Source organism: Zosterops lateralis, assembly GCF_965231275.1.
Source record: "Zosterops lateralis genome assembly, chromosome: 2".
NCBI classification, from domain to species: domain Eukaryota; kingdom Metazoa; phylum Chordata; class Aves; order Passeriformes; family Zosteropidae; genus Zosterops; species Zosterops lateralis.
Genome location: NC_139763.1, coordinates 77,113,103 through 77,185,191, shown reverse-complemented (window position 1 = coordinate 77,185,191; position 72,089 = coordinate 77,113,103). Strand labels below are relative to the sequence as shown.

At 37.4% G+C, this 72,089-nt stretch overlaps 1 protein-coding gene across 1 annotated transcript; it reads right to left on the bottom strand.

The window, feature by feature from the left end:
• Positions 1–29,208: 29,208 nt before the first annotated feature.
• On the bottom strand, positions 29,209–58,160 carry TRPC6 (transient receptor potential cation channel subfamily C member 6; the record flags this gene model as incomplete). The annotated part of the gene is made up of 11 exons (XM_083855246.1): positions 29,209–32,022; positions 32,804–32,879; positions 35,139–35,222; positions 41,239–41,442; positions 42,767–42,962; positions 43,787–44,051; positions 45,813–46,040; positions 47,814–48,027; positions 49,899–50,063; positions 51,936–52,121; positions 57,333–58,160. The coding sequence occupies 11 exons, from the start codon at positions 58,158–58,160 to the stop codon at positions 31,871–31,873; spliced, it is 2,598 nt and encodes an 865-aa protein (XP_083711372.1). The 3' UTR covers positions 29,209–31,870.
• Between the last annotated feature and the right edge of the window lie 13,929 nt (positions 58,161–72,089).

Below are 72,089 nucleotides of genomic sequence, written 5' to 3'. Positions count from 1 at the left end.
ATGATTTGCAGCCTTGCTAAGTTGTAACCCAGAAGAGCATTAGCTCTCAAGCCACTGAGACTCCTGAATCTGGTGCTGATGGCTGGACCCATTACCAAAAGGACAATGTGTAGGCAATAGTAAAAAAAATACCCAGAATAAGATGTGTACATGGCTTCAAAATCTGCTCATTATTTTAGATGCAAAGATAAAGAAAATCTACATGGTATCTAAGAAGTTTTCAAACAGGAGGGAATAAATGAGTGAATTATAAAGAAGAGTTCATTAAACTATGTTAAAGTTACCTCACTCTGTTCACTCACATTGTTGCAGTTCTGCAAAAAGCCCCATTGTTCTGGCCAGGATAAATGTAAGTTTGTAAGGCTGATTAATTATAGCCTTGATAAAATTAAAATTTTTGATTGCATCATTTATATTCAATCTTATTAGTATTATTAATTCATTAGACCAGTTGGACAAGTTATTGTTCCAATTCTTCCTAAAATCAATAGTTATAAAAATGGCAAGGCAGGCAGATTAGGATCAATGTTAACTTAGTACAAGTGAACTAAGATTGCAGTTTAATTGCAACCGTGTGAAACCAACATTACACAACAGAGGATTTGATTGTTTCAGCTTGACATAAAGTCATTACTTGTTGGATTTTCAGCACAAAAGCATCCTGTGAAGTGTTTTTGACAGAAGTCCTCCAAAAACTTGAAAAATATTTTCATTAAATTGAAGAAGAAAACCAGGAAAACCTTTTGCCATGTTTCAGCTCCAAGTGGATGAACCACCTTATAAAAAGCCACATTGCTTTGTATTAGTGAGAGAACACCTGCACTTGTAGGGAGCAGTTGGTGAAAGAAAGGTGAGGAGCACTCAGGTGCTCAGCAGGGTGCAGAAGCCATGCCTTTCATGTAGGACAGGCAGGACAGGTCCTTCTTGAGCATCCACCTTCAGGGATTGAGAGCTACTGCACAGACAGAAGTGGTATAGACAGCTCAGCTTGCCCACAGGTGGGATATTGGTGTTGCTGGAGAAGCAGCCAGGCAGCTGCTCCAGCTGCCTGCAATCTCTGCCCAGTGAGGTTCACCACATCAGCTGGAGAGATGCTGCCTGGAGTGTAGGGACACCCTTTCTGCAGCTCACAAGCCAAAGCTGTCCTGCTGATCCCATATTCAGGCCATTAATTCTGTGTCTTTCTAGCTGCTTTGTCTGAGGAGCAGGACAGAGATCCCTCAGTGGACTGTGGCTCAGCTGCAAAATATTTTAAATGCCGGGCGAAGTGCCATGTGTTTGTAGTTAGCATTGAACAATCACCAGGAAAACATATCCTGAATTATCACTAACAGCTTTTCTCAGTGTGGGAGCTGAACAGAAGAGGGGAGGATTGGCGAGCGATTGAACATGTGAGCAAAGCTGGTCATTTATCATTCTGTATCAAGAGTCAAACACAGGGTGGAACCAATGGTCAAAAGACAAATTCCTATAAACACAGAGCCATGTTGTCCAGCTAAGCTGTACTGGAGACTGTACTGAATTATCTGGGCTAGTGCAGCTGAGGGAGAAAAACTAAAGGGAACAGTTGTTGTCCCTGTGCTAATGAGATTTCTAAATTACTGCGATGAGGATAACCCAAATGATGGTGTAATCCTCACCCTGGTGTCAAGGTGGTGAAAGAAAACAGAAATTATGGAGTTGTGGAAGGCTGAGACTGTGGAAAGCTAAGTGGTTTCTTAATTAAAATGTCCCTACATTGTTATTACTACAGTATTAAAATCAGCAGGAGGTTTATTTGTCAGACTTTTTATTAGAGGAGCTGGGCAGCTCACAAACCACCCTGACACTGTCAGCTCTGCACAGGGCCCAGCTCAAACTGCTGGTACTGCTGAAGGTAAAATTTTGTTTCTCTTCCTCCAGATGAATAGTCTACTCCCAGTTCAATCAATTCCAAACAGCTGCTGAATAGTGGTAACTGCTTATTTTTCCTTTGAATTATTGGAGCCTGACAGTTTAATACATTCACCAGCTTGTTAATTCTTCCTTGTTCTTGCCTGAGTCACATCCTGTGCATCCTCTTTTACCCTTCAGAAACCTAGTGGCTTTAGACAACTTCTATACTGTCTATTTATCCAATAAATATCCTATTTATTTGGTGTCTTTTCATGTTATAAGAAATTCTGGTTCTGTTATAACTGGACTGCTTGGCTGGGATTCATTCCACCCTCAAAATACCACAGTGTTGGTGTATGCTGGTAGGTGGCTGCAGATGAATTAGATGGCTAAGCTCCCCCGAAAGGTGGAGATAGAGTCAAACAGTCGGTGTAACATGGACAAAAATCAATTTGCCAAAAAAACTTGCCCATTGGGTGTTGCTACAGTAGACACATTCTGTCTGGGTAGATAACCTGTTCTCCGAGGAGAAAAAATGAGTAAAAAAGTGAATCCATTAGTTAGGTATCATTCCTAGGTGTTGCTGAGTCTGAATAGGATCATTGCAGTCTTAAACTTTCTGGTTTTTTCAATAGAGATTATGTCAAACATATGATCACTCTGAGGGGGTTCTGTCCACCTCATTTTGGACAGCAGTTTCAGCTCCATCTCCAGTTCCTGTTGGTGCTACGTTGCTTCTCAGATCTTCAGTGTTTGCTACATAATGTGGTATTTCTGCCAGAAGATTCAATGCTTAGATGAATCTAGACAAGGAATTTTTTCCTGTATTAATATGAATCTCTACAAGTGAAATGCTTGAATGCTTTTTTCAGCCATACACGAAGGCTTTGCCTGTTTTAAACGTAAGTGCTTTAAACAAATCTCATCCTTTAGAATAAAAAAAAAAAAAAAAAAAAAAAAAAAAAAAAAAAAAAAAAGATTTAAAAAACCTTCTCCTCTGCCCTATTATTTCTTGTTCATTCCTTCCTACTGAGAGCAAGGACTCTCGACTTTTAAATAGATAGGATAACATAGCTGTTTGGGGAAATAATAATGTGTTAGGAGTAGATGATGCCTAAATGTGCTTTACTAGAGCTAGGGCACAATGACAAATACATTACTTTGAGGATAAATGGTGATTGATTATGTATACCTACTTATTTTGAGATGTATCTTATGTATGGGTATTGCCAGTTTCATAAATCATCCTGTTCTTTTTCAAGGTAGCCCATTCAATGAAAATAGCAACATGGTGAAGTTGTACTTGTACAGTACACCCTCAATACACCCTCAGATATTTTTGTATTTTCTCTTAATATACATGAAATTAAATTTTTTTCTGGCTTTTATTAACTACAAATGTCATGCTGGCCCTTAAAAACATGCCAAAAGCCATTTCTTAACATTTTTACTCAAATCTGCATGCTACTTGTTCAGTACTACACACAGAGATGTTTCACTACACACAATTTAAATCCAGGAGGGAGTACTGCCTCTTCTTCTCCAACCTGTAGAATTGTAGGTCATTATGTTTTGTACAAATCTTCTTTTGCAAAGGCTTCCACATGGTAAAATTGCAGTCACTAGGATGAGGAACTGTGTGCTACTGGCACAGGGTGATCTAGGGACCCCAGATAAACTCTGCCTTGCTCATGACAGATGAAGAACAGAGGAAAACCAAAAGTATCTCAATATCTCAGGTCTGAGGAAGGAATTTTCCCAACCCCCAAACCTAAGAACAAATTTAAGTGTCATACTGGTGACCAAATCTTAAAAACATGTTTTTAACAGAGTTTAATAGACATCATGACAACTCAGGTAGCCTGTGCACACACTTGTGTGGCTACATATTAGACACAGAATGAAGAGTCTTCTTAGGAAAATCTAATCTTATTTCAAAGGTTAAGTGGTGGTTAATTCATTCTGTATTTCTAGACTAAATTTTCTATCGTTGACATCTAAAACCAGCTCTTCATTATGCTCTATTAATTATGTTGAAAAATTCTATATAAACCATGGGAAAATATTAATAGACCACGATCCAAAACTATTACTCAATCTTCTTTTCAAGAAGTCAAATAGTATTACACTCTTCAGTCCCTACCCTGGTTTTATGGCCTTCCTCTAAAGTCCCTGGAGCACGTGAACATTCTTTATATGGTCTTCCTCAGTTTGAAAAGCTTTCCTGTACCTACTGGAAAGTAAAAAAAACCACAAATTTATTTTCAAACCTGATTTAGTGAAAATAAATCATGGGTTACAGATAATCTATACATCTTATCTGTACAACTAGAGAATGGAATTTCCTAGTCCTCAGTTTGGTCTGACACTTTAAGGTACATTTTCAAACTCCTGTTATCATTTGTTATTTCTGGCATTCACAGTAAAGTAATACTGAAAAAATACAGTTTAAACTTGGTTTACTCTTTGAGTTTCTTAAGTAATTAGCTGTAAATGAGGTTTTTTTCTAGTGTGTAGTGTGTATTGCTTCGACTGGGGAGATAGAACAAGGTGGCTTACCTTATTTCTCTCGCTATTTAACCAAGTTTGAAAAATAAAAAGTGTACTTTAGAAACATTCCTCCTTTTCCAGACTACTGACTAAATTAGAAAATTATAGCAAGACATACATACAGTACATTATATGTGGCAGCTATCAGCTGTGTTTTGAGAAGAGTCAGACTTTAACATGAAGCCCTGCTGTGGGACCTTCTTATCTGACTACAACATCATCTAGTCATGGTTTCACTAACACTACATACAGCTTTCCCCCAAAATTTCTGCCTTCCAAACCCAATTATTTTAAAGCTTGAAGATTAATGTGGTCTTTTTCCAGACATTTTTTCTGACCTCTCACACTGAAATGCAAGTTTTTTGCATTATAATTGTTTAAACAGTGGCGTAATAGCATTATCAGCTCTCTTGTCCAGTCATCCCCAGGCCATCAACCATTCTGACAGCTGCTAAGCAGGTATCTAGTACAATAATATGATTATTTCCTGTGTAGTTTATCCTTTTAACATTTGGATGTATCAATATGTGTTGCTGTTGTTGTGTATGCCTTGGTACATATGTACAATGAATTTTTGGGGTGGTAAATCTTATCCTTTTTCATACAAAGAACTCCTTCATGAATTTCTAAAGCTGATCTCTCTTGGGATGTGCCCAATGTCCTGGATTCTAATGAGTTCAGAAGCCAGCAAGTGCTGAGGATGAGGAAAGAGAATAGCCTAAGTGGTTATAAAATACAAAAAAAAGCCTGGATTTTAAGAGCACTGGAAGACAAGAAAAACGTTTATTCACTTCTTAGGTACAATAGTCTACAAATCTAAATTAATCTAAATTACATTAAACCACTGTCATCCTAAGTGTAGCTGTGATATCCTTCCTTAACTTCCCAATTTCCCCAGGCAAAGATAAGAGACCTGTATTGTCTCAGGTTATGGTGGTGTAAATGAAGTTGCTTTATTTGTGGAGAAATGACTCACTGATTTTCCAGTTGCTGAGACATCAAAATAAATACAAGCAGCAACTATGGACAAAGTGATTTCAGAGATCTTCATTGTGTAGAGTGAACACAAACAGGATGTTTGTGCTTGAACTCAGTGCTGGGTGATCTCAAAGATTTTTCAAGCATCTGCAAGAAACAATGAAAAGTATTAAAAAGGTAAATGGTTAATGAATATTTTGTCCTTTGTTGGTGGTTGGTTTATTTTTAATTCAAATGAAATTATGTTATTTATCTATTCTAAAACTAATTTAGAAATAGAAAAAAATATATAAAGAATCAGAAAACTTTCTCCTTCCAAATATTTATAAATTTGATTTTAACATTTTTTAAAAGTTTTTAAATGCTCAAAAGTGTTAAAAACTTAATATAAAATTATAGGTTAGGTATTCCTCCCAGAAGAGAAGTCCCCATGAATCCTGTGTTGCTGATACAGTTAACTACACTTGCAGTAGCATCTAATGAGCAGTCATTTAGAAATTAGATTTAGATCCCCTAAAGGTCATTAGCCTAGCAAATCTGATAGCTACATGAAAGGTAGTGAAGACACTAGTACATGTCAGTAGCCAGGAGCTGATGAGTCAAAGCTGACATTAAGGTTTTACTGAAAAAAAAAAAAAAAAAAAAAAAAAAAAAAAAAAAAAAAAAGCTGTAATAGCAGTATGTAAAAGTATATCAGGACTCAGGTGAAAAGATAGTTTTCAAAATTATGTGCTTTTCATAGATCATGTGGTTGGAAAGGCAATAGGAAAGGAGACCAGGAATGGATCTTAGGTCTCTGTGCAAACTGACAGACTTCTGTCAAAATGCAGGCGTTGCACTCTGCTTGTAATATGTCAAGGTACTTGACTCCTTGGGTGCCCTGACTTTGCATTTAGAACCACCTCTACTTTCCTAGTATAGGTGTTAATAGCTATATAATTAAAAATAACACATTAAACCAATGAATTACAGTGGCAGCTCTGTTTTCAGAGACCATATAAATTAATTACTTTCTCATCCTTCTCTGACCTTGCTTTGGTAAGTAGGTAAGATAAATTCATTTGACATTTGCTCTTTGCCAACTTTACTTCCTGAACATCCCCTGCAAAGCAGGAGATTAATCCTTCAGGATTAAAGCATGATGTGCATAACACAGCTGTACCAGAAACCAAGAGGATGAGAAAACTCTCACCACATGCTCTACCAAAAAATTAGCAACCATATCCAGATTACTGACTGTATTCTTCCTGCTGCACCTGATCATAAGGGAAAGGGGGTGGCAGCTGATTTCCATTTGGTCCCTGAAGTATCATGGTTTAACCAGTGGGTACACTGAACAACATTGCTGCTTTCCTCCCCAGGGCACAATTGAGGATGAGAATGGAGTGGCAAGGGAAAGCAGTGCCCTGGAAGGATTGCTCAGTTATGCACAGACAGTTGGCCAGTGCTTGCCCCAATCCCAGAACAAACACATGCATGTGACTTGAACACAACTTCTAACGAGAAAAAAAAAGATTAATAAAAACTGTTGTAACAGAAATAAATGGGACCCACTTTAAAAATTGCTGAGACTTGTCATTTTTGTCTCTCTGTTATTGCTTGGGAAAGGATCTGCAAGAGGTAATAAAATACTGTCAGTACAGAGATAAAAAACAACACCCACTCTGTCTAATGTTTTGACATGAGGATCTACTGGCTACCAACACAAAGCTTTACAGGTCACTGTGTTCCATATTTTCCTTGTGAAATGTACTGCACTTCAGTCAGTTGGGATTATGGCAAATTACCTTGATGTACAATTTAAAACTTCAAATAGATCGTTGGCTTTAAGGAATAGCTACATCATGTGCCAGAAAATATAGATGAACAAATGGCAAGTTTCATGGTTTATTCAATTGAAGGGGTTACATTTTTGCAGGGTCCCTCACATTTGACTCCCCACATTGATGTCACACGCCTCACTAGGCAGAGACAATAATGAAGCCTTGCTGGAAAATCAGTCATGTAAGCAACACCAGATTATTTGTTTTTCTGAGGGCAAGTAATTTTACAGCACCTGGACACAGAATCTTGTTCTGCTTGATTCCTTAAACAGGAATTCTTACGACCTTTTCTATTCCATATGCACCATTTCAAGTCTCCTGGGTCTAAAGTATAATTTCGTAAGTTGACTCTAAACTCTAATGATGTCAGGCTGAACAGTTTGAGTCTTTTTAAAGTGATAACCCCCAGGAGATGTTGGAGCTGAAACTTTATGTATGAGACTGAGCAAGTTTGTTTTTCAAAGGCTCCTACAGGCATGAAGCATGGCACAGTTGAGTGAGAAGGCACAAGTGAATCCAGCACTGGTGACATCTTGCATTATTTGCTATTCTTCTGGTTCTTCAAAAAAAGGCATTTATCAGAACTTATCGTGAGGTTGTGGGTCTCACTTCTGCACCATGTTTGGACCCAAAACTGTTTTTGTAGCTTGGGTTTCTCTCATTTCAAGGGAGGAAGGTACACATTACTCTAAATGGCAAGGAATAATATCAGGGACCTTCTAAATACCATTAGAGCCTTGGCAGGTGGGGACAGATGGGACAACTGGCCAACTGTTTTAGCCAGTGATAATTTAAGTATTAATTCCTGTCTGGTTTTTTTTGCATAGTCACACAAAAGGGCATTTCTGCTCCTCTTAGCTGCCTCCCCATTCCTAAGGCTCCCATGGACAGTTTTAAGACAGACCAAGTTTGTAGAGGGAGGTAATACTTGTACTAAGCAATCCTCACAGTCAGTAAATACAGACAAGCAGTGGCTCAAGGACTCCATCTGGCCTGAAACAGAAAGGGTGACTTTGACACAGCACAGTTTGGAAAAAGTTATTCTGACTTGAGAGGAGTTATAGTAATTTCCTGAGTGCTCAGGCATCACAATTTGCTGTGAAGGGACAGGCAAAGGGGAGACAATTTATTGTCTTTATTCATCTCCATGGCCCAGAAGGAGAGGAAAATCACGATAAAAGCAACCAATATCCACACAGAGTTTTACAACACGCTACATGCAAAGTGATGTTAGTAACAGGAGCTCCAGTCTGTGGATGCTTGTTCCTCCTCCTAACCCCACTTTTGCAGTTTTGCTGGTCTATATTTTTAGGAAGTAAACTTATTGACGAAACAGGTTTGTGGATCCTTCTTTCAGCCAATTGCAAAGGAAAAGGAGAACCCAGTCCATAAAATATAATGAAACAATAAACCTGTCATGATTGTTCTAAACTAGAAATTATGAAGGGGAACAAGACATCAGGTAGAAAAATGTGCTGGTGGGGCTGAGGACAATTTAAGAGCATTTTTTAAATGTGTGAGATACAGAAGAAATGATAGAGCTAATGTTTGCCAGAAAAAGACAGTAATGAATAATGCCAAAACCCAAGAGGAAACACTCAGTAGTTAATCTTGCTGTGGTCCTGGGAAGAAGCAACTGTATGCCGTTCTAGATGAAAAGGTACTTTCACTTAGTGAAGGTGATAGCAGATATCTATTAAAAGTATCTAAAAGATATCTATTATAGTATCTATTAAAATAGCATTCGGATTATTAGGTGTGTATATTTTGTTGTATTCACTACTCCAAACTGCAAGTTATTCCACTGGTTGTATGATCAGAAACCTTTGTTTAATTTGAATTTTTTTAAATTTTTTTTGGGAAGTCATACTTATGCATTCTAGTGTCAATATTGCCGTTTAGCTTTGTTTGTTTCCAAATTATATTTGTAAAACACAATAATGTGTTCCCTCTGTCCTTATATAATTGTATTATTAAATTAATCCCTTCTAGTTTCTGATCTGTGAAAGACTTTCCTTTCTCTAAATCAGCTTCATGTTTCTTTCCAGTCAATAAAGATTCAATTTTCCTCAGCTATGACTTTTAGACTGGCACACGCAGTTTAACAGACATTAAAAATTTCAATTTTTCATATGTTCTAGAATACTCTGATTTCTAGGTCCTCAAAGTGCACTACTGATTCAGAAAAAGGAATATGTATATTATTCTAAATTCCCTTCTATATTACTCAACATATTTCCAATTTTCAGTAAATTTTTGTGTGCTTGACCTTTTCATGCCCAAGTTTGTATTTTTCTTCTGGTAAATTTTCTTACTCTTCTCAGAGTATTTCTTCCCGTCCTTCACATATTTTTCTTCCTTGTATATTAAAAAATAATTCAGTCTTTTGATTAAAAAAATCCTAAAATAACTCCTTCAAGTATTTAATCTTTAGCCCCTCATAATCTTGCAATCAAACTGTGATGCCCAGTCCATGAAATCTCCACTTCAGTTAGTTCTTGATCATTTTATAACCAGTGATCTGATCTATATCTTTTCCAGAGTAGTCTGTCTTTGTGGCATATTATCATCTTGATTTTGGATAAAATCAGCAGGCTAGACGATTTTGATGAAGAGGAGATTGCAACATTCTTATCCCTTCCATTATTTCCTTTTCACTGATGGCAGAAATAATAAAAACTCAAAGGGAGATCTAGTTACAAATTTCTTTTATGTAAGTCACTGTGAAACACTAACTTGTGCTCTTTTAGCCCATGAGGACAAATCAGTTAGGATCAGGAAATTCTGGAGAAATAAAAACTAACAAAGCATGATTTGATAAGAAATGTATTGCATATACATGATCATGGGCATAAATCTACCCTCTCCCTAATGAAAATGTGTCCATATTTGTTTAATTAAACATAGGATGACACAATGTAATGTTATTTTTTAAAAAATTAAAAATGAAACAATTTTTTGAAAGGGAAACAACCCTAACTCACCTCCTTAGAGTAGTCACAGACATGTGCAGTATACTTTAATTATATATTCAGTGATAGAAGATTACTTGAGGAATACTTTATCAATCAAATAAACTTCATAGACAACTAGCTTCAAATGGTTTGCAGAACTTTTAAATGTGAAAGCCCACAACTTAAGAGAACCTGGACAGGCTGACTTTGATGCATTTCTAAAAATGATATATCACATAGACTCTGCAGCCCACATACTTTCAGCTCATGATGGAATTTATCCTTTTTAACCATTTGTTTTGGTCAGGCCAAGGTCAGAACAAAGCCCCTGCCCACTCTTCTCTCTCCCCTGGAATCAGGGAGTGAAGGTGTACATGTGAAGGGTGGCAAAGGGCCCAGCTTTAAGCTACTGCTCAGCTCAGTTTGCCAGAGCTGAGGCTGAAAAGATCTATTTGGGGCCATTGTTGGTCTGTGAGGTGCCTGTGCTGCCCCAAAATAGCTGAGCTCAGGTTGCAGCACAGGGGTCAGAGAATCAGGGTAACCCTGGTGACTGGGGCTGGAGAGAAGGTGGCCTTACCCGGGGCAAAACTTAGAAAAGGATGCTTTCTCTTGCTTCTACTTCTTCAGCACTGATCCAGGGCTAACAGGGGTCTGTCTACAGCCATTCCTCTGTATCTGTTCCACATCTGCTGTGCAGAAATTATGATGTGGGTAGGCTCTGCTCTCATAACAAACAGCATGTCCCTTGTGCTCCTATAAAATTGTTCTCTCTTTAAGCCTAGAATCTTCAATTACAGATCCACATGGTCTTTAAATTCCCTTTTATTAGGCAATAAAATAAAAAATTTATTAGGATTATGCCACTGAGGTAGGATTCCCAGAAGACATGTTGTGAGAAACAGTTAATAAGCAAAGCAATTCCAGCAGTTTCTGGAGGCGAGCAGGCTATACTTTATCAAGCATTGCTCAAACTGATACTGGCCTCCACATACTTGCAGCTGTGCTCACAAGGATGGCTCTTAAAATTTCAGCAGGTAAGGACATAGCCAGCTGCATATAGGGACAAAGCCAGGATGCTGTGGTAACAAACTTTCCAGTGAATTTCAGTTTGTCAGAGACATTCTCTTTGTTTGTCATCCAGAGGTAGCATTACTTGAAGGTTAAGAAAAATGCTTGAAATGTTTATGAGACATAAGAATGAGAATGTGAAAATCATCAACATGTGCCTTTAAAATGCACATGTTCCTTTCATTCTGAATTTTCTGCCTGACTGCGCCTCTGTGCATCACTGTCAGCCAGAGAATGAGCTTTCCGAAGTATCCATTGGGCACTGTCTTTGATCACTTGGCAATAAGTTCAGACATGACTGCCCAGCAATCATTTATATTACTAAAATAAAGAAGCAATGAATTACTTTCTTACTAGCTAGATTTTCATTTTCCATTCATTTTCTGTGGTCAATTATGCATTTCGACAGCAAACATTTACCCTTAATTCTGTTTGTCTTTTTGAGCTACTGCAGGTTTATGAAATCCTAAAAATTCTGCAATGAAAGCTGTGAGGTAGCTAAATTATACTTATTTATACTCAACCTCATCTTTCTGCAGTGATGGAGGCAGATATTGTTCAATGAAAGCCAAGAAGACATAGTTTATCACAGATTATCACATTGAGGTATATGTAATTTACTCATCTGTGCTCTTTTTTGCTTCTTCCTTCTTGTTTTCTGCATGGAAATTATAAAACTACTTATGCTTTTTTTCCATTCCTAAACTTGATTTTTTCATCAGACTCCAGGTCTTTGAGTACTTTAACAATTAGGTTTAACCTCAGGTTTAGATGAAACTCTGTCTTAGGTAACTAAATGTAAGTTTTGTTCTTTGGCTTCTCAGTGATCAAGACACCCACTGGGACCCATGAGCCCCAGCTGCCACTTTGTATGGTTTTCCTGGGTAGTGAGGGGTAAATAAAAAACTCTCAGGTGGAAGAAGGGCCAGGTTAACCTGCTGGAGTCTTAACTCCCACTGTAGATTCAAGGCTTACAATTTGGACCCTTCACCAACATGCACGGAGATGTGAAAACAGGAGGCACCTATTCTGGTCAGCGAGTTTCCTGATCACTCTTGCCCGTGAGAAAATATTTGTGGTTGGGAGGGAATATAGTGTCATGCCTGGACCCAAACCAGTCTGGCTGTGGAGCAGATTACTTTTCTGCATTTCATCAAGACCCTGTACAGACATGAGGAAAGAAAACAGGGCAATTCCAATTTCCAGGGATTTTTTTAGAATGTTTTCAGTCTCAGCCTCTGATATCAAAACAAGTAATATAAAGTTGGTTAATTGTTGTTGCTTGGCTGTCTATTGCTCTAATGTCAAGAACAAAGTCACTCTCTTGGATCATTGTTTAGTAGATTCAGCTCTGTAAGGCACAAGTTATGTCACATTCACCTTTATCTAAAGATATTCATAGCCTGCAACCTAAATTTTTGAATCCTGTACCTCTATTCAGAGACTCAGAAAGAGTTATATTTTTTTTCTGAGACTGATCCATGCCAAAACCACGCTTTTGACAATTTTGTATTCATTAAAATCAGAAAAACCTCCAATTTTTCTTTTCTTAGCATTATTTTAAGTATTGCAAATTCCTAACTGAAGTTTGCGGTCATGGCAGGTGTGATGCCTCACAGTCCACTTCTGAGATTTCAAGCATCCTGTTTTTGTCAGTCTAACTTTCCTCTAAGAGCTTCTTAAGTAACTTCTATTGTAGCTGATCAGTATATATTTTTCTCTGGTTTCTGGAAGTCATGTCAAGCTAAACTGATCAGATATGAAACTGGATGCTCTGGAATGGTTAAGAAATATGTGCTAGAATTTTCAGTAGGTATGGTTTCAGCCTCTTTTGCCCTCAGATAAACTAAAGTGTTTTCTAACATGCCCACAGTGCCCTGTGCCATTGGAGTAAATGGTTATGCAATATCTGCTGGTCTGTGCCCTGCTGTCTCTGATAATACAATAGCTGAGCTCTTCACAAGCAAAGAAGACTCCATTGTTCCTCAGAACACCCTGGGGCTTTGAAATAGGAACTCTATCATGTCTGTGAGGAAAGAATGAAGACAAATAAGGTGTAAACCTTAAAAGTCCTTTAGGCTTGCAACACTGAGATGAACAACACTTAGAGGGAGGCTGAGCCTGGTCAGCCAGGTCAGTCAGCCCTGAGGAGAGTTAGGCACTTGTACAACTGAATCTGAAAAGCCTCTGAAGCTCTCAAAGAATTGATTTCAGATGAAGGAAGTACAATTTAAATGCTCCTGCAGGTTCCTGCTCTGGTGAGTACTGATGTTTGATGTGATGAATATAAGAGAAGTTATTGGACTGCATTTATCTTAAGTACCTGAAAAGTTACTTTGTACTTACAGGATAGGAGGGGGGAAACCTGATTTGAAAGCACTCAGTTAGAGAGAACAGGGATCAAAACCAGGTTTCCTACATATCACACACAGATCTACCCCAGCTACAAGAAGGCCCCTTTTCTCCCCAGTGATTGTGTAGTAGTTCTACTTTGTGGGATTTCTGGTTAAGTATTTCTGAAGTCCTATAGCAGCTCATGAGCTGTAGGATTGCATCACTGCTTCTAGCACAGTAGCCTTGTAGAATCTTAGATATGTGGGATGCTCATATACTTTGGGTGTTTGGGGGCTAAGCAGTCCTTCCTCAGATCATCTGTGGCTCCCAACTGGCCTGTGGCCTTTGTTGCATAAAAAGAGGTAACACGTCCCTTGTCTACAGGGGCAAGGTCTTCTTACTGTCACAGTATTCTTTAACATGACCTTATTCCTGAGCATTTAGCTCATTAACTGTGCCAGTAGAGACCATGGAAAGGAGAATACCATTTTGATTGGACTTGTGAATACCTTTCTCAGTATTTGTTGGTGTGAACTGGTGGAGCCACGGTCTCCAGATGGGTCTTTCTTCATTAAAACGTGTGACAGAAATCTAAGAATAGTATCAAGACCTCTGTAAAAGCCACATGTTTCTATGTGCTCCATAGCCTTAAGCAAAAACATTTTGTCCTAATCATGAAATAAGATGATTTTAGAGACCTAGTTTTAAAAAAATAAACATTAGTTTTGACCAATATCTTTAATACTGTGAATAATCTGCAAGTTATTCACAAGACTTTTGTGACACATTTACGGGTTTTCAGTATTTATACTATGCTATCCAAGTCAAATCATTTCATATCCACTCTGTGAAAGGATGGCTTCTAAAGTTGTCTTTGCCTTACTAAACACTTCTTAACATATCATCCTTACCATGTCACATAAGAAAATAGAACTTGAGAGAGACATTTTCCTTTCAGTATTCTCTTCCTGGTTAAAGTATCTCTAGAGACTGCTATACTGGAGAGAGTCTGTTGGTGCTAAGAAATCTGGAGTAGATTATCTGGAGTAGAACTGTGTACAATCTAGTATCCAGCTGGCCAAGAAGGAACAACAGCTGGAGGGATTGAAGCTGCAGGCAAAGAATGGATTCCTAATGTCTTGTTATCCTTCTGCCTTAGAAAAATCTATTGTGTACTGGGAGACACTGCTAAACCTGGGCTCAAGGACCTTAAGCAGATATAGCGATGGTAGGGCTTGGCTATATTTCTCCCTCAGATGGCCAGGCTGGTTCACTTCCACAGAATCATATAAATCATTTAGGTTGGAAAAAGCTTTTAAAATCATGATATCCAAACATTAATTAAGAACTGCCAAGTCCACTACTAAACCTTGTGCGTCAGCAACTCGACTATACATCTTTTAAAAACTTTCAGGGATGGTGACTCTGCCATTTCCAATGCTTCGCAAACTTTTCCACAATTTTTTTTGTAATACCTTATCTAAAGGTACTTCAGCACCACTTGGGGCCTTTTCTTCTTGTACTGTCACTTGTTACCTGGGAGAAGACACCAACTCCCACCTAGCTACACCCTCCTTTCAGGCAGTTGTAGAGAGAGTAAGGTCTCTCCTGAGCCTCCTTTTCTCCAGGCTAAACACCCCCAGCTCCCTCAGCTGCTCCTCACAGCACTTGTGCTCCAGACCCTTCCCCAGCTCCGCTGCCCTTCTCTGGACACGCTCCAGCCCCTCAATGTCTTTCCTGCAGGGAGGGGCCCAGAACTGAGCACAGGATTTGAGGTGTGGCCTCAGCAGTGCCCAGGACAGGGGGACGGTCACTGCCCTGGTCCTGCTGGCCACACCATGGCTGATCCAGGCCAGGATGCCACTGGCCTTCTTGGCCACCTGGGCACACCCTGGATCATGTTCAGCTGCTGTCAATCAGCAAACCCAGGTCCTTTTCCACCAGTCAATTTCGAGTTAGTAGGTACAGGATTTCTAGGAGGTACTTGATGCCACAACTAACATTCCTAGACTAGTATTATGTTTTCGTTCACTGCACATGTCCAATTAGCTTTTTTCTAGTTCCTTTGAAGTCAGAAAAGGTATAAAAGTGTAGAAACATAGACAGTTATGTCAGATTTCCTCTTCTGTAAATAACACAGCTCTTACATGAGAATGGACATTTACGCTGTGTTCATGACATTTCACTCGACAGCTGTCAGGTATGTGGCTGAAGAGAAAACCATGGCAGTGTCACCTCTCACACTTCAAGACAACTCAAAATTACACTTCTCTATAGATTTACCTGGCATCAGCCACAAACATTTTCACTCTCTGGTTTGTTTATAAGAAAATCAAATTAACCCTAGAACTGTAAAATCAATATCACAATTTGTTGGAGGAATCACTAATCAAGCCCCTTAAACAAATAATTTATTAACAGTTAGTACGTTATATCCTGTTAATAGTTAAGGAAAATTTATAAATAAGCTTACAACCTGAACATCTACCAAAGGCTTTGAAAACAGCAAGTCAGTTAGTTCTCATTCATAAACTTAAGTGAAGAAAACCTGTAGAATAGGCAGAGCTCACATCTAACTAGCAGACAACACCACACAAAACCCACGCAAAAACAACATAGTGTCAGAGTCCAGGGCATCCTTCTGGAAGAACCATTAAACCTGAGACATACAGATCTTGTGAGCCAGCCAAGTCAATCAAATAAAGCAGAAGCCATCCACACCAATAACATGGCCAGCTCCCAAAACAAAGAAGATGAAAATCCTAAAATATTTCTGAAACACTGCTCTATGTTTCACCTGGATAAATATAACTAATAAAACAGTATGAATCTATCACAGAACATCCATGCCACCATGTAAAGGAAACTGTGAGCTATGGAACTATTTTTGCTTCTTTTTTTTTTTTTTTCCAAAAAACATGAGGGATTATGAGAAAAACATTTCCCCAAGTCCTCAGAAGGATTATAAAAAATCACCAAGAAATCAGAGAATGATGCCCAGAGAAAGACAAAAAGACAATAGATCAGTCTGCTGCTAAATTAAGAATCTTCAGTTCTGGGTTGTAGAGGGAAAAGACCACCAGATTTGCTGCAATTTTATTTTTTTTTGTCAAGACTGTGCTATATTTAGCACTTCTTGAGGTTTCTCATGCCTTAAATTACATGTTATTTTCTGTGGTCCTACCTCTATAGTCTGTTCTGCCGGGAAATTATCTGGATTGGTAAAAAGCTAACTAGGCTAGAGCTGTAACAACTTCATAGGGCTACTGGCCTCAGTTCAGCTTGCACAGAAGGGAAAGCTATTGAGAAGCACTGGTAGAGACAAGGGTCTCATGGTGTCTCCTTTCAGGTCAAGCTGAATGGAAGGCACAGGGAAAAAGTGTAGAACACAATGGAATAATGGCTCTAAATATAGCTTCAAGGAGAGGCTAAGCCATACTGCAGGAGATTACAAAATGTATTTGCAGGAAATCATCTGTACCAGTACCTGCAGGAATATTGAGAAAGACAAGAAATGAAGTTAACTGGTGACATCAGTGCTAGGAAAATCTCCAGCAATCCTTCTCATGGTCACCAATACCGCCTGGAAGGAGGCTCAGTGGCAGCTGGTTTGGCTCCCACACTGTTTCTGCATCTTCACTTTCCTCATCACCCAAAGCAGAAGGCAAACACAGAAGACTGTCTGCACTGAACCACTAAAGCTGTGGAGTGGAGACAGTCTTTCTTCTCTTTACCTGGGCAAAAAATACTCCAGTCTAAACAGGAAACTCCATGAAATGCTTCACTGCTGTTACTGTCAAGTGTGAATTTCACAGGCATGCTCAGCTGCTGAGAGAAGAGCAAATAGTCCATCTGGTGACTTTAGGCACCAGGAGATCTCAGACATTAGCTGAGCGAGTTTGAGTTGTCTAAGGAAGGGACTTGTAGATCAGAAAATTCTTCCAGGAAGGGGATGGAGCTAGATCAGTTTAACAAATGAGAAAATATCACTTGGAGAGCTTTTGTGATATGATATTGTATGTACTGTGTATGTAATTTACATCCAAAAAATTGTATATAATCATAAATGTAAGTTTCTCAATTTCTCCATTTCATCTGTGCTGCTGGAAATGTAAATTCAAGCTGCTTTTTAAAGAGAAGCCTTGAAAGATTTCAAAATTCATGATGCATTCCTGTAACAATGCAGCTTAAAAAACCTGCACTTTGATTTTAATGTGAGGGAAGTTATTCTGTGCGTAGATAAATACACCTCAATGAGATAAGTGGTCCACAGTCCTGCTCAAGACATCACTTTGTCTCCCCAGGAGCTGTGGAGCATTTCCAACACAGAAACAAAGGCAGGAGTACAGAGAAGTTATGAGAGCCTCAAGCAGCAGGTGCCAGTGTTCACCACTGTGCAAAACCACTATGCAAACGTGCAAACAGCTGCCATCCCTTCAAATTTGCACAAAACTTTGGACATCTCAGATGCTGTAACAGGAGCATGGCCAGCAGCAGATCCTCCTTCAGGCAGCCAGAGCAGTGTTACCTTGTTGCAGCCTTGTAAGGAGTAGAGGAGTTCCTTGGACAAGCTGGGCAGCAGTGTCATCAGACCTCTCACAAATCTGATTTACGTGCAGCAAGCTCTGAGTCTGACAATGTGAGGAACAGCAGGCCCCAGCTGAAGTTAATGGTCTTATACCAGGGAATAGCTTTCCTTGGACTCAGGAAGGTCCTCAGGCATCAATTCTGAAAAAGAGCAGAGGATTCATTTCAGGATTGCCCTTTCCCAGATTTGGCAGAGACAGCAGAGCCCCTGGAAGGCAGGCTAAATACAGAATCATATGTACAAATTAGAGGAATTGTCTGGGGAAAACTCCAAAGGGAATGTAATTCAATGTGAACAGAAATCTACATTTGTCTGCAGAATCCTGCTGGAAGCAACTGAATAGATAGGAATAGATTCTGCCCAAAAAATTGTATCCAATGATTATGGTAGATCAGGAATGAAATGAATGTCACTTGTGACAAGCTCACAAGAAAAAGACTAGCACAATCTGAAGGTGAGCTTGTAAGACAAAGTCATATTACAGCTCTGTTTTCTGTTGGCAGGGTCTCAGCTGGACAGACACAACTACTATAAAAAAAAATCAGAAAAAATTCAGAAGAAATTATCTTAAATGAGAAGTGTCTAAAAGGCATAACTTTTGAGGAAAAGAATTGTGATTCAGCTTAGAAGAATAGACTGGAATGGCAGTTTTCCTCAAATGCATGGAGACTGGCAGAGAGGAAGAGAATAATATGCTCTGATCAATGCTAGGACAGTATGGCCTGACAATGTAGCAAGAAAATTTGAGATATACCTTTACAGACAGTAGAGCCCGTGTGTGGGTTATGGTTGTCATGGAGTCACCATCATCTGAGGTTTTAAAAGCAGACTGAGACAAGATATTTATAAACCTGATCCCATGTCAGGATAAGGGGTGGACTTCCAGGCTATGGGTTTTTAAAAGACCAGGCTTACTGCTTTTGTTGACACATCAATGCTGACAATATTTTAACATACTTTCAAGTTTTGTCTTTCAAAATATGCTGTTTTAAGGCAAAGCTGATAAGCAACACAGAACACAACAGATGTGTGGGAGCCTGACCCCACTGGGGAAGATTTTTAGTAGATCTCAAAGACTATTTCCAATCATGTTCCCACTGAATTCTTCAGAAACTTGTGATTGTCCTTACAGATTTCAGAGAAAAAGATAATCCACCCAGAGAGAAACAAGAACTGGTAAGGATTCTAGAGGAGGTCTGGAAATTGGAAGTCAGCATTTTATTTTAAATTCTTGCATTCATGTCTCCTCCAATAAAGCCCAAAGGAAATACATGAACAGAAAAAAAATTAGACAGAGGAAATAAACCTCTCTCTTTCTGGCTTGTGACTTCTCTGACCAGGTCTTGAGAGGGATTGCTGGTGTAGCTGCCAGCAATTCCCTCATTCTAGACCCAACAAATAATTTTTGAAATATTTTAGATATTTTAAGAAATTGCAGAATTTTAATTCCAGATGAGAGGAAACATGCTTCCACTTGAATTTTCAGTTGCAATATATGTAGAAGTTCTTTTAGAGTGAGCTCAAAGTGTAACCTATTCAGTAACCAAAATACAGAGTCCATGACTGTTTTTGAATAGTTAATGACAATTTTTCTGACCATATCAATCATTTTATGTTCTGTGGGTCCCAGTCAGTTTTAATAATGTCTCTAATCACGAAAAACCAAAACCAAAACCAACCAACCAACCAAACAAACAAAACCAACCAAAAAACCCTCAAAAAACCCAAAACCAAAACAACTCCACAAAAAACCCCAAACAAACAAACAAACCAAACAATCAAAAAAAATCCAAACAAACAAAAAAACCCAAAACAAAACAAAAGCAACCAAAAAACCTCAATCCCCCCCCCCACCCCACACACACATAAAAGAGAATTTATTTTAGCTGTAGATTTATTTTGCCCCTGGAATTTAGCCCTTTATTTCTGATTAATAGTGGGAAAAAAAGAAAGTTAGGATTCTGCTTCTGAGATTTAACCTATACTAAAAGCATTTCAGGTAGTAGGCAGCTATATTTTGCCAAACCCTTTCCTCACGGAAGACTAAATTCATAGTTCATTAAGTTCACACTATGGAGGAAAAATTACTCCTTTTCCTGGTCTGGATTAACCACAAAGTGAAAATTCTGCTATTTTAGCATTGAAAACAATAACGGTAAGCCCAGTGATTTTGAATCAGAGTATCATGCCCTAATATTCTGAGATCAGTAGACATTTTGAGATCAGTAGACATTTGATTTCAGCAAAGGGTATATTTGTACATGCATGTGTACAAATATGTACATTTATATAGAATTGTGTGTAAAAATGTCCTTATACAAATATAGATGCAGATACACATAGAGAAATTACATTGTACAGATATATACATACAGGGAATATATATGTAACATATTCACAATATTATTGTATATTTCTTGCAAATGCAAATTCCTAAATATACAAATTATGTAAGAAGATGAGGACGAGGTTAAAAAGGAGGTTTGGAAAAAAGTAAACTTTTCCCAATAAGGAATTTGATCTAATATAAAGTTTCTGACCCTTACTGTACAGAAGCAATAGGAAAAAGTGCTAGTCAAGAGGAGAAAGTTTATGTCAGTTTTCTACTGACATAAAGAGTGATAATAAACTTTCACTCTCCCATATCTGCCTATTCTATCCATTTTTGGGGAAAATCATGTTCAGTGCTTCTAGAGCACTGACAGGATGTCTCTCCAGCAGTCCTTTGCCATTTTGATGCTTTCTGAGGTCAGACCCCAGGATCTTTATGTAAAAGTGTAGTGAGTAATAATATGAATGAAAGCAATACTAATTTTTTTCATGAAAATACACTTTTTTTGGTCCTTATACCCAGTGAATAGAATATGGAAGAACATGGAGTTTGGTGTAGAACTTCAGACTGCTTGAGAGCAGCCCATAGAGGGGCAACTGGAGCTCTGGGCAATCCTGGGTGGATTACTGCAGGCAAAGACTGCCTTGGGGGGGGCTTGTTGGGCAGTAAGGACACACAGATCCCTTCCCAATGCACCCCCAATTCCATAGGGGCTCTTCAGGGTTAGAAATCCAACAGCCATGAAAGCAGTAATGGCAGTATATGATGGTGGCAGCACCATACCTTAGGCTATACTCCAAGTAAACAGAGCCTGTAAAAGTAGGAAGATACCTTTGTTCCTTCTAATGTCTTTTATTTTGCTTATCACAAAGCATTAGAACCAAAAGCACACAAGTCAGCTCTGTCGCTTGGAGAAGAGTCTTGCTGTTTATAGCTGTGGGGACTGATTTAGTGTTTCCTTACTGAGCACTGGTGTCATGCAGAAAATACGAGACATTCATGCTTTGGTTTCCCTGAAAGGATTTTTTTTACCCCCAAATTCCACCAGGCAAACTGATTTGGTCATTGTTTTCCAGTGGGAGGACAAGTCCTTTATCATATACTCGTTTCATACAACTCCCTTCACTTAGGACTCGGAAAGCAGCTGTGCCGACCTTATTGTCAATGTGTCCTCCCAAAAACCTCTGAAAAACAAGAACATTTCCCAACCATAAATAGTGAAATGCACTTACTCTGTTCTTCTGAGTCCTCCTTATATCCCATATAATTTCCCAAACCTTCTTATCTGCTGTTAGATACAAAACTCCTGGGGAGAGATAAGTCACAAAGTTTGCTTAAAGGTCACCTGCTTGCTTGTTGCCTTCTGAGCCACAGCATGAAGATTGCAGCACTGGCTTTAGTAAAAATTATTTATAAAACCAAAAGTGTTAAAACATTATACAGAAATAAATGGCTGTGTTTTTTCCAGGTAACTGTTCGTTTCAGCTCATCTTCTAGCAGGCATAGAAAACCTATGGTCAATTTACTCACATCACTCCTCTGCCAGCCAAGGCTTAAGAGCAAGGGAAGAAAATGAATAGACACAAGGCCATGTCATGTAAATCATCAATTTTCTGCAGAATAAAATCCAGACACTGGATTAATTCAACCCTCATGACCTTGCTAGGACTGGAGGTGTGCCAGTCCCAAGAGAAGAAACTAGATATAAGACAAATAAACATAAGTCACAAGGACAGTGATCATTAAAATGAGATTTCATGTGTATAAATGAGGTAACAGCCAGTCAGTTAGCAGATGTGGGATGGTGAGGATCAAAAATACAAAAACACAGCTTGACAGAACTGCAGTTTTCAGTGTCCACTACTGCATCATGACCCCAGGAAATACATGCAGTCCAAAACCATGCAACATGTGAAAGCTGTGCCGCCACTGTGGATTTCTGTGATGCCTCAAGATAGTGGGATGGGTGGCTGGAATGCTTTATTTTCTGTGAGTAAAATGAAGACAGTCTCTAGGCTATTCTGCAATGAGAGTCATCTGTGAGCCAGGAAACAAGTCTAGCAAAAACATGGAGCTGAGGATTATATTCTCACTGACTCCTCCGTAAAGCCAGAGCAGATGAGAACCGGGGTGAGGAGCACCAGCTGTGGGGCCCTTGCAGAGATGAAAGGTGCACTGGTCCCGGTCCTCATGCCTTCTCCTATTGGGCCAGCACAGATTTATTGCCTGCAGGGGTCAGAGACCAGGGCTCTGCCTAGTCCCTGAGCTGTGTTTGAACTCCAGGGCTGCTGGGTGAAATTCTCTATTCTATTTCTAAATATTATATATGTCCAAAGAGGCCATTTACTTGTGGACTTCTCTCAGAAACTTCTGGCTCCATCTTCAGTGAGAAAATACAGCAGAAGCCCTGTACAAAGCTACTGCAATGGCTGGTCATTGCATTTGGGAGATATTTGCATTAATGAAAAAAAAATTGAATGAAAACAGATATCATAGTAAGACATCTTATTTAAAAAAAAAAAAATAGTAAATCTAATACAAATCCAGGAACGAAGAAGGAATCAAAATATATTTCACATTTACCTATAACCTAATAAAGTTGATCCATGGCATTTAAGATACAAAAATCCAACTCATTTGACCTTCTGCTGTAAATCCAGAGCAGCTTCTCTGTTTCTCTCTCGGCTTTCCTGTGCCAAACCAGCTCTGTGAAACTCTCAGCTCCTGGCAGCTGTTACAAAATTAATATCCAGCATTGATGACCAGGGGTTTGTTGGGAAAAAATGGTGCAAGGTACGAAATGAGAGAAAATAATTTGGAGTTGTTTTTCAAGAAAGAGGATAATGTGAAAATAGGCTAAGTTGTTTTCGTGCTTGGAATCTTGGCCAGAGAAGTGACAGCAGATATATTTTAAGACTTAAAGTTCCTGTCTCCAGGGATTTAAAACATTCATAGTAAGTTCTGCATGAGGTGTGATTTTTACAGACCTTCATTTTGATAATATAATATCTTTCTAAAGAATTGTTAAGACAATTTTCAAGGCAGCTTTCTAACACTGCTGCATCAGGTTAGAATATTTTTCTTATACATACAAATTTTATATTCTGCAAGACTTTCTAAGTACAGATAAGCCCTGTTTGTTTGTCTGTATTGGTTTGTCTTTTTGAGGCTTTTGCTTGGCTGATTGTTACTCAGTTGTTTTCTCTGGCTGGGGAAATAAAATAAACAAATACTCTAAGTTTGCTGTGTTTAGATGAGAGGGAAGTGATTAATCATAGACATAGAAGACATGCATAAAAAATAATAAATTTCACAAATTCACCAAGGGACAAGTGAAATGGTGAAATCTTAGAAGATTTCTTGCATCCATTCTGGAACACAAGCCAGAAGCTTTGTAAACATGGTCAGCCCAGGATCCCAAATAATTGCTTTGGTTAAATGTAGGTAACACATTCAATTACTGAGGCTTGTAAATGTGTTTAAAGTTATCCATAATAATCAAAGACTTATAGAATTATGGAATATTTTTGTTTTGAAGGAAGTGCAATAGATCATCTGGACCAGCCTCCTGGTCAAAGTAGATCCAAACCCTGTTAAGGTGGCTCAAAACTTTGTCCACTCATTTTTTTTTAAATCTAAAAAGATTAACACTACACAGTTTCTGTGAGGAACCTCTGCCAGTATTTGAACATGTCCAGTGGGAAAATACTTTTCCTAATGTCTGGCCCAGCTTTATTCTCTTTCACCTTGTGTCAATGGCCTCTCATTCTCATCGTGTGATCAGGATGTGTAACTGTAACTCTGAAATGATTTCCAGAGCATTTGAGTATTTTTACTGCCATCATTGTTTCACTTGGCTGTCTGTTTTACAGGAAAGATTGTATGGGAATGCCCAGTGCACTGTAAAAATCAGATCATGTTGGTGTCTGTATGTCTAATAATATGTGCACCTGTGTTACACATGTATAACATTTGTGTAGGTATAATACAGACAGATGTGTGGTACATACAAACATACACATAAACAGGCATGTGAGGGGTGTACATTTACATGGACACACAAGTATAAGGGTAGAGCAGAGCCTGTGTTTGTGTCCATGTGAGCCTTTTGCCAGCACTGCTCAGTGAGATGAAAGTGCAGGACTGTGCACAGCCTGTTCATCTCCTGCTCTTTAAGTAAACCCAGGGCATTACTGCCCCAGCGTGGTGAATCATGCTCTTGCAAGTGCCTTGAAAATTGCAGATCTAGAATTCAATGATTTTTTTTCTCACTTTGATCCTGACATTGAAAAGGATGACTTGAAATATATTTATTTTAGTTAAAGTTGAAATCCTGCCTAAACCAACTATATAAACCAATAAGCCTAAAAATAAATGGATAACTTTAATAATTTGCTTTTCCAAAGAAGTGTTAGATGAAAGGAAGGGATAAGTAAGCATTAACAGTTTACTGGGATGTTGTATATGTCAATCTTGCAGTTCCTAAGACTGCTTCCAAATTTTTCAAGGTTTTGTTTTTTTTTTTCCAGAAGCACTGGAATTATTTGTACCAGAGCTACTGCAGTACACTGACTGCAGTTCTGCAGCGCGGGTACTCCTCTCTATAAAATCAACCAAACACATGCATTTGAAGTAATTTCAAGTAAGCCTGGCAACAGGAGAATCTTCATTCATTCAAAAGAATTTTCATTCTTTTAAACTGTGTGTAATTTCTTTGGCCTATCAAGCTCCTAAGACAACCCCTAAGGACCATGGCAAGCCACTATCCTACGAGATGACATTGGAGCAGGGAGGTGAGGATACCTCACTGGGATCTTCCACATGGATCCTGTCCCCAAAACAATCTCCTTCATATTAAATTTTGGCTGGTGATTAGAAGATTCACCTGCATTAAAAAAAAGTCTTGGTGTTTGTCTAATGCAACAATTGAATTTGAGGTTTAATGAATAATAATTCAGTTAAGCTGTTAAATCTACTGGAACTACTGGATTTTATAATCTAAAGACAAGTGTTATGGGGGTTAATTTGTAATATTCACAAATTATTTAAAATCTGAGTCTTACAAAAGTACTCTGTTGGAAGCTGTGAAAACATCTGCAGAGAAGGCCACTTGGTGTATTTTCATGTGCAATTGCCAGAAATTCTTTTTAGCTCAATACTCCATGGAGACCTCATTGCTGACCCAATAAGGGATTTACACTTTCTCAAGATATTGAACTACAATAGCTTGGGCCAAGGTTGTGCCTCCACTTAAAGCAAATTTGTACCTCTGAAACAACATTCAAGTATTCAGAGACTGGGAGGGGAGCCTAGATGGCTTACTGTAATGTCCACTGTGGATATTTAACAAGAAGAGACAAAATTTGCAGACACGTGGAACATTCATGAGTGAATCCAGGCTAACTTGCAACATTTGAAGAATGATAGGCACTTTAGGAGTGATTTTGTCTTTATTTCTTTCCAGACTGATACTGAGAAATATTTCTTGGTATAGCAAGGGCTATTTTTTAACACTCCTGATGGTACTAGGCCAGTGGCCTCCTGTAGGGTAAGAGAGAAGCCTCTGCTGAAGGATTGCAGCCACTGATATTGCTGTACCAGGCAGTTCAGCTTCCTCAAAGTGTGATGTCCAATTCAGAGGAAAGTAACTCATAGAATTCTACAATGATGCTGACAGATTCAAGCACGAGGTCATTTCTAGAATAAACATTTTCTTTTGAAAAACAGAATCACCATGTCAGGAGAGACCATATGTGCTCTAGCACAGCCACATAAAGTAGTCTTGAATCTTTTACTGACAACATGATTTGATAGCAACCTGATATTGTACCTTACACTCTGTTCACCAGAAAGACTTGCCCATGCTGCGCGTATTTAAAAAAATTCACTGTGTCACTGATATTTCTTCATTCAAAAGTGAGGATGCCGTGACCCAGCTGCAGAGCCTTGGTTTACCATTAGGAGATGGGAGGACTGAATAAATTGTGGTACAGACAGGATAGATTCAGTGACGGTATCAACTGGACCTTCTAGAACTGCAGTTCTAAAGAACCAACCCATAGCTGTACCTTTTGTGGTGAAGACATGAAGTCCCATGGGTTTTCTCTAGTGAAGTTGATTACATCATTGGAGTTCTGGTAAAGTTACACAAAATCTTCTTTGAAAACAAGAAAATACTCCCTTTGAGAAAGAATTAAAGTTTTCATTATTTCCTCAAACTACTTATTTGAGCATGTTGACATCAATTAGTATTATTTTCTCCTGGCATAAATGAAGAAGCTGAAGAAGAGAGGCTTGAGCTGGTTTAACAAGAGTCATAGGAAAATGCATTTATTTGTATTTGAGAGTGAGTATGTTTTGCCTAGAAACAAGAAGTTTTTGGACTGGTTGTCACTTTATTTATGCCCTTTGCCCTGTGCAAACCTTAAGGATACACTTAAATATCAAAATGGTATCAAAATGTTCATATATAAAAGAGCATAAAAATATTAAAATTGATTATTTATCTGCTGCTTTTTACTTTGCATACAATATGACTTGATCTCCTTCAATTACTTTGATTGGAGTTCCATTGATTAAAGGAGCAAATTTAAATGTCAAGGGGCTGAATCACAGAATATTCCAAAGCTTAAAACAAAACCAAATGCTACTAAAAGACAATTTCTTGGACACAGAAAGCACTGATAGTTTACATTTTTTAATCCCTAATGCACTGTCATATGGTTACAAGATGGTGACAAGAACAGAAAGAGGAACAGGAAACTTGGCTTTTTTGTAAAAATGAAAACAAGAGAACAAATGAAATATTCTGAGGTAATTCCTGGTAACTCATACACCAGGGAAGAACAGTGTATGGGATTCCCTGGCCTCCTAAGAGCATGGAGTTTAGGTATACACCTCAGCCTTGATTAACTTCTCTTTTGATATGAGCTTCTGAAGCACAAGTAGTTTTCCAAGCACAAACTTTGTGAATTCTATTTTCCACAAGCCAAATTAAAATTTAAGCAGGAACATAAATGCTTAGATAGATTATTCACACCCGGCAGTTTCTAACTAATTTTAAAAAGCGTTAAATATTTACATGAAAAATTAGCAATTTATACTAAAAGAACAATTTCTTCTGTTCTGCAAATGAGTACAGTTTCAGATTTTATGATCTGTAATGTATTAATTATAATCTTCAGATACAAATTTCAAGCCTGAGGGAAATCTCTAAGAAGCAAATGCAAGATTTTGTTGTACTAAACTGCATTTTGGGACACAGCAGTCATGAGAACATGTTCTTAGTAAATTACAGGATACAGCTGCTATAGCTGAAGTACTGCCAAGATCAAGCTATGTATTTTAAGCTTTGAAAACATATTATTGAAAATATATGCTCATCCCAATGTACTAAAACATGGGATATAAACTTCTCTTTATCATAAAGGTCCTGGCTTGTCAACAAGAATTTAGTTGCCCTGTTCTCTGTAAGTTTTTCTCATGTTTGTGATAGATTCAGTTAATGTGTGGTTTTGTTTGTGCCTACCCACAGTAACACTAATGAAGAAAATAAAATATTGGTGCTGAGTAAATAACCCCAGTCATCCATCATCCCTGGGGGATGGGCTGGATTGTTCTGAAAGCAACTTAGATCTTGCTCCTCTCAGTGACTGTCCTCATCAGTTCAAGTCCTTCCAAGGATATGATCATTTGTGATGGTTCATGGCCTTGCAGTGTTCATGAGCTGCATTGCTGATTTCTGACAAGGTGGGACTTCTCACACTTCAATAGAAATTATGCTAACAGCTAGAGCAGCTTCTTCAGAGTAACAGGAGATAAATGGTCACTTCTGCTATGTGACTCATGTGGGATGCTTGTCTACCTTAAGAAGACACAAAATCCTACCTTTGACCATTTCTATCCCACTGAATTTAAAGAAACACTTCACAAGCTCAGTTGCTTAAGTCTCCATGGCTGACATCTAAAATCAAATGAATCTGTTGATGCCACTTTTAAAACCAATAGCTTGGCCTGTCAGTGCTCTAAAATATGGTGTAATGCAGCAGATTTTTACCTAGAATGTTGTAATTTCCTTTTGAAATCCTGTAGCTTCTTCTCAGCATCTGTCACTGTAATCTTGGGTACCTTAGGCTTGCATTGCATGATTGGTCTCTAATAAAATCTCCAGTCCACCATATTTCATAATTCAAGTTTACGAAATACTTGGGAAAAAACATATATAGAGGGAATACTTCATACATACAGGTCTGGTTTAAATATGGAAGGTGCTGCTACAGAAACAGAATTGCTGAGCTCAAGTTTTAAAGAAACAATTAAGTAGGTTGCAAGACTATCTTGTTATCCTAATAATTCTAATTTTTGTTATCCTAATATCCTAAAAAATCTGGAAATACTTCCTCATAAAATTATTGTTTTATTAGAAACCAAAAGAACTATGTAAGGTGAAAATCATCTGTTACTGCAGACGTTCTGAAACATCTAGCATCAGACACAGTCACAGGAGACAAAATACTTGGCTTTGAGTCTAATTAAGTATGAAAAGACCCTTGTTCCTTCTTTGATTTTTTTTTTTAAAGTATTAGTGTTGTTAACAAATGGAAGTTTTTTACCATGTCAGTCTTCCAAGCAGGAGCAGCCAAAGGTTCACAGTGAAATAATAAATGTTCATAAAATGGATCACAAAAGCATTTTTAGTCTGGTACATTTAATTTTTTTAATCAGGATAATATATTTGGTATTGTGCTCATTTTAAATACTACATTGCTTGTCACACTACACTTGGCAATAGACCTCTTCAAATATATTTAACAAAATTTTCCATGAGTAATAACTACATATAAAATATCTTCAATGATTAAAAAAATCCGTACGTATTTTCTTCATGAAATACAATATATACATTACGATCTTATAGTTTTAAGGTACATCAAATTTTGGGTTTAAACAAATTCACAGTGTACATTTTACCTCTGTAATAAAAATCTTCGCTTTAAAAGTGCCCGGATCTCAAACTGTGTATATGCGTTTCCTTTCACTGGGTTTATGGACAGTGAGGGTTTACCATCAATGAGCACAGCAGATCCAAATTGTGTATTAAAATTGTGTATTAAAATGACCAAAAATTAACACTTTTGATTACTGGAAGTGAACACTGACCATCCCTGTTACCTCAGATTGTGACCAACAGATTTTCTGAAGAACTTCTCTCAGATGGAAGATGTGCTTTGAGCAGCATGGCCTCTAGCACAGCCATCCAGTGGAGCTGAATGAACTGCCCACTCTTTCAGAAAACCAGGCCCAAAATACTCAGGTGGAACTCCAATTCAGAGGCCAGTCCAAGGGAGGTGGCCAGGAACCATCCAGGAGCCAAAATGCAGAGACCCTACTCTCGTGTTGCCTTCCAGCTTGGGATTACACAAACTGCCTGTGCTCTACTACCTTTGAATCCTCACTTTCCTTCTTCTCTCCCAGAGGAAGAAGCTTCCAAAGTTTCTAAACCCTGAGTTCATTACACCTGAGGCCCAGAGGACACACATTGCTCCCCATACTCCATTTGTAGTTAAACTTTCATGCCAAGCACTTCCTCCAAAGCATGACAAACACTCAGGGGCAGGCTGACCTCAGTGCCCTACCTCCACCTGTCTCCAAGTGATTTTAAAACTCATTCTAATATAAGGGGTTTTCTTCCCTGAAAATACACAGTGATTCCATCAAAAATTTTTTAAAAAGAACTTTCAATAAATCCAGCTGGAAACGAATCTAGACCCATTAAAAATAATCTCTAGCCCAACAGGGAGAGGCAGAAACATTCTAATACATTCCACAGTAAATAAGTTTCACAAAGCTAATTTTAAAGCAATTACTGACAGGTCTTTTTAAGTCTTGTTTCATACAAGTCCTTTACAGGTGTGTCATACACCTTGATGCCTTGTTATAATTTTTCACAGCCCTTTTTCTAATCTCAAAAAAAGTTTAAAGAGAAGCAGAGATGCCCAATGTAATGTGTGTTTATAACACTTCCAGAATTAGTGACTGTCCAAAGAAAGAAACACAAATTACTGTATTAACCAAGGGAAAAATTACGTGGAATTTATGCTTTTTCTATCTGGAAAGACAGAAACCAGCTGACTCCCCTGCACGGACATTGTTACACAACAAACAGCCAGACAGACCATGGGATATCTCAACTGCAGTTTAACCAAAAGAGAGTTTTTACTATTGCAGTGGGCAGGGTAAAAATGTTGGGACTTTCCTCACACAACAGAGTGAAGATTCTGCATTAAAAGAGTCCTAAAGAATACAGCACAAGAGCTGAGCTTTCACCAGTGGTAAAAAGGACAAGGGATGCAAAATCCATGGAAGATGAGATTTTATCATTTTTTGCAACAAGATTGTTTTGTTTGCTATCTATATGTCCGAAGAAAATTTAATCACTTAAACAGGTTTAACACAGAGAAACCTGGTCCCCCATGCATGACATTTCCAGAATTCAAAGAAAGGTTTGCACCTAAGATTTTAGCATCTTCCACCTCAATTAAAAATGTTACATTCAAATCCCTAATCTGCAGTTTGGGAGGTTCAGTTCAAGACATGAAAGTTGGAGAACTTGGGAATTCTGAAACAGATTGGAACATCAAGGATTAATTATTTTGGATTAAAGAAGTTTTTTTTCCCAGGCTCCCAGCCTCAGAAATAGCTTTTCAACAAACTTGGTGAAAAATATTTCTTTCTTAACACACTAACTCCCAGTGGGACATAGGTATCTTGCAGGATAGTCTGGTGCTGACAGGGATCAGTAGGGAAAAGTTTAACACAGTGCTCAGAGTGTCCTGATATCTACATGGAAATGTTCGTAAGTTTATTTTAATATCCTACACATTCTTAAGAAAGGTAGTTGGCTTTTTGCTTTTTTTTTTTTTTTTTGCTAGTTGGGAAAACTGGAAAAATTAAATAGCTTTTGATATATATAAAAGCCTGGATTCTTCTCTTTTGCTTCACTAAAATATATGTAAGAATGCTTACAAAAGGAAATAAAAAAATAAACAGTTAACATATGAAAAGTTTAGATCTATGATTTTAATCTTTCTTGACTGGGCTTATTGAGATTCCACTGGAATTCTAAGAGGTAAATTGAGTATTTAAATTATCTCAGATCAACTATTCTTCAGCAGGTAAAGAATAAATATCTTTACTGAAGTGATATGACCTCCGTATTGTAGACCTATAGGATTTGCCACTTTTTTTTTCAATAAAGAATTGGAATGATTTAATTTCTGAATCTTTTTTAGAAATATAAGCTAGACTTGAGGAAAACAAATATGGCTTTAAGTGAATTGTTAACATTCTGCTGCATATCTTATTTTGGTTATCTCTTGCTTTCTTCTTCCTTAGAGTCAAGTGACAGTTTTTCCCCAAGCTTCCTTATAAGTTCTGCCAGATCTTCAGAATTCTGAGATTTTTCCTCAAGGAGTTCATACCGCAGACTTGAGATGTCCTGTTTAATTTCCTTCAATTCACCTGTAACAGATTTTAAAAGATAATGATAATAAGAAACAAAAGAAAAAACAGCACATCCAGATATCTCACAATTATGATGGGGTTTTTTCTGTATTTCTTTCTTGAAACAGAAGAAGTAGATATTCTGTTGCCCACTGGTGAATAGGATAGTCCAAGTTGGAAGGGACTCACAATGATCATTGAGTCCATCTTTTAAGTGAATGGCCCACACAGGGATTAAACCCAAAATCTTGATGTTATTAGCACCATGCTCTGACCAGCTGAGCTAACCTAAGTGGAATGCTGTCTTGGGGATAGGAATATGAAGATGCAGTTCAGGAACCAAACAAATCTGAAGGCAAAATATGAGAGACCATGAGTTCACAAAACTCACATGATCTATTTAATGGAAGATGCTGTTTTGCTGCAAGAGAGATCACAGAATCATAGTCACAGAATCATTTAGGTTGGAAAAGACTTCTAAGATCACTGAATCCAATAATTAATCCAACACTGCCCAGCTCACCAGATCCTTAAGAAACTGGATGATCCTTAACGGCCCTTCCAAACCAAACTATTCTATGATTCTATTATTACTAGACATAGCAACACGTTTTAAAGCTTGTCAGATCAGTGATAGTTTTTGATGGGAGAGAAGAGACAGAAATCTCATCTCCTCTTCAATAGCATGCTAATTTTACCTCTTGCACTTGTAAACATGGATTAAGTATTTTGGAAATATGTAACCACTTTAGTTTGTTTTGATTCTCTGATGAAACATACAATTCATCAACATACTCACCTTCATTGACTTCATCACTTTCCTTATCTATCTGAGCTTTCAACACATATCTTTTAATAAGACGCTTCATTATTTTCTGCAGAGAAGAAAGAAAGGAAAAAAAGAGTTTTCTTAGTTGGACTAGCATTGTTATGACATTTCAAATTAAGAGCTCTTGTCTTGGTTCCAGCCAGGACAGAGTTCATTTTCCTCTTAGTGGCTGGTAGCGTGTGAGTTTTGGGTTTAGTATGAGAATAGTGTTGATAACACACTGGTGTTTTAGTTGTTTCTGAGCAGTGATTACCCAAAGGCGAGGACTTTCCAATGCCTCATGCTCTGCTGCTGAGCACAGGAAGCTGGGAGAGAGAATGGTTGGGACAGCTGAACCAAGCTGGTCAGAGGAATATTTCATACCATAGAGCATCATGCTCAGTATAAACACTGGAGGAGGCTTGACCTTGAGGGGTGATCACTGCTCCTCTCCTTTTCATTACTACTGCTACTGCCACAACTACTATTTTTAGGTTTTTTGCTTTATTTAAATTAGTGAAATATTATTATCTCAACTCACAAGTTTCACCTTTTACGATTCTTCTCCTCATCTCATGCAATTGGAAGGGACAGAGTGGTGACAGTGAGTAGGCAACTGTGTGGTACTTGGTTGACAGATGGGGTTAAATTATGACAACTCTGTTACCTTCTGTTGCATTCAGATACTTCAGTGTAGGACTTGACAGGTTAAAGAAATTGAATATAAAAATCTCTGATTCATCTACAGGTGATATTTAACCTTTATGATTCTGCATATATATATATACTTGACAGTTAGAGAACTAAAGAAAATCTCATTAATGCTGTAATTCATAAACCTTAGCCTACTACTGGAGCCTGTAAAAACTATTAATATAGTTGCACCTTTGATCTCCAAGTAGATGAAGCCATCTGGCCTTTACTGCCACCCAAAGATGAAAATGACCCTGCTTAGCAGTGCTAATTGCTAAACCCTTTTGTTGTCAGTTTATTTGAACCTATTTTGATATATTTGCTAAGTTATGTTTTCCTAATGTGGTGCTTGCTTAGAGAAAATGGGATCCAAAATTCAAAATCATTTAAGTATCTCAGCTGGGACTCATCTAATCAAAGACAGACACTTTCTAATGTAAATACACATATCTGTCACCTTTATTTCCTTCTATGGATAAAATGAGCAAACCTGTGAGCACAGTTCATCTGAGACAACTAAAACTGATCAAATAAGCTCATACCATGAGAATGACCAACCTCGTACATTTTAGGATGTTTTTTTCTGCCTTTCAGTTTAATATTTTCGTAAGGCGTAGATCATGACAACTTTTTCTTTTCCATTTTAAGATATAAAACATTCATAGATTTATATGTCTGCTTTTGTCTTCACTATAACAGAGCTGACCAGAGCTGGTTTTGAAGTGAGTCATCCTAGATTAGTGATCCCAGGCCATCACTACAGTCATGCTTGCAAAGTCAGCAGCTGTACTGTTTATTATAATAATCCAAGAATGTTTCAAATACAAAGCCACAATACATGTTTATGGGGTAGATTTTTAATCTTAGTATCTATCCCTGCATCATAATAAATTTGGCTGTGAAAAAGTCAGAGAGTTTTTGGAACAGGCTTGTGTAGACACTGCATAACATAAAAGTGGAGCAGAGCTGGCCTGTCCAAGGGAAAATCTCTTTTTCTGTCTTGTGGTCAATAAAGTATACTTGTATTCTGTACCCTTTTTCATTCGAATTGTTTTTTTATATTGCCCAGGCAGTTGCTGCTTCTTCCTTTTCACCCACTTTGTAGTATTACAAGAAGAAAAGAAGCAGTCTCTAGACCAGAATAGCTGAGACTTATGTGGACTGTGTTTACACTTAACTGCACAAAGGCTCATTGCAGTTGTTTAGGAAGCAAAGGAAAAGCAGACTGCAATGATAGGATAAAGGCTGACAGATGCCTGCAGTGATTAAGGCATTTGTATGTAAAGGTGTGCCACAATAGGCTGATTTGCTTCATCAAATGGAATGGGAAGATTTGGGGTTTAATTTTGGTTTTCTCAATTCACATTGTGCAGTTGAGGACTCAAAAAATAAAATAATTTTTCTAAAGCACATTAATACATTGCACTATAAGGGTACCATTTAAGAAACAAAGAGGAGAGAAAAACACCCTCAAATTGTACTGCAAATACCTAAACTATTTCATTTATTTCTGATAGATACAAGGTTTGTGGATTTATTCTTGACTCATGTTATTTAGCATAAATTCAACACTGCCATCAGTCTGCCAGTCCTACTACTTCTCGATTTTATTTAAAAATAAAGTGTTTTTTACCTGGTATTGTCTTGGAGGATTGTTTAAACTATTTAAGTGGATTTCATCTGAGCTTCTTATACTCGATTGCTTCCTTTGACCAAGCTGTAATGGAAACATTATTTATAGTACAAAATAAATAGAAGATCAATATGTATATCTCATGTAAATATACAATGACAGAAAACCTAAAGCATCACAAAATGGTGAACTAGGACTCAAGCTGAATGACTGGGCTGCAGGAAGAGTGAACAGAACCTGTAAAACAAATGGCATTACTTTAGATAAAAACTGGGGCCAGTTCAACAAGTAGTAGTGCAAGAAATATCAATCATGATGTATCTGGATGAGAAATAAGCAGGACTGTCACTAAAAACTCCGTTTCCTGAAATTATTCATGGTCTAACAAAATTTTTATTGTTTCAAAGGACGGGATGATCAGTGCAGTGTCTCAAATCTCGTGGGATCGTTTTGTACTTCCATTGAACCTCTCTATATTGTGTCCTAATATAAGGAGCATCTACTGATGAGCAGACTGGGGCACTTTGAAGCCTGTTAAATACTCTGTGGGATATGCTGGGATATAATTTGTTGGGGATAAAAGTAGAGCAGGATTCGATGCTTATGCAACTGTACACTGGGAATAATTTAAACACTATTAGATTTTGTTTAGCATTCCATAGAATCACAGAATGGTTGTGTTGAAAGGGACATCTAAAAACAGACAGCCCAGTGCCCCTGCCATTGGCAGGGACACCTTCTATTAGATCAGGTTTGTATTTTGATACAAAAATTGATTATATCTATTGATAAAATATATTCATTAGCAATTAATATACGGTATACATTGAATTTTGGAATTATTTTGTTCTTTAGAAAGATTCACAAATCTATTTGCCTATACTTTAAAAAACCCCATTATTTATCTATTCAGACTGTCTATTTGACTAACCAAAAGTAATGATAAAAGATAGTGTAAAACATATAAAAATTAATATTTCTCATATATTAATCTACATGGATGGAAATTAGCAATGTATAAAAATGGCAAATTACTATTTTTTCATGCTTGAATAAAGCTACTTCACATATTTTGAATATATATTAGAAAACATAATCTTATCAAAGTGCTTTAACTTAAACTAGGTATCAGATTTATAATTTTAAAAAATGGCTACTGAGTTTACACACACAATCACTCTGAAATCACTGTTCTTCAGGATTTTAGAACTAATTTTATCTCTTTGGCTTCATCTATAATACTGGGTTAAAAGAGGAAAACAATCTTCCCGCTATTTCAGCTCCTGGATTTCTCATGTACAATATTTGGAAATAATATAGTAGAATAAGAGTAAGACCATGCTTTCTCTGCAAGCAGCAGAGTAAAGCTGTCTTGGGTATTTAGTATGTATTTTATTACATATTTTAAAAGCAATGTGTCATGTTGGTTACCAGTTTCAAACTTCTGTTACATTGGTTCACCTCAAAAATTAATCCATTGCTTAACTGTAATTTGATTTTCACTTGAAATAGCAAAATTTGTAATATGTAGTGAGATGAGTAATGACACTGCAAACTTGTACCACCAGGCTTACTGTAATGCCTTTATCTTAACATTCACCCTCCAGCACATTTCTTAAGATAATAAAGTATTTTTAATTAGCTACAGAGTGCACCTTGAAAGTTGGCAGGTAAATCAGAAGTGTGTAACTTCATTAGATCCTCCTCCGTGTACCAGTAACAGGACACAAGATCCACTGTAAATTGCTGAATGACCACTTGGTGGCAGAGACTGCCAAGATTTCATTATAACATCTAATAACATTCTATAACTCTCTTTAAGCTCTCTTTAAACTCCCTTTAAGCTTCCTGCCTATGCTTTTTATTTTCTCCAAAATTAGTACTAGAGTACACTCAGCCTGCCAGATCGATGACTGACCTAGAATTCATATTTTTAAGTTAACATTTATTGAACATGAGTAACCAGAGGGGAAATTATGTAAATTAAATAAAACAATTATATAAACCCCAAGAAAAGTAACTTTTCTTCTAGAGTGTTGTGTGAAATATGATAGGCAAATCATATTGATCATTGCTCTTTGAAAACACCTTCATCTTTAAACTTGTCTCTCATTTCGTTATTCTCTTGTGTTATTTAAAATTCAATGCCATCAGAATAGCAATTCAATTATGGTAGCTGTTTTGTTAGGAACTTTATTAATGTTTTAAATCAGAAGCTGCTGTCAACTTTCAATCCAAAAAAATTGTACTTTCTTGGATCAGAAGGGAGGGTTCCCAGAAAGTGACTCAGTTTATGCTCCTACAACCAGATGCCATTCGTGAAAATTTCACAAACACCGTTTTACACTAGGATAGTTAAAGTTAACATATTTCTTTTGTTTGAATGAGAACCTAAAGCTACTTCAATAAATATTTATCCCTTACTTCTTTTCTGAAGGGCCATGTTTAAAGAACAAAATTTAAATGCATTATCTTTCACTACTGATTTTTAGCTCAGGAAGATGAACAAGTTCTGTGACACCTGAGCAATAAACTTTCTCAATCTCAAGGCAATTTTAAAATTTAGAATAGAAGTCAAAGTAGATTTTGGTTTGTGGTTTTGTTGTTGTTGGTGTGTGTTTTTTTTTTTGTTTTTTTTTTTTTTTTTTTTTTTTTTTTTTTTAAACTCTCCTTTGTCTTAATTTCTTTCTCCCTTTTACTGGTTTGAGTTTCTCGCTCAATGTTTAAAATGCCAATTCCAGCCTAAATCAAGAAATCTATCAATTTTAATCAACAGCCTGAAAGAAAACATCTTCACAGTCTTTAGTACTGCATTTAGACATGTCTCAGGAAAATAATTTCTGGTGTACTGCACTTCAAACACAGCTATGTAAATTACTTGCTGTTTAGCACTGACAGCATCTGGCTTCATTTTCTGCTAGCAATAATCAGAGCAGAGCTGGATCCAAGAGTAAAATTTCCTTCCTTCCCACCCTAATGCTTGTCTTCACACTCACTCTGAAGCTGCTGCTGCTTTTGCACTGAGAAGATTCAGACTCTGCAGCAGAACAACCCACAGGCTACGTCTGAATCAGTAAACTCAAGTGTGTGTTAACATTATTAGGTATTGCAATGCAGCGTTTCAGTAAACTTTTACTGTCCTCCCAGGTAGGACATACATCAGAACAACATTCTGTCTTCCTAGGCATAGTTTGGAACAACTGGAATGGTTTCCTACTTTGTAAGGAAAAGTGGCTGAATAGGGACAAGCCATTCCTGAATTGGCCTCAATACCCAGATAAGATACCCACATTTTACTAGCACAAACACAGCCATCAAGTCCTGGGTCTGGTCTAGCCAAATCTTTCCTTATCTTTCCACAGCTCATTTTATTTATAGTAGCTCCCTGCACAGGTAGCTCCTTGCTCAGCAGTTACAGCAGCATCAACCCGCTCAGCACTAAAAGAATCAAAAGTCAGAATCCCAAAAGCCTGAGAATGCCTTTGAGAAGATGCCATGACAGCCTCAACAATAATGAATTGTCAACAATGGATCAAAAGGTAACACAAAACCACTTTAGCTACTTGGAAGTGCTCAGGATGACAACATCTCAGACAAAGTCAGCTCCACAGCATGTAGCAGCCCAAAAGGCAAGTAAAAACATAATCATCTGTCAGTATCTGCTGCAAAACCTGAGAAATTACTAAATATGACTCAGATGATTTATGTTTTTCAAGGTAAAAGCTTTTCTTTTTTTTTTTTTTTTATTTGATTTGCAGTTTTATAGCTGCTTTGGCTGGGAAGTAAGCACATTTCATTTAGGATTAGTTATACCAAAATATGCACTGAGTGTAAAGCATTAATATTTGAAGACTTAAAATTATTTCAGCATTAGGAAGAAATCTGATAAACAATGTTTTCATCCCTACAGCTCTCTTTCAGAAGGACTGCTGTAAAAGCTGACTAACCTGCTACTGTTTTATGTAGAAATGGTAATGATTACACTTTGCACCTTTCTAGTAACATGCTAGAAAACATGAATTTCTAGGTTTGAATGGAATGATAAAAATACATCTTCTTTCCTTAGGCTGTATAAATGGGACTTATAAGAGTACATGTTCAATGGGAACATAAATTTCATGCTAAAATGTCATTAAAACAAGCTTATAACCTACTTATCTACTTTTCAAATTCACAGAATAAGTGAATTAGGAAAAGAACCATTTGTTGTTTTCTACCACCACTCAATTTTAAGTTTATATGTATATCCTCAAATGTGCAATATTTTAATGATGAGTTTATCACTCAGAGAGGTTTTAAAATCAGGTTGCATCAGGCATTCTGATTAAAAGTTTTACAAATGTCAGATTCACTAAAAACCTGAGCAAATGCAGTATCATTTCTGTCAGGTCTTAAATACATTAGGATTAGATTTCTCAAAAAAATGAAGTGAGATCTGTGAAACACTTGAAAAATTATTGGTAATAGGGATGAGACATTTGAACTTACTAACAGTTTGGACTTTGGTGACTGTGTTGGTAATACTCATATTTGTTTTCATAAACTGTATAAACTTACCCAGAGGCACAGGATTTTTCCCTAAAACTCCATTTTTTCCTTCTATGATTGTGAGCTTATTTTCTCTTTTACTCTTCAGCTAGTAAGTGAAAAATGTGCTGGTCACATTGGCAACAGAGTACTGACAGATGAACATAAATTCTTTACTGGTCCCAGTCTAATGACTAATGGCTATATAATGGCTAATGACTAACAATACTACAGACTCAAGAACTCCTAACTTTGAACATGCCTCTGCTCAGACCACAGCCCCTTTTAATAAAGATCCTTCCACATTTAAATGTCCATTGAAGAAAATTTTGGTTTGCCACCATGACAAATCCTAACTGACTTTTTTTTTTTGGTGTATGTTAGCTAATATATGCTCACCTTTCTACTCGCTACATCTGATCAGCTGCCTTGCACAACTCTTCTTCCCTAACACATTATAATAATGCTAGAATAGTGCCAGCCAGTCTTTACTTTTCCAACATCACCTAACATTCCATGTTCTTCTAAAGCAATTGATTTGATTTATACCAAGACAGTGCAGGAAAAATACACCAAGTACAAACTCTTAAAGCAAGTCCAATGAATCAAATCAAGTGCTTTTTACTGAAGCTGTGTAAGAAAAACAGGTAACAAAATATTTTACAATAAAAGCAAGGGGCATTTTCAGTGGAAGCAGAGACAGGCTACCAAGGGGGAACTTAGAAACTTCCCAGGCATGTAAGGGTGGCATTAGGAAAGACAAAGCTTGCCTTAAGCTGACATTTGCAAGGGCAGTAAGAACTTCTATTGCTTCAACAGCTATGTAAGGCAGAATAAGGAAAATGCAGGCCTATTGCTCAGTGGGGAAAGGGATCTAAGTAAGAATGAGGGCCTTGATGTCTTTTTTTGCCTCAAGCTTCATTGACAGTCTCTCAGGCCTCTGTGCTTAGTGAAGGAATTTGAGGAGACAGGAAGAACTTGATCCAGGCAAGTCCAGAGTGCTACATCCACAGATAGCTATATCTGAGAGAGCAGATGCACCCCTTGCAAATATGCTATCATCTCTGAGAGACCATGGGTATTGAGAGAGGTCCCCAAAAGCTGGAGAACAGCAGATGTCAGATCCATCTTCAAAAAAGGTCAAAATTATGATCTGAGCAAGCCTGGGCCACTCAACCTCCTTTAAGTAACTGGAAAAATAATAGAATGAAAAATTAAACTTCTTGGAGCACATGCAAGAACAGATGTTGACTGGAAAAAGCAGGTGTGTACTTATGAAAAGTAAAATCTGTCTGACCATATAGATGCATTTGGAGCTAAAATGACTTTCAGATAGGGGGAAAGCACGAAACGTCATGGACCTGAACTTTAGCAGGGATTTTAACTATTCTATTCTATTCTATTCTATTCTATTCTATTCTATTCTATTCTATTCTCCCCCATTAGTGACTGACTTCAGTATGTATTAAGCATGTTGGGAAATTCATAAGTAAAGCAGGACAATAAGAAAAATGAAGTTAAAGTTGGCTTTACTTTCTAAAATTAGCAGTCAGTATATATAAGATATAATTACCTTGTTCATCTCTGCATCTTCCTGAAAGCTTTTCTTTTGGCACAAAAATGGTTTAGAAATACATTTTTTGATTCTGATTAGAAGATACAGCAAAGATTTTGGGCTTGGCACTAAGTTGAAGGGTACTGGAAGAGTTCTCCCTTCTTCAAAGTAAGAAAACCAAAGTTTAGCCCTTGCAAATTTCCATTCTACATCAGCATCATCCTGTAAAACAGAAACAAGCAGTTAAGACATTGTTAATACCACTTTGACTATTGAAGATGATCTAGCTAAATCTTATGCGTGTTTTAAGTGTAATTGGCTGAAGTAAATTTCAAACAGATCAAGATCTATGCAAACCAGAATTACAATGAATGGAATTGTTCTTATTAATCCACTTAAAATAATGCAATTGCAGAAGAACAGAATGGATTTAATTTAAACATAATTTATTCCAGATTGAGTGCTAATAGTCTGCAATACAGGATCACAATGACAGACTCTATTACTAGTCTACAGACTCCATAACTTTCAACATGAAGTTAAAAAAGATGAGGTGATTCTTACCTAACTCTCTCCATTTGCTGGAATATAAGATTAAACTAGATATACTAGCATCACCATGGTTTGTGTTTATCATTTATGATTACCAAGACACTCCCTGTAAAGTTTAAGAAAGTTTTCTGCAGAAAGGACTAACACCAGTTCAAGGTCATGACTCAATATGGCTGTGCCTGTTTTTAGAAGTTCTTTTGTCCAGTCACTGTATTTTTAATGCTCCAAACCTGACAGATTTGCCCTGTGGCCTCCTGCTCCAGAAAAATGTAAACATCCCTATAGGATGTGTTGCTCTTGCTCTAGCTTGACAATGCTACAGCCCCCAGTAAGAGCCCAGAATGTGGGACCAAAGTGGAGTCAAACCTGCGTTTGCTGCTTTGGCAGTAGCATCCCCCAGGAAAGTCTGGGATGGGCCAGCTCCTGGAGATCAGCTTTCTTTTTTCCTAAACAGTGATAATGATTGAGCCCTCTGTTTTCCATAGAATGCAGAAGGTCATGCTGGATTTCAGCAGCCCTGCTGATTACTTCACCAAATAAAGTTTTGCTCACTGCAGAGGTCTAGAGCAACACTTTGTTTCAATGAAAGAAGAACACAGTATGTTGGACCCCTGCCTGCAAGGTCGAGGCACAGGAAAGAAAACATCCTTGCAGCAAGAAGGACACTAATCAAGTAATTACAAATGAGGCAAATGAAAGATTCACAAAGTCACACCATGTAGCCCTTACTCTTCAGGAACATAACAGAGTTCACCAGTAGTTTCTTATTACAGTCTGGTTCTTACTATTGCAAGCACATGCAGCCAAGCAATTTCCAGATATTTATAATAAAAAATGAACAGTGGGATGAATATTTCCTTCTAAAATATTCCAAAAGCTTATGTGGTACTTGTCTTAAATCAGATGTCAACAAGAAAATTTTCTAGGAGCCTGAGACAATTATTTGTAACAGTAAATAGGGTGGATGATATTTTATCATAAATGGGTTTTTTACCTCTATTTCCTGGAATGAACTGTTGATCATTGCGATAAGCATGTTCAGTAAGACGATGACCATAGTAACATTATAGACTCCATAAAGAACATAACCAATATTTTCAATAAATTTGTGTTTATAATTGATTACAACTGATTTAACTTCTGAGAGTCCAAATATAGCCCAGAACAATGTTTTGAAACTTTCTTCAACACTAAAAGGAGAAATTGGACACATGCATATGTTATTGAAGAAAAGCTGTATATTCTTATTGTAGAAATTGCCAGTTATCATTTTCATACAGTGTACAAATTTTTCCATCATTATAATGTTGAACTCCACCTCAGTGCATAAAAGTAGGCTGTCTAATTTCATGGGTACAGGCTGTTTCATAACAAAAAAATTCTAATACTTAGGACTGACAAAAAAAAAATCTGATTCATATGAGATGGTTTTAGGAATCATATATCCATCCTCAAAAGGATATTGCAATGATTCACTTGTTAACTATTTTAATCTACATGCTACAGGCTTGCTGTTAATATGAAAGTAAATTATAAAAAAAATTAACCTGTAAATACTTTATTTAAATTGCACCATTAGTTCACTTACTGGAAATTATTTCACCATTAATATGACAAATATTCTGAAACTATAAAGAAGATAAGGTATCTAAAGGCAAATCATCAATTTTCAGAAAAATAAGTCTTATGGCCCATAACCTTCCAGTTGAGTTTTTACTATTCCACAATTCCAGGGTAAACCCATGGTGTGGGAATATGGATTTTTTCTTTCAGGTTAGTTAATTTAAATACATGTATTTCATCCTAATCAGTTTATAAATAAACCAAAGTCCAAACCTCTGAGGTACTTTTTCCTATCTATCTCCATCTGTACGAAGACTTATTTTTCCTTACTTTCATAAAGAGATCTTGGCTCCCCACAACCAAAAATATAGGAACATTGCAAAGAACATTTAGCATTTTATTGAGTTATTGCTAAGAAAATAAAGGTTGCAGTTTATTCAGTTGTACTTACGTTGTGAACGCTTCATTTTGTTTTGCCCCCAGATAGTAGGAATAGAGATTAAACATGCCTATCATGAAAGCCACAAACACCATGATAAATATCACCATAAACTTGAAGATGTCCTTCACAGTTCTCCCGAGCGATATCTGCAGTGGTCCAAAGCTTTCATTGGCTGGTAGGATGTAGGCTATCCGTGAGAAACTCAACACCACTGCAATTGCATACAGCCCTTCAGAAATGATCTGAGGATCAGACGGATCCCAGTTTATTCTGGCTGGAAACAAAAGGTGAGAATTCCTGTCAGTATAATGCGCTTATCCATGGGAGGTCTTTCTGGACCACCTGCTGCTGGTGCTCGGCCTAATGTAGCCCAGGTTGCCACTGGCCTTCTTTGCTGCACAGGCTCATTGTTAGCTCATGTTCAACCTGCTGTCCATCAAGTTATGTTTGCTAGCCTATGAGAAAACCTGGCATTAAATATTCACTGTTAATATTATCCATAAATAGATGGTCTCCAAGCAGTCTTCAGTGTACATGCATGCAATAAAAAAATGCCTTAACTAGTTGCTTTTAGGACTTATGTGAAATTTATAACTTTCCAGTAGAATTTATAAGACTACAATTTAATGTGTTTCCGAATATATACATTTTAATTGCTCTGCTTTTCTGCAATCTGGATAATGCAAAAATGCAATCTTTTCAGAAACACTATCTGAAGAACAGAATAGAGACAGAAACTGATGTAATTCAGTATCTAGAGAAAAATATCTAATAATGGTAAGAAAGATGTGGTGGTGTTGAGAGTGAACACAAGTCAACTGTGCTTCATTTTTTTTCATTTGGGCAAAATATCTTCTAGGACTTCCCAAATATACCAAACAAGTTTATTAACATTTTTATCTCTTACTGGTAAAGAGAGTGGACTGAGAAATATTAAAGAAATAAAATAGAGTCTCAGAGCAAATAATATATAAAAGATATATTTGCTTCGCTGGCAAAACAGGTTTAAGAACTTCCTGCATCTCATTGCTCAGTTCTGTCCCTGCATTACAGTACATTCTGTTCATGGTTGCACCACCACAGACTGGTTTTCAGGAAGTACTGTGTAATTGAACAGATTAAAATGATCTAGAAGAGAGGTGGGTGACAGTGAGTTTATTTTGACATTAGATCATGTCAGTGCTGTCTAAAAGAGTCTACCAAAAGATGTACAAACACAGCCAGGGGAACTATGATCCAATAGTAGAATAATAGAATCAGAATCACAGAATCATGGAATATGCTGAGTTGGAAGGGACCCTGAAGGATTATCAAATCCAGCTCCTGGCCCTGCACAGCACCATCCCCAAGAGACACACCATGTGCCTGAGAGCATTGTCCAAATGCTCCTTGAACTCTGCCAGGCTGGTGCTGCGACCACTGCCCTGGGGAGCCTATTCCAGTGCCCAAACACCCGCTGGGTGAAGAACCTTTTCCTGATATCCAACCTAAACCTCCCCTGACACAACTTCAGGCCACTCCCTCAAGTCCTGTCACTGTCACCACAGAGAAGAGATCAGTGCCTGCCCCTCCTCTTCCCCTCACCAGGAAGCTGTAACTGCAGCGAGGTCTCTCCTCAGCCTCCTCCAGGCTGAACACACCAAGTGACCTCAGCCATGAGGAGTGGCTTCCCCTCAAGGCCCTTCACCATCATCATGGCCCTCCTTTGGACACTCTCCAATAGCTTGATATGCCTCTCATATTATTGTGGCACCCAGACCTGCCCCCAGCACTGGAGGTGAGGCTGCCCCAGCTCAGAACAGAGGGGACAATCCCCTCCCTTGCCCAGCTGGCCGTGCTGTGCCTGATGTCCCCAGGACAGGGTTGGCCCTCCTGGATTGTCAGGGCACTGCTGCCTCATGTTCAACTTGCCATAGGGATAAGAAAGAGAAGGAATGGGCATTTCCTCTACTACTACATTGTGAAACTATGGTGTTGGAGATTTATTAAAAGGAAGTAAGTTGGTTTTGGCCCAAGAAGTGTGCAATCAACTCACCCAAGGTGTAGTATTTTATGTTGGGCTCCAGTGTTGGACTCGTCAGATCTTTCATATTTGCATCAACGATGTTCTGGGCTCTGGATGCATGCCAAAATGCCATAAACCTTGCTATAAATGATGCTGCAAAAATTGCTAACATACCAAAATCAAGCATATTCCATAACTCAAACAGGTATTCCTTTGGACCTTGAGACCAAATTTCTTTACATTCAGACCATATCATGCCTGTGTAAGATAGAACAGAGAAAACAGTGTGTTCTTTATTCTCCGTGCTTGTGTTATATTTTTATTATATATAGGACTTGGTTGCAGTGAAATTCAAAACTATTTTGATCAGTTGGAGTTCGAACACAAAATGAAATCCTTGGACCTGCAAATTCATGTACATTCCAAGACTTCTTTCATCTGAGTAATAACAACAATCCTTCAGACTGCTTTTTCCTGTAAAACTACAGAAGCTTTCCAAGAGAGGAATGGGATGTGAGTATTACCATCTGTTACAGACACAGGAAGAGATGAGAAGAGCAGAAATGAACATACAGTGGTGGCAGAGCTAAAGTGTAACTCAAAATTTCTTCTTTGCCATTACTCTGGGTACAATCTAACTTATATATGTGACAAATGATCATGAAAGTAAGACTCAGACTTACTGCTTCTTCAACAGAACAAAGGTATCTGTTTGATTCCTAACTACTGTCCCTTAGTAATAAAATAAAAGTACAGTATCAGCTTATGACAGCTTTTTAATTGTGAAAATCCTTTTTCCTTTTCAGGATAAAAAATGTATAATTATGAAGTAAAATTCTAGGATTCTAAAGACAGTTAATAACTGAATGGAATAATACCACTAATTTTTACATGTATCAAATTGAAAGTACTTTTCATCATTTTCAGATAAGAACAAGAATAAGGTCAATTAGAGTAGCTAAATTCAATGTCACATCTGTATGCATAATCAATTTTTCATAAACCGTCATATGCATGACAATGATAAAAAATAGATTAAATTAACAAACTAGAATTTCAAATTGAGAAAATATTACTTACTTCTTTATTACCAGATAAAAATATTGATATTTATAGACTTTGGAAATCTAAATGCTATATTTTTCCTATAATACACAATTATAATAATTTATAAACAGCTTTACAATTAAATAAATAACTAAGACCAAGGTCTTTTAAAGGTATAAGAATCAGTTGATATACAAATTTCAATCACAGTGAGATCATAAAAGCAAAATACTTCAAATGCATAAGCTCATTAATAGATAGCTTGAATTTAACTCTCACATATTACTGACTTAACAACAAGAACCAAGTTCCTTAAAATATTTGGAAATCTAAACCCTACTGGACTAAAAGGTAGTAGACTTGTAACTAAGAATCTGACAGCTAAAATATTTTAGAAGGGCTGTGCTCAAGTTCTGATGCTTAAGAGCTCTACATCACCAAGTTGAATGGGTCAGCTCAAAGTACTACTCGATAGCAGTCATTTCCTTCCTGAGCTGGGATGGAAAAATCTACCACTGAATCTTCAGGGATCTATATTCTTCTCTTTTGTCACCAATATGTTCAGCTAAACACTATTAGTTCTGCAGGCATGCTTGCAAAATAAGAGGATAAGAGACAGTTGGACAGAAAAAATCTTGGCTCATCATATAAAAATCATTCTCCTTGGAAGCTCACACTGTGACTCAACCACCCCAAAAACTGGTAGAGTCTTTGCTTTGATAGTCATAAAATGGAATTAAGTCATATTCAGATTATATATATTTTACCTAAATACTTAGTCTGCATGTTTGTGATCAACTAGACACATGAATCCTGCTGCCATCCAATAGAAAACACAAGGCTCATGTGGGAATGCAGACAGCTGAATAAACTCCTTTTGTTGCAATTTTTAAAACATTTAAGAAAAAAGGATTCAGTTAAGAAAAAAGGATTACAAGCTTCACTTGTAATCACAGCAAGACAAATTTAAGCAAAAATTTTTACCTATTACCCAAGAAATAATAAGCATCTCCATCCATGAGAAACAAGATGTTTTCATCCTAAAAAGCTGTTTTACATTGTCTGTTGTTTCATTAGGTCGGAGTTTGGTGCCATCAAACCTGTCAGCTGCATTCATGACAAGCAGACCAAGAAAAATGGTGAAAGAGGCTGCATGGGCTACGAACTTCATAAATGGTCCACGCATTATGCGCCCCAGCTGCAACAGAGATTAAGAAACACAAGGATATTGCACTGACTGATTCCAAATAAAACATACATAAAAAGAGCAGTTACACAGATAACCATATATTTCAATAATACAAAGAAACAAATATTTGAAAATGTTTGTATATGCAAATGTATATATGAAATATATATATTTATATTTATGTATACGTATATATATAAATGTATGCTGCCCCATTCACAGACATCTTTAAAAGTTTCTACTGATTTGCTATTTTCAGAGGAATAATCTATCAGTTTCACTGTTAGGATATCAGTGATAGATTAACAGTGAAACAGAAATGAAAAAATATAAAATATATTTTTTAACTCAGTGATTTGAAATAATACTGCTATTATTTTGTGGCATCCATGTCTATGATAGATAATCAAGATAAAAACCTATAACAGTTGTTGGATTTCTTAATACTAGCCATCTGCATTGTGAGACAATACAGAAAATAAGATTTTGAGACACTAAAAGCATTATCACTATGAGTGATTTATGAAGAAAAGAATTCCCTTTCCTGACTGATGTGATACTCAATTTAGCACAGTTATTCTGCAGCTTTCCCAACTTATTTTCTTTTATAAAAAAAATCCTGACACCTCAAAAGATTTTCTTTGTACTTCTGTAGAGTCTAGATTTCCTCCTGACTTACACAATGGAAAAGTTTTCAGCTGTGTAATGACTATGAACAGCTTATAAATGGTTTAGTGCAACACTTTAAATACCTAAAAGTTTCAATCAAACTCACATGAGGCTGAACTTTCAGCAATTCTCTACTTTGTTTTTGAGAGTGCCTGTATTAATATTAAAAGTCTTAACTTGTCCACTTAGTTAGCAGCAGCAGAAAAGTACTTCTTAATTTTAGACTGACTGCATTTGTATATGACAAATAAATCATGAAAAATGGAAAATAACAAGTAGGTAAGTCACTGCTAGAGCAGAAAATCAGTTACTGAAATGTGTTCTATCTCAAGGCGTTTCAAGAGAAAACTATCCATAAACTCCCTAGTCACAATACCAATAAGTGAAAATAATGTAACTGATTTTTATTGTCTAGATTGAAAGACATGAAAAATATGGCAAAACTTAAAAGACTACAGAATTCAATCTGCTAGAATTGTGGATCTCACACTGCAACATGTTGAACAATCCTTAAAGGAGGCCATTTGTCCCTCTAACATACTTTCAAGGGAAATTTTCTATTAGTGTCCACTCAAAACGGATACTGGCCAACTGAAACAGGGGTTCAACACAAAGTTCAGTGAGGTCAGAAATTGCAACCCATCTTTATTGGAAAGGTTTTCCATACTGTATATAAACCAAACCAGATATATTGGTAGCATCCAATCCCAGACAGTGCATTGCAAGTGAATGCAGTACAGGTTGTGTAACTGCTTTGAAGGCCTCACAAAATATGATGAATATTAGCACAGTCTTGACTTTTATCTATTTATTTTTAATCATGAAAAAGAAAATTGCCTTTGAGATGACAGGAATCAACCCACTGCTTGAACTTTGTTTAGATCTGAATCAATGGCGAGTATCCCCCGCATCTGCCTGCTAAGGCAAGAACTAAATAAAAAACTGTTTGATTCATTGTTTACAAAGCAGGATTTCCTCAAGGCAACACTTGGTCAACCACTGTAACTTAGTTTACTTCATATTGCAATTAACACAACACATTTTCCTGTCTTAATTACAATTGCCTGAACATGCAACATTGCAGCCATTCCATTCTAGTTTGGCTTTAAAACAACCTGTTTCTGAAGTATTACTTAAGTGTGTCTTTGTCATAAAGGAATTTACAGGCAGAGGAGTTATCAGGAGGCCCTGACCAGGTTTCCCAGGCTGACCTTACTGCAAGGAGCAATCCAATAGGCCATGGAGAGGAAGGGCAGTCCAACTGCAACTGCGAGGACAACCAGAAACTTCACCGCCATCGTCTGCTGCCGCAAACCCGACAAATTCTCGTACCAAATCGACAGGAGCTGCTGCTGGCAGTTTGGGTGTGCTACAAACTAATAACAATAATAATAATAAAAGCACAAAAACAATACTGCTAACAGTAAAACTTCTGTTAAAATATAGCTATAGGAAGTGCATTAAGAATGCTGGAATAGTGAAAACGCAGCTTATATTCGAAAGAGCATTAACAAGGTGTAAGAAAAACTATTTTGATAAGCCAAATCTCCCAGAAAACGGGGATGTTGCCATCAGCAAATAATAAATAAATAAATAGTTTAACTTAAAAAACATATTTATTAACACTATTTTCCATCACAAACTATTAATTTCATCTAAGGCAAATTTGTCTGGGCAAACTCTATATGTTTCTGACATTTATAATTTTACTGCTTCAGAAATTCCAACATTTTAAGTCTTGTTCTGCAAAAAAAGTTACATAATCTTCACTAAGAAAAGAAAGAATATATCCTATTTTCACATGTTAACACAGAAAATATCATTTTTCTCAGCTGGCATGAGAAAACAGCTGTCACATTTGCAGGAAATCAGATGAGGATTATTTATAACTTGGTTCTGAAACTATCTGGACAAACTGCAAAATGGAGAAGCCTGTCCTATAAGGCTCTTTGTGTCCTCTGGACAGTATAAAAAGCATCTGACAAAGGCAGATGTTAAAAAACAGTAGATTCTTGTGCACTGTACATTTTAAAATCCAAACCTATAAATAAAATAAAAAATTAATTGATTGTAGTATTTTTTTTCTAGATCCTTTCTCTATACTTAAAAGATGACTGGGTGAAGGCACAAGAAATATCTTTATTGAGACAAGAGAAAGTGTTGCAAAATAGTTCACTTGCAGAAGCATTTAAGACTCAAACGGTACGAAGCACCCAAGCTCAATGTTATCTGTTCTTTTCAATAGCTCTCTTCAGTAGCTTGCCAAGTGTTCTGCAGGTTTGTGTTCATGGTTCAGCCAAAATGTGGGTTTTTTTCTTCCCTCCCTGAACATATAAATACATCTCACATATAATTTTTTTGTGTGTTCCCCACGCATGTGAACTCAATTTTTAAAAAAAATTAGGGTAACATGCTTTTAAACTATACCTTTTATCTGTGTCTTCTTGATCTTTGATTGCAAAAAACTTCACCACACAAACAATTTCTCCCTGGTTGACACAAGTCATCTAGAATTTTGCAATCTATATTATCCAAGACAAGTTTCCTGGGAAATTCCAATGTTTTTGAAGCTATAAACTCAGCTGGTTTCACTGAGCACTATTCAGATGGAGAGCAGAGTGTTAAATTCACAGTAGAAATGAAAGCAAGCCAAAGAAGGGCCAATAATTCCTGTAGTTGGCACTGCCTAAAGCCTGCCTTCTCCTGCACTAAGAACCACAGTACTGATATTCCTAGGTTGTGTCTCTGATCCCTCTGTACAGACACAAACATAGTTTCTGTGAGACATGCAATTTCTCCAGGTTTTCTCAAATTTTCAAGCAAGACACAACAGCTTGACAAAAACCTGTATCAACATTTATGATGCAGTGGACTGCGACTGATGTGCTATTCTCTAGGTTTTATTAAATCTCACATTTTTCCAGGATTCAGAAGTCGTGCAACATTTCTCCCATAATTTTTCTTTAAAAAACAGATTTTAAATAAAAATATACATTAAAAAAATTTGCACATAGCTACACATTGTTTTAGAGTAATTTGCTCTGATGCTCATTGTGACCACTATTCACCCCAAATATCTGCTTCTTGTTTATATTGCAAGTGAGGATTCTTTTGATTGTAAAACTACTGTGCCCAAAGAGCCCAAATATTCATTTCAGTGTTGCAGGCTACCAAAACATATAATTTAACAATAGCACAATTTCATACCACCATCATGACACGCTTGTTTGATCAACATAATTACTTACTTTTTTAACTTCGTACTTGATGGCGAGTTTTAAGCGGCTGAGGCTGGGACGACCGTGCTCTCCATTACTATGGCTCATCTCTACATCACCGTTCAAAATAGCTTCCACTTCTTCTGTATTTCTGCACAAATCAAGCAGTCCGACTACAAAATCTTTGCACTGCATAGACAGCTTCTTGTAATCATTCTAGACAACAGAAACAGAAAGAAAAACACTTGGTGTTTAGATCCAACATGAGTGAAGCAATTCTACATTCCCCCTACACCTCTGTGAACATGAATAGCTTCTTTGCATCTTTTTTTAAGTTTTCCCCCAAATGTTCAAGGAGTGGGGTTCACCTCACCTTGGTTGTCTTGCACATCTACATTATCAATTTTCACACTTGAGTCACTCCTCTAGACATGCTTTAGAGGAAATGAAAGTAGAAAAAAAAACCCTAACACCTTCAAAAATGTTGTATGACACATTTTAATGACCAGTTCAAGTTGAGACATATAGGACAGGGGAAAAAAAATCTCACAAGAGATTGACTCACAAATGTGTCAACAACTTCTGCCATTTTTGTGATTTCTGCTCATTTTAAGGTCTCAAAAGGGTCAAATTACTGAAGAATTTTTCCTAAACAAGAGAATGGAACAAACCTCCAACCACCCCACACCACACAGGATCGTGTAGTGTCATGTAGTCTCCGTGGCATGTTCAAAGTCATTTTATACAAATGCTTTTATGACACTGACACATTTCCCCTTCGTCTGTTCTTGAGGGTATTTCCCCTTCTTCCACTCTTAGCTTCGAGTTAACCCCTTCTCTTCAAATACCTCCTTCATACTAACCACCATCTAATGCATCCATTACTCCATCCTGGAAGAGAATGAGCATACAAGTCACCCTAATTCATTTGCTGAGGGTGTACTTCATGCATCTTTGTGCTTTATTACCCACAAGACAACAATAACAGTTTATTACTAGGATATATTAAAGGACTGCATCCAAGTTTTACACTTCACTTTGCTTAGATGGATGCAAGCAGACAAATATATACAGACATTATTTTAAATCTACATAAAACTGCTATTGATTTATTTTTTTAATAATATACCATAAACAAGGTAACTCAGATCTGTAATACAAGCAAAAAGCACTTCAATGCCATTTATCTACAAAGACAATAGAAGCTAAATACTAAAACTAACCATTTCCTGTCATTCTGAATAATTTATTATTGCATTATTTGTTTTCCCTCCATTCAGATGAATAACAAGAGACGTTAACCAAAATCCTGACTTCTGGCACTACAGAAAGACGTTTTTTGAGAGTAATATTTCACCTTCTGTTTGGCTTTCATTTTTGTGCAGAAGCTGAGACTCGGTATTCAGTATTTTTAACACATGAATTTTCTCTTCCAAATGAAAAGCAAATTAGCCATTTTAAATTGATAGACAAAGGAGAAAGATAGAGGCAACTACCCAACCTTGTATGATTAAGTGCCAACTCTTCCAAACTGATATTTGACCCTTGAATACCAATATAAAAAACCAAATAACTTTCAATAAACAAAAGAACAGTATCATTTGGCCTTCGTAAGAGCTTATGAAGCATTGTAATATATCAGTATGTGCATTTTTCTGGTAGAAGATGGGTACATACATCCACACTCACAAACACTCTTCATCAGTATTTTCCAGCTGAAGCAACTGACACCTGACATGGAGCTTCAAAACAGTATGTGAGGAGACCATTACTCTACAGGGGAATTATCTGTTCCGAATTTAGGTTTCTACACAGTACCACAGTATGTATTAGCACCCCGTAAATTCATCCATAAAATCTGTCCATTTATTTTCTCATTTGCAAATGCAGTAAAACAGTTCCCCCTCCCATGAAATGCTGCCACAGCTGTGAGCAGTGGTGGTAGCTGAGATGAAAAGTTCTCGGCAGTCAGGTTATGGCAAACGAGCTTTGGGAAATTGAGCATTGCCCATCACTGCCTCCACCTCAGCCATGGCACAGGCAAAGTCAGCTGAAGGCAGAACAAGAATGAAACGATAGCAGAAATTATCAATACACTCTTCAGTGTTTCTCTGTCACACACAAATAAAGTTCCCCCTCCCTGGGTCTCACATCTCCAGCAATTTATGTGAGCCAATGGGGCAATTTGTTTAACTTATTTTCAAAAATGGACAAAGGCATGGATAATGAGTTCTCCTTAACAGCATGTTGTAAACTTAGTGATTTAAAAAAACCCCATTCCTGAGAAAATTTAGATGGTATTTAGAAATTACATTACAGTTGGAGGCTCTAAAAGGAATCAGCACTGAATTCTGCAGAAAAGCGTGTGTGCTTTATTCTCTGCATGTGACAACATTGGTTCAGGACTCCTTAGCAGTTTAGGAAAAAAGACAAATTGTGCCAAATTTCACAACACCAAGGATGAGGGAGCAGTACTAGCTGCTCCCACCCTGAAGAAGGACAGTTACTGCAACACTTGTAATACCTGCAACAAAATGCAAAAGGCATGTAATGCTAGATGACACTACTGCACAGGTTTGTAGAAAGAAAGGGGTTTATTCCAGAGAATAATGGTTTCCCCTGACTGTGGCATTTCCTATTTTGTATGAATCACAGTTTCATGGTTAGTGTTCTAATCTGAGGAGTGAGAACCAATTTATAGGACAATCATAAAACAACCAGCATCACAGTTTAGTACTGATCCTTCCTATTGCCTCTGAGGAAGAACTGGAAATTATCTGTATCACTGGCTGCTGTATGCAAGTACTTGAAAGTTCAATGCTATAATAACCTATCAGCACTATAAAATAGGTGACCTAAAATGGTGTATTACCAGAAAGCTCATTTTCAATTTAGGTAAGGTTTGAAATACTTTAAATGGCTCAGACTAACCCTAGATGGAGCTAAAGATTTGCTATGTCCAGCTAACCTATGAACTAAAAATATACTTGTTTTGATTACATTAACAGAGGTAAAGCATTTTTACCAAATCCACACTTTTATGCAGTTACTAGATTCTCCAAATAATTGTAGCAAACTCCTGAAATAAAGCAAAGATAACAATTTTTTAGATTAATTGCTGCAAGCAGGGACATGAGCTTGCAGGGGTGCAAACAAGCCCAGACTCAGTAAAGCTGACAGTCTCCATTTCTCATAACTTTTACACACTTGTACTGCCTCCACTGAACCTAAGGCAAGTATTTTGCAGTCAAGTCCCTGGCCTGTCTAGATATTGTAAATGTCACTGCTTATCAATAGTGTAAATGTTAACTCTCATCAATTCAGTTATAAATGTACTCCACAGTCTTTAATATTTATCCAGAACCACCACATGGTTTTAGTATCTATAAAAATGTTCCCAAAAGACCTTACATTGCCAGCTGCCCACTCCTGGTGAAATCTTAAATTATTGGAGAGTTAAATTTCCACACTGCCTTGTGCTCGTGCTCCTCACGTATTCCACTTCACTCTATCCAAAGAGAATGTATATTCCCAGCAGAGCCTGGATGATTAATGCCGAGCAGTATGGAGCTGCTTTGTCTCTCATCTAATCTCCTGTTTCTGCTGAGGAACAGTTCCAAAATCTGTTAAAATTCTTTGCACAACACTACACTAGAAGTGAAGCTCTCATTTTAGAAAAAGCAACAGAGAGAAAAGTGGAACTGGGAAAACAGAAGTCACCAAAGAAGGACCCCTTCATAACACTTCAAAGCTGGATGCAGAAGCTTGTTTTGTGACCCAGCCTACTTGGATTCTCACCACTGTGGTCCACTCCCTGCCTGGTGATGCCAGGGACAGGTACTGTGCTCCCATTCATCTCTGATAGTGTACTGTAGCATACATTTGAAGGGCACCTCTTGCTGACTGCTCCAGATGATGAGTTTATTTATCCTTATAATATTCTCAGCTTGTGTCACTACAACTGTGGTAAAGGGATCTATACAGTCCCTACAAATTAGATATGCTATTTATCCCAACATAGCTGTGAACTTAACAGGCTGCACTTATGGTTTATGAAAAATGGTTTTCAGCTCTGTTCTAAATTTATTCTGCTTTAAGTTAATCAAGTCCTTTTGTTCCCATCAGCAGCTGCTAAAGAGAAAGAAGTGTGTGGTTTCAATACTCTTCTCTGAACTGTACATGAAATCAGTGGATGAAACCTCAACCAACTGAGGTCCTAAAGGTTTCTGCCAGTGACTTCATGGGGCAGAGGTCCATCCTCTGCAATAATCTGAAACAGTTCTCCCAGCATTTTGGTTTTTTCTACTTGCCTCCAATTTGAGCAGTTCAGCTGCCATTTTTAAGATCAACTTGTACATTCCTCCTCCTTATTTTCCCTCTCCAAGAAATATTCCAGCTTCTTATAACTGACTGGTACCAGGATATACCTGTGAGCACAAGTCCAGGGGAATTCATTCAGAACTGCAGCACCTCAGCTCAGGCTGGCTGAGCAGAGACAGGTTCACAGTCTTGTGAACTGTACCACTGCTAAGATTATTGTTAAATATTGATCGTGATAACTTCAAACACTTGCTAACACAATGTTAGAAATTATTCTGTTACAGCCTTGCAAGGATGTTGATCTCCTGCTCGTGAAGTCGATATAAATTGCTCTGTCACAGCAGCATCTGCTTTTGATAGGGTCCCATGAAGCAAACCCAGGCTAAGTGATTTTAGTTAACCCAGCTCATAAATAACATTGGCAATGTTTGCACAAGGCCTGACTTTGCATTCACTGACAGATAAGACCTTACATTCTTACTGCCTTAACTCATGCTTCAAGAATCTATGGAGCCTTGGTCTCAACTATTAATATTTTTTTCACTAATGAAATACTAAAATTTCTCTGTAATACTGAAAAGGCCTTTTAACTCTAAAAAGTTCACATATAACTACGTACAAATAAGTAAGAAAGAGGAAAAAGTGAAAAGAAATTCCAGAACAGCACATTAAAAAAGGAGGTCATCTATATAGAATCCTCCTTGTGAATGAATGCAAAATACCGTAAGAACTATGAAAGCTTCAAGTCCAAATACATGGAACTAAAGAGAATGCACAAGGGCTTGAGAGAATCATGCAACTTGTCTGTCTTAAGTGACTAAAATGTACCACTTTAGTCTTCTCTCTCCCCTGCCCTACACCAGCTTCAGCCATGGGTTTGAAGGGCCTCCTTCACTCTCCTGCCTGATAGGAAGTAGAAAATTAGTTCACTGGTACATTCTACACAAGCAGCATCAATTGCAATCAGCACATGCCAATAAGACATTCACAAAAGTTTAAATCTTCCATTCAGTAAAACACTGTATCTTTTCCCACATTATCTTGCTGATTAATGAAGGATAAAGCTTGCAGTTCTGTGTCTGACAGAATCAGTATCCCTCTACTCACCTTGAACTCTTTCTCAATGTTGGCAAGCACGGCCAGCTCATTGCTGAGCTCTAAGGCAGTCATGACAGGGTCTTCACTGGACAAAGACAGGTACGCGGGGCTGGCCAGACCTTTGTAGGCATTGATCCTGGATCTAGAATGGCTGAAAGAGTCATGCTTTTGTTTCTGGTTGCACTCGCCGCACTTGCAGAAGTAGTCGTGCGGCCTGTCGATGCGGGCCCCTTTCCGCAGCAGGGTGTGCACGATCTCGTACTCATGGCAGTGCGCGGCCAGGATGATGGGCGTGACGTCGTGGGAGAACCGTGTGCCGTCCTCGTCGTACGCGTAGAAGTCGTCGTGCTGGAGCTCCGACTGGCTGGGACTCAGAGCCAGCCTCTTGCCTTCTGCGAACGCGGGGTGGCTCAGGATGGCTTCCACTATCCGAACGTAGCCCTTGCTAATGGCCAACAGCAGGGCGTCCCCCACCCGGGCCAAGTTCTCCTTCTTCAGCAGCAGCTCCGTGATCTCCAGGTGCTCGTTGGCCACCGCCAGCTGCAGGGCGTTCTGCCCCATGTAGTCCACGCAGTTCACATTGAGTGAGGGACATTCCTCCAGCATTTTGCGAACCACGGGAATGTTTCCATACTCGGCGGCATCCAGGAAGCGCTCCTCCTCCAGGGAAAGGCTGGTGGAGTGGTCATTGAACATGTAGGCCGGCCCCCGGCTGGCCTGCCTCCTGCCCTTCTCCCGCAGAATGGTCTGTCGCCGCAGGGCCAGCCTGTTCTCGTTGCCCCGCCTGCGTGCACACAGAGAAATCATTAGTTCTTCTCTATGCAAGGGGATATCCATTCTGAATAATAATTAATAAAAATAGTCTCATCCTTTATCTATTCTGTATTTTGAATGCAGTAGGGACATCAGAAACCCTGCCTTCGATGCATTTTGTAACCACTGTTACTACACAACCTGAGAATCAGTTGCCATCTAAATTTTATTTCAACAAGAAGAAAAAGTTGTCATCAATCATCATTTAAAACCATACATTTTTTCCTTATTTTGTCCTCACAGCTCAGAGAACAAGCCACAGTGTGAAAGGAGTCAGCAGTCACGGCATGAGAAATGAGGGACTGCTCAGGACAGCAGGGCACACAAAGATGGAAACTCTAAATGCCCTTCCGCTGCACCAAATCAGTCAGGCTGACTTCACTTGCTCTTACTCTCTCTTATTCAGCAACCATCTAACTTATATTTCAGCTCTGGTTTCTACTGTTCACCCTGCTGATGTTTTTCTGACATCTATAATTGAATGCTCAGGCATTAACTGAATCTGGACAAGATAAAAGCACATCAAATGCATTGTATGACATCTCTTACTCTCCATCTCCACCATTCGTTTCATTACTACAGTTCATAATCTTGATATGCTATTTATTCCTTCACTCAGGGGCTTGCCAACAAATCCTGCTAATTCTTGATTCATGATAGCTCTGAAATGTTGTCCAGTCTGCGACTACAGAAATCCTCAACCATTTCCAACCATAATTATTAAATACCTCATTAATAATTATTTAGTCATTATTATAAAACTTTTTATGAGAAATGTTACAAAATATGCTACATTCTCTTTAAAAAGAAGAAAATTTAATTCACTAATTCAGTCTTATTTTAGCCAATTAAGATCCCAATCTTCAATAGAAATTAAATTGCAAATAATTTTCTCTTCTAGAATCACTGCACTAAACTATTTAATATTCCCCACAACTTCATCTTTTTTCTTTATCAAACAGTAGCTTAATTATTCTTTACATACACATGCTCAAATACACTTCACTGCATTCAGTATTTCCCACAAAAAAATAACCATGAGGAATTAAATACTAATGAATATGAATTTAAATGTCAGTAAAAAAAATAGTCCTTAGTGACTCAATTTTTTTCACAAGAAGTAATATTACAAGATATTATATTTATTCTAGGTTGTTTAGATTTAGTATGAATTTCTTTTCTGTTTCTTGCCTTCTCTGCTCTTAGAGATACAGTCCTCTGCAGCACTGGAAATACTTCAAATTGCCAAAGTCTGAAACATAAAAGGATAATTTTTCTGCAAGAAAATAATAGGTATGGAATGTCAAATATATCACAACTGACAACAGTAACTATTAAATGTAATTATTAGTTTCATTATTTGATATTTTTAACGAATATTTTTTCAGAATTGTTAGTAGGGAAGAACTTCCTCTTGTTTCACAAAGTATTTTAAATCAATCTAAAAACACTTAGCTTTATGTTCAAATTAATTTTGAAAGCAATTTTTTTACTTGTGATAAATATGAATCCTATGAAGTGTGAAATGTAGCTCTGAAGAAAGCTATATGAGCTTTATTTTATATTTATCCCAGTTTTCCTGTGTAGGTATTGAATTTTGTAAGCTTGCTGTATTTTCCCAATTCACTGTATTCCTGTGACATCAGATTTGCAGAAAATCTGAAAAGCAGTGTAAAGTTTTCATATTCATTTTTTATTTATTTGTTCTTTTGTATCAGAGAAGGTCCTTAGCAGTGTGAGGTACTACCAACAATTAAGGTAGACTGACCTGGGCTTCAATTTAACCAACCAGACACAAAGTCCTGAGACCTGGCAGCCTGGGTGCAGAGGGAGAAATCATGACAAGGTTGCTCTCTACCATCTTTTAAGAGCACCAGGTTTTCCAGCTTTCTTGGCTCCACATTGGCTTCTCAGTTTTGAGTAAACTGATTATTTAACTGCAGTAGCAAAATAGTCTTAAATGCAGAATCCATCCTACTGAGCAGCATGCTGCAAATTCCCTATCCTGCACTGCTTCTTTCCTCTGTGCAGCAACCAATTACTGCTAAACATAATTTAAATAATTTATACTGAAGTTATTTCACGGAAGGACAGAATCTAGGAATAGACCTTCTAGGTTATCAAGTCCAATCTCTGACTGATCACTCCCCTGTTAACTAGACCAAAGTACTAAGCACCAAGTGACTGCATCACCTCCCTGGACAGTCTTTTCTGATGCTTAACTCTTTCAATGAATAAATTCTTCCTGATCTCCAACCTGAACCTCCTCTGAACAGATTAGAAACAGATAATAAATTCAACTCACAAAAAATCATATTTTTAAGACTTCTTCCAAATAATAAAGATGTGTTTAGTGTAGATTCAAATCTTAAACTAATTGTCAATAACATAATTTATATAAAATACATATCTTTATGTGCCCTGAAAAACTAACCTGCAAAACTAAGTTAAATAATTATAAAATTATTTGATCCTTGAACAAGGAAACAAACCCTTTAACAGAATCCTGGTAATTTTTTTTTCCTGAGATGCATCAGCTTCAGCAGTCTGGGGTGATTAACTGACCCAATATAATGCTTATGGGGACAGATCTTACTGTTTAAAACTGAGGCAAAGGAAGCATTGAGTACCTCAGCCTCACCTGGGTCCTTTGTCACTGGGTCCACCATCCTAATCAGCCTCTGGTGGTGAAGTGACACAACCCTCAGTCAAAAACTGCTGTTCATTAAACACTTCCTTTTTCATTCATCAAATAATGGAAAGAGATTATATTTCTATTCTAGCTCTATACATTCAGCATGGTTTATCAAAGCAAAGAGTGATCATTGCTAGTGAAGAATATTTAGAATTAGCATCTTTGTCTAGTACCACTTCCTATTTCCTAGCCTGTATTTAGAAGAAAATCATCGCTTAAATGGGATATTAAATACATGCATTCCTTATAGAGTAGCTCACCATCCGAATTAGAATCTATTATAGAATGAAATAGAATATATTTTCATTGTTTGCTGGCCTGTACCACATGTCTGGTGCAGATCTCTAGGATCTCAACATAATCACTTTTTCCTGCATCAATGCATTTCATATCTATGAAATGAACATCCTGGTTTGTCCATTTGCAGCTACTTAATTAAATTTAAGGGCCTGTAATTAAAACTGGTTCTTGCAGCACTAGGCTACAAATATGTTTAACTGCAACACAGAAAGCCAAACTTTCTGTTTTATTATTTCTGCTTAATTAGACAGAGAAGCAAACATTACTTCAGGAGTCTGTTTAGAAAAGCGTAAGACACTTGATTGCCTCCAAGAGCAGGAAAAGGAATTTGATGATCCAGAAGGGTATGTTCAGTCCTGTTATATTCTGATGTTCTTACATTTATTTTACATTTACTAAGGTCCTTCCAGTTTATTTTTTCTTAAAGAGATGCCCATGTCACAGGTAGTGGCCACATACATTTTAAAACCACTTGAAACTTCATCCTTCTCAGACTATAACCGTTGGCTGCAAGACACTATCAATGTACTTTGGGCAAATGCAGTCTAAAGTACCATATTCATTACTCCTTAGTATTGAAGAGGCAGTATGACCAAGGCTGGAATATTGTCATCATTTTGGATATCATATTACAGGATGAACTTCTACAAAATTAGAAATTAAATGCAAGAGAGCAACAAAGGTCACACAGTCTTCACCATATCTTCTACTTGAAGTTTAGTAAGATTAATTTTATTAATTATACAGGATGGTACTCCACTCATCTCACTTCCACCCTAGGATCAGTAGAATTCTAGCATAAATTAGTGATTTTTATCATTTCTCCTCTCTTTATAAAGTAGGTAGGAGACATTTCTCCTACCTACTTTATAAATGGAGAACCTATATTTTTCCATTGTTTCAAAGAGAATCCCAGCAGATCAGGTGAGAGGCCTCCTTTAATGCATAGAATTTAACAGGAATATAGACCACAGAAGGATGATGAAGCTGCTTACAAGTCCAGATATCAATTCCCATTAAAGTATCAGACTGTCTTGAAGGAAATTGCTGTCTTGCTGAAAGCTGATTGTCTGTCAGTAATCACACTTGAAAGAGAAATCTTGAATTTAACTGTTCCAGTACTCTGAAACATTAACCTAATTTTCAGCCTAAATTTAAAAGTCACCAATTTAGATCTATTTTACTCAAAGTAAGTAGCACTTTCCCCTGACAGCAGTTACCTGCAAAACATGAACTCATAGCAATCATATCCCCTCTCAACCTTCATCTTGCTGAGTGAAATTAAGCTCTTCTCATTTCCTGCTACATCCATGTGGTTAAATCTGCCACAGAACAAAACCCTTTTTGAGTAAAGCTTCCTAAACTTAAAATACAGTAATCTCTTGTGTCAGATTGTAGTAAAAGAATTAGACAACTTTTTTTGGTGCAGTACATCTCTGGCTATGGACTCTGCTGTGAGGCAGAATTCTGCCTTTGCTGACTTTCCTTAATCAGGTGTCAGACAATGAGTCTCAGATTTATGAACTGAAAGAACTGTGCTGAAAGATCTAATTTTGACCCTCAATTCCCTTTGAGGATATGAACTGTCATTACAAAGAGTTGTGAAGCTGGGAAAGTTTGGGCATGGGAAACAACTGTGAGTATCCGCAGCATTCGAATCCAAAGTAAAATGTTTTGTAGGAGATTGTGCAGGATCTGCTAGAAGCTGAACAAGCTTGTATAGTGGCAGGTTAGAATCCTCATCTTCCTTTACTCACTTAAAAGAGCTTATAATACTTTAAAATTGCCTTATAAGACTAATCTCTTAATGCATTTAAACTTGAGGTTTAGCTTCCCTTCAAAAGTTTTTAACCTTTAGAAGAAGACGGAGAATCTCAAGAAATTACAACATACAAACTCAAAAAATCCAACTTTGCTACTATCTTCAGGACCATGATTTAGTAAAAGACTACACTGAAGTCCCTGACTTCCATATATTAATACAAAATCAGACATAAAGCCTGCTGTTCTCATGAAAAAAAATTAAATGTGTACTCATGTATAGTGCCAGCAGAGCAAATCTACCGGCTGGAAACAGCAAGGGAAAAAGGAGGCTGAGACTATTGGCAGCATCCTAAAAAAAAAAAAAAAAGTCATAGAGACAACCATTCTCAGAGTAAACTAAATGGAGAAAGTTGTGTTGACACACTGGTTTAATCACAAACTCCTCAGTCTTGTGAAGTTCAAGAATTTTTAAAATTGTCCAATCACTGTGAAAATAGTATCCACTGTTTGTTCTAAGTCAAGTACATAGTTTTAATAAGGTTGAAACCATTACTAATCACTTCTGAACCAACTCTGTGGGGAAGCTTCCAGAAAACTTGAAAGGCCATGAGCCTATTTTTACAAACAGAAGAAAGAAGCTGAACTAAATCAATAATTTTCAAATTTAATTCTCTTATGCTATTGGTAAATTGTCAATAATTAGGAGTTAGCTAGGTTATCAGATAGGAAGTAATACCAAACAAGATCATCGGTACCAAACACCCAAGAATAATTAGCTTGAAACTATCTAACTATTTGGATTTGGATGTTCTGTTCTTCTACTGTCCTTTACCATAGTCCTACATAAAACCTATAAAAATGTATGCAGCACATAACATAATATTATATATATAATCTTTCAAACATATTTTATAAAATTATATCTTAATATACATAAAATAATAGCAGCATGTATAAAATGAAATAATATAAAGTCCATCTAACTAGAGACAGGATGGAAACTTAGGCAGACACATGGTGTGGACCACTATATGATACCATGCTAAGGGACAGGAAATGACAGGCTGCAGAAAGTAGGATTAAACAGAAATTCTAAATATAAAGACAGTAAACATCTTGAAACAAGTATCTGAAAAAGCTTGGGTTTTCTATCCTTTGGCTTGAGGGTCCAAGGTTCCTCCATAACCCTCAGAAGCTGGTGGCAAGTTATAAGTGAGCTGGGGCTGAAAAACACTATAAATAACAAGCCAAAAACATCTGTGGACATGTACAATAAAGCTTACTATTTATCAGTGACAGTGACTGTTTTAGAAGCAAGAAAACCCCATAATGAACATTCCTTAAGTATTTATTTTTATAACAGATGGAAGGTGAAGTAAGAGTATTTTTGCTCTTGTGGGGTTTTTATCAGAAGATGTGCATCTAACACACAGTATGAAATAGATCATCTTTAAGACTTTGATTTGAAATTTTGGTGAAAATTGATTTGTCTTCCGCAACTGTCCCAGAGTTCCTTCTGAGACATGGATTGTCAAAGCATTTTTGTTTACAGACTGCTGAGAAGTGTTTTCTCCAAGCTGATTGATTATGTTATGCAAATGCTTTTGTCCAGAAGCAGTTAAAAACAATTATGTTTTAGAGAGCATTTCATCAATCACAGTTTGTGAACCTGAAAGGGTAATAGTCTGACAAATATTTTCTTCAGGAAATAGCAAAAGATTTTTCTCTCTCCTAAAGTAGTTTAGTGGCTATCTAATGGATGATGGAGAGAAAGCAGCCAACATAAGGCAAACAACCAGTTCCCAGGCTCCTTACTCCATCTGTCATTCATTCACCCTAATTTTTACCCTTAGTTGAGTAATAAAACCAGTGGCTTATTATTGATTGAAGTAGCTTCCAACCACTGAAATGGGAATGACAAGTAAATAGAAGCATTTAGGGAAATGATTGGGAAAACAGAGTCTGAATAAAAATGGCTGAAGGAGAAAAAGTAACCTGGAAAACTGTAACTGAGTCAGCTTACAGATTTATCAGGAACAACACATAAAAGGTTATACAACTCGGATTGCTTGAAGCTTTTAAAGAGGGACATGAGATCGAAATTCTTTCCTAAGAGAAAGAAAGAAAGAAAGAAAGAAAGAAAGAAAGAAAGAAAGAAAGAAAGAAAGAAAGAAAGAAAGAGAGAAGAGAGTGCTTTACCAGCCCAGAGGCTCTTATACATCACAATTGCAAAGCAAAGCAAACAGATCCACAGAATATCCTGAGTTAGAAGAGAGGATTATTGAGTCCAGCTCCAATGTAAACAGCCCACATGAGGAACAAACCCACAACCTTGGTGTTATTAGCATCACGCTCTGACCAACTGAGCTGATCTCAGGGTCAGCATAGGATGGTAAAGCAAGGCAGACGACAAGAAGAAATGGGTTGAGACTGCTTAGTATGGAGTGTCAAAAGAGAGAATTCTTTTCTTTGAGGATTATTATCATTTTAAGCTTTAAAAGACTTCTATGGATCTGGATTTTGTATGTCTGACCACTGAGTTTTACCTGAGCATATTCATAATTTTGTGCTGGCTGCTGAAAACATTTGACAATAAACTTTATATTTAAAGTACATTTAATGTTTGCCACTTAATTTTAGTGTCATTATTGAAAAATTGAATTCCTATTTTCCAGTAGTTGAACTTGCTCAGAATGGTGTCTAGCTATGACTGCAAAATAAGTTCCTTTCTATGTAACACCTGCTCAAACATTTTTCCTCAACTGTAAAAAAATGTTGAATGCATTCACATTTTAAAACACACTTTAATTAAAGTGTAATTGCCTATTTTCACAGCTTATTTGATCAACCTCAACTCTGAGGTTGTTTAAAGATAGGAAATATTTCTTTTGTGGCACTGTTTCTTGCAGAAGGTGGCACAGAATACTGGTGTGTGCCCACCAGATGAACACCTTGGCACTTGATAACACCACTGTTCTTCTCCTCTATACCCAGCACCTAATAAAAAAAATACAGGATTCCACATTCCCTACATATTTTTCAGGAAGTTCCTCTTGGTGCCTACTGTGTAACTTAGTTACATCCTCTGCACCTCTGGAGACAGACCATCCAAAGTTCACTTGTTTAAGAACAGTAAATCAAAGATCAAAGAATAATTTGAAGAATAATTCAAATTAAAGCTAGTATTCTTTCTTCTGGATTGGGGATAAAAGGAAAATTAAAAGACATGAAATATTAAGTATGAACTTAGCATAGTTTTATCAGCTGGCTACTTTGCTTATTTGTGGGTTTTATATGAATACCTGAAGTACATCACAGTCTTCAGTGTCATGTGTTTATGGAGGTATTTCACCTGCATATGCCAAGGGATATGTTAAATTCTGTATTGCTGCAGTCTTATGCATGGCCACTTTGAGATGAAGTAAGTAATTCTTCATTTCTGAAGGTTTCTACACGCCTTTGTATTCGGGCTTTAAACAATTTATATAGGTCTATCTGAGCTTGCATGTTTTGTAAAATTTAATGTCTTGTGCCTTGTTCAGTCCCCAGTCACCTGGCAGTGCCTAATTTTGTCACTGCAGCTGATGGTCCTTGTGGAGGCTCCTTCTGTCAGCCCTGGAACTACTGCCCCTTTCAGAAACTCAGTTTTCTGGTCAAGTGCCTTCTGTCCATTTCAAGCCACGCCTTTTGCAGAGTTCTCAGTGCTGTACAGTGCAGCTGCCTGCCAGCAGTTTGCTGTGCCCACCAGCTCTGGTGAGTTATGGCTTTCATTACTCACCTCACTGCAAGATGACTATCAGGAAGACTACTGTAGACAATTGCTAGGTGCCTGCTTGCCCCAAGAAAGCTTCTCCTCTCCACTAAGTATCACTGGTGTCTCTGTCTTAATAAGCCACTGAAGTTAGCAAATTAGGAATTCCAGGCCTGACTTTATCTGAGAAGAATAAGAATCATTTGTCTACCTAGATAGGAGCCCCCTGAAAAAGTACATATTAGAGTCACCACTGAAGTTTCCGTAACTCTCTTATCATTATTAATATCATAAGACTACTCTCGATGATTTGTAGACTAAATCACTGAAGCTAAAAGGGTTTTTTGGTGGTGTTTTTTTTTTTTTTTTGGTTTTGTTTTTTTTTTTGTTTTTTTTTTGTTTTTTTTTTGTTTATTTTTTTTTTTTTTGTTTTTGTTTTTGTTTTTTTGTTTTTTTGTTTTTTTTTTTTAAATGAAGCAAAACTTTGTTCAGTTAGAAGGATCACAATCAATAGTGGCTGTAACACAAACACAGCTGTCTGTCTGTGACAAACATGCCTCTTTAAACAGAATATTATTACATTAGCAGTGAAGTAGCAGACATCAACACCATAGCTCTTGTTATTTTCTCAGAGTTCCTTAGGAATGAAGGGACAAAAATCAAATAAAAGCAAAACCCACTTCTCTTATATCTCATGGAATGTTGTGCTACCGTGCAGCACATGCTTTAATGCTGTGTCCCACTGGTTATAAATAAAAGCACTTTAAATAGAGCGGGGATATTTGTACCAAGGCTAAAACTGGATACAAACAAAGAAAACTTCTATTACAAAAAATGACTTGATGTTGGTCCTCAACTTTTGGAAACCCTGAGATTCCTAACGAGAAAATATCTTTTAAACATTATCAAAGACAAGGTACAGTGTTTTATTTCTCCAAATCTTGTTACACAAAATGTTGATCCCATTGGGATGTAGGGACAAATTGAATTTCTTTTTTTTTTATTATTTTCAAAAGGATAAAGCCTAATTTCTATTCAACTAAATTGGTTAATTCCTGTACTGTCATAATTTATACAGTGCAGCAGTTTTGCTAACTGCTTCATAAATTAGGTCAGGGTGCTGTTTCATGTGCATTCTTGCAGAAACACTCCAAACCCTCTGCTCTGCTTTGGCTGCTCATGGCTGCTGTTGTACCATGTCATCCAGTATCCTGACAGACATGCTTGGATATCTCCAGGCTGACCCCAAGCATGGAGCTACCTAAATGAAAATTAACATTTCTGAAATAAACAAACTCTTCTTCTCCCCCACCCCTCCAGAAATATGCTTACTCTAAACCCAGCTCCCCAACACAGATGATCATACAGATGCAAATCATTGTGCTTTCCCCTGGTAGGAGGCAGTGTGAGGAAATGAGTCGGTGGCAGGAACTGAGGAGAGAAGGACATTTGGTTCTAATATCAGTCTGTACCACAAAGACTACTGTCTACAGTAGTCACTTAGACACAACTGTGTATTTTCCTTTGTATTTTTCCTTTGTTGAACCAACCTACTGCAAGCTCTTGCTCAAAACAATAGACTAAGATGCAAAATAAAGGGCATTTTTTTAAACCAGCATTTTGTATTCATTCATGAAGTGATCTGTCTATAATGATGATGATGATCTAGAAGACGGGGGAAAAGCAAAATAGACAATTTCATGTGGATTTTCTCTATCAAGCTCTGGGTTGTGCTCTCCCATTTCACAACCACATAAATGGAACCTGGGCATATCAATCATATATAGACCAGTAATAGTGGTCCTTCAGCTGAAAAAAATGGAAAATGCAAACCTAAAAGACATTACATCTCTATTTTTAGTGAATCCTAAACAGAAAACAGGTTGAAATCTATGGGTCCAGAAGGGGCAGGTTATTTTCTCAGCATTTAGTGCTCTCCTGTCCACTCACTGTCTACAAATCAGAACTAGGATCCTGCAGTTGACACCCCGACCTGATTCCCTGCCCCAGGGACTGCTCATGCACAGCTCTCTTCTTGCTCACATTTCTGAGTCATCATAAGGCCACTAATGAAGAGCTACAGAGGATCCCAGAGATTGGTGGGGAGCTGACAAAGATTAGAGGCCTATTTACACACACACATACACCTCCCTTCTATCTAGAGAACATATGCCAATGCATTGACAGAACAATATATTTAAACCTATCTGGAGACACAACACCACTCTTTTATAGTTTGCAATTTCCTTCTGTCATGTCTTCTTCAATTTTGACCACCAATAGGCATGTTTTTAAGTAGCACTTGGAGGGAGAGCTGATCACTTTTTCCGACTGTCCTCCTTTTTTTGTATTTGTTTTTTTTTTTTTCAGGAACAAGTACAAGCAGAGCCTGTAACTTATCCCTACAAAAGTAACTGAAGAGAAGGGAGCAGGAAGTAAATTAGCAGATTACTGGTCCAAAGCAAGGCAAAGGTAGTGCTCCCTCATACTGTGCAGTGAGTATGTGCAACGTGCCACAAAATGCTACGTGTGATAAAAGCTAAAAATAGGCTCAAGGGGCAACTAGACAAATTCAGGTAACTAAATTCCATACCAAATAATATATATAATTGTATATAGGTGCCTAACTGAAAAACTTTTCTTGATCCATTCCCATGTCTGTAGGTGTTTGCATAGCCTACAGCATATTTCAAAAGCTTCTGTTATAATATATTCCATTCTCAATAGTTTTAGTATTTGTATCACATAGATGTGCCCACGTTGTAAGAATTTAGTTTAATAAAAATTATTTTTATGGGTATTTTGTTATGTAAACTTGAGTATGGATAAAGATTATTAAATTAGGCAGCAGGAAGGTGCATCTATATACTAGAGAGAAAATTACATTTGTGTTTCTCCTCTGAGTAAAGCCACAATCTATCAGAGAGACATGGAATCTGATTTAGTACAGTGGTAATTTAGAGTTAATGGATTCATGTTTATAAAAATCACTTCACGCCTAAGAGAAAAAACTAGACTCAAGAGGTTAGTGTAAATAGATTTAAGGAATAGCAACTGCCCTGTGCTGCAGTCTTTCCTGAGAATTTGAAGAACTCAAGCATTCAGACAGCTGATCTTGATTTAAGTTCCTCTATAATAAATATCAATGTCTGAAATTAAACAACAGCTTCAAAAGACACTAATATCTGTGTACAATGTACCAGAAAGACAGGGGAATCAACCATTAATTGATTAGCTCTCTAGCAGCCCATTGTTCATCAGGCATTCCAGGGCTGAAATGGGAAAGTTCAATGGCATGAGCTCTCAATGCTGCTGCAAAAGCCTATAAACTCTCCAGCAACACTGGTGGGTGGATTACTGGTGCCACAGATCATCCTATAAATCTCACTCCTCTTGCCTTTGCAAAATCTTATACAACTATTGCTCACAGCTAGAGAACACCACCAAGCTAAGCCTCATGATTCTGATGATCAACTTCTTCCTATATGAGTAATTAGCTTTAAAAACACAGCTGAGGAAAACTTGCCCCTGTGCTCTCCCAACATAATTTGAACTTTGAGTTCTTTAAAGTGCCTGATAGCACACTCAGAACCTTTTTCTAATAGCTCCCCTCATCTGAATAGTTCACACCAAAATGAATGAAACAAACTTTGCAGAGCATATCTTGACCTTTAGAAGGGAAAAACACTAGATGTGAGTACATGGGGTTTCAGTTTAATAGGATTTAATCCCATTTAATGGTGCTTTACTACTTGTAAAGCTTAATACTGCTGAGACCAGGTGATTTTGAAATAAAGGCAGGAAAACTTAGACACCTAATTTAGGATACTGGGCAGTTCATACTTTGTGAAACTATGGTTTCAGGCTGCCTGCAGTCAGGGAAGTGACACCATCCACAGCCACTAGCTCATAGCCCCAAAGCAAAGAGTAATGGCTGGAGAGGTGGGGCCCTTGGGTACAGTCACACATTCATGAGCTCCACCAAAATCCCACCTGTGGAACTGCAGGAGCTGTGACTCCAGATGGCCACAGCTGAACACTGTGGGTAGGTGCAGCATGTGAAAGACTGCCTAAATCCGTGAAACAGTGAGTAAACCTAACCTAGAAGCCTTTAGTAACAGCATTGGAACCAGTATTCCATTCTGCTTGACAGAATGGGCAGATCTGCAGAGACTGCACCGAGATGCAAGAAAGATTCTGGTTGAATTTTGTTGCCCATAAAATGGAAAACAGAAAGAAAACTCAAGCAATGCTAGGGAAGGGTATATTTAAGTCATGCCTCAGATATGAAGAGATGTCCTATTGCAGTCCTGAGGCATTAGCCTTCTGATAGCAGTGGAGTTGCTATCAGAAGGTGTTTAAAAATTAATTTCACTTCAGCTCATAATGTTGTCACATTCAGGAAGATATTTTAAGAGCAGAGAAACTCCACACACTTGATAGCATTGCAATTCTTCAGTTTATTTTAACTGTGCCCTTTTACCACAGCCATTTTCATTCTGCTGGGGTTTTTTTTTCCATAAACTGAACGCTGCTTACTGACATATGTGTTAATTAACCTCATTTGTGAAATGCTTCTCCCCAAGCACTTTCTTTAACTCCTTCATTTATTTTTAAACAAACACTTATTAGAGACAATATTGTCACCTACTTTATCCATATTCAAAACCTGCCAGAGGATATTAATAAATTGCTTGTAAATAATAATAATATACAATAAAATTAATGTGCTAAAAAACCCACAACATTCTTCCCAATACATTGAGATCTAGTTTTGTGTGTAAAATTAAAGGTATTTAAGGCACTGATGAGCTGCACTTCACATGGTTTGAACCTAGAAAATAGCTGTTAATCAACTGAATCAGATCAGGCAAAAAAGGCATCCTACTTAGAAATTCTTCAGGGAATACATACAGTGAAAATGTTGCACAAATGTTGCAGGGAGATACACCAGATTCCAGCTGACAGATAATTATCTTCTCAGGTAATCAGGGCTCAAAATCCCTTGCCTTGTAATTGTACAAATAAATGTAGAAGTTTTACCCCTAAAATACAACAATCCAAAACAGACTAAAAAAAAAAAATAAAAAAAAAATTCTATTTCTGATTCTTTAAAATGCACAGAGTATGTTTACTTTCCCAGAGAACATGGTACAATTTTTTCAGGATGTAGGACAGCATTTGTCTCTCCTGTTTGTGCTATTACCACTTTTCAACTTTCTTTCATCCCTGAGACATAAAGAAGCCCAAAAGTATAATAAATTCTCCCTTCTGACAGAAATTGGCTGCTGGATTACTCCAATCTTAACTCCCTTCTATTAGAAAAAGAGCCATCTATGGCTGTTTCTTGGTTTCTGGAAACTGGCCAATATCCTATTTCATCTTTCACTCAACACCATTTTACCACAGTTCATAATCTCCAGCAAGGAATCTTGTCAAATGA